The sequence below is a fragment of the Lynx canadensis genome, chromosome X (assembly GCF_007474595.2).
Source record: "Lynx canadensis isolate LIC74 chromosome X, mLynCan4.pri.v2, whole genome shotgun sequence".
NCBI classification, from domain to species: Eukaryota; Metazoa; Chordata; class Mammalia; order Carnivora; family Felidae; genus Lynx; species Lynx canadensis.
The window spans coordinates 79,892,199-79,964,287 of record NC_044321.2 but is presented as its reverse complement, the minus strand read 5'-3'; the positions used below and the strand labels follow the sequence as shown (position 1 = coordinate 79,964,287).

The 72,089-nt window shown below is 39.3% G+C and overlaps 3 protein-coding genes across 3 annotated transcripts; 2 read left to right on the top strand and 1 right to left on the bottom strand.

Moving 5' to 3' along the window:
- Window positions 1-11,480: 11,480 nt before the first annotated feature.
- Window positions 11,481-13,662, top strand: BEX5 (brain expressed X-linked 5). Its single transcript, XM_030305639.1, has 3 exons — window positions 11,481-11,658; window positions 12,734-12,800; window positions 13,076-13,662. Exon 3 carries the CDS (start codon window positions 13,105-13,107, stop codon window positions 13,444-13,446), a length of 342 nt encoding a protein of 113 aa, XP_030161499.1. The 5' UTR covers window positions 11,481-11,658; window positions 12,734-12,800; window positions 13,076-13,104; the 3' UTR covers window positions 13,447-13,662.
- Window positions 13,663-33,183: 19,521 nt separating this feature from the next.
- Window positions 33,184-36,589, top strand: TCEAL2 (transcription elongation factor A like 2). Its single transcript, XM_030305634.1, has 3 exons — window positions 33,184-33,355; window positions 34,225-34,294; window positions 34,641-36,589. The coding sequence occupies exon 3, from the start codon at window positions 34,668-34,670 to the stop codon at window positions 35,433-35,435; it is 768 nt and encodes a 255-aa protein (XP_030161494.1). The 5' UTR covers window positions 33,184-33,355; window positions 34,225-34,294; window positions 34,641-34,667; the 3' UTR covers window positions 35,436-36,589.
- Window positions 36,590-61,651: 25,062 nt separating this feature from the next.
- Window positions 61,652-64,214, bottom strand: TCEAL6 (transcription elongation factor A like 6). The gene is given in 4 exon segments (XM_030305635.2): window positions 61,652-61,978; window positions 61,980-62,528; window positions 62,897-62,966; window positions 63,886-64,214. Coding segments are annotated over 4 exon segments (660 nt in total). The 5' UTR covers window positions 63,897-64,214; the 3' UTR covers window positions 61,652-61,948.
- Window positions 64,215-72,089: the final 7,875 nt, after the last annotated feature.

Below are 72,089 nucleotides of genomic sequence, written 5' to 3'. Positions count from 1 at the left end.
AGAGATAGAGAGAGAGAGAGAGAGAGAGAGGAGAGAGAGAGAGAAAGCAGAGGAGGAACAGAGAGAGAGGGAGACACAGAATCTGAAGCAGGTTCCAGGCTCCGAGCTGTCAGCCCCAAAGTGGGGCTTGAACTCATGAACTGCGAGATCATGACCTGAGTCAAAGTCAGATGCTTAACCAACTGAACCAACCAGATGCCCCGACACTCCATAATTTTTTTAATTTTAATTTCAGTAGAGTTAACATACAGTGTTATATTTTCAGGTGTACACTTATAGTGATACAACAATTCCATACATCACCATTTTTATAGTTCACAGACATTGCTTATTGGCTGGCTCACCTCAATGGCGTGAGACATTGGTCAAGCCTGCAGCTGTTCCAAATTTCCTCTGGATCCTCTTTGCTTTTCTGACTCTTCTGTCTGGTATGTGTACTTGATCTGTGTTGAAGGACCTCAGATTCTGCATAACACCCATGCCGTTAACTACAGAGGCTCTGAGAACATATTCTGTCCTCAAGGGCTCCAGCTTGTGCTTATGCATTATAGCTTGTTATTGTTCTCCCCACGTTTACAGCAACTTCTCTTTCTGACTGCCTGCACTTTGGTGATAAAGCTTCAGCATCAGATGTGAAGAAGATAGCCTTACAGAAACTACTTACTCAGCTCCCACAGTGGTGTGAAGTCAAATATCTCTAATGATGAGCTTATTATGAGGAGCACCAGCCCTGAATAGACACAGAATAACTTCTTCAAGCCAAAACTGACACCCTTCTCTAAGTCTATGCTCAACTTTGCACTTTGAACAGGTGAACAGTAATTTCCTGAATTCCATGGACCCTTTTCAATCACTGACATTTAGATAAACAAGACTTTTTTTCCCCAATACACACTGTGCCTCAGTACTCATTCCGGGGCATATTTCATGACAATTAAAAAAAATAATGTTTATTATTTATCTTTTGAGAGAGAGAGAGGGAGATAGAGCATGAGCAGGGGAGGGGCAGAGAGAGAGGGAGACACAGAATCAGAAGCAGGCTCCAGGCTCCAAGCTGTCAGCACAGAGCCCTATGTGGGGGTCAAACTCACGAACTACGAGATCATGACCTGAGTCAAAGTAGGACACTTAACTTACTGAGCCACCCAGGCGCCCCTATGGCAAATTTAAAGGCATATTTTTGTCACATAAGCTAGGGAATGACACTTAACGGTCAGACTGTTGACACTTAGGTCCTAATAGATGTCTGTCCTTCAACCAACCCTTCCAGATGCCTCACGACTATCACTGGGACTATATTAGAGCTACGTGAGTTCTTTCTATGCTTAAGATTTTATCTGGGAATTTAGGCCAAGAACACAGAGGTTGGTTGGTTTGGGGATGAAACTCAGGGCTCCTGGCACTCAGGATCTCCCAACGCTCTCCCTTCACTTCCTGTAGACTATGATCAAGGTCCCAGAAGAGGCTTTCATGAAGTGATCCATGGTTCTAAAACAAAAACTTTGAAAGGAGCCACTGGATTTGTCATTATCATCCTACTCTTTTTTTTTTCTGGCCTGGACTAAGGTGAGAAGTACAGCTTGTGCAGGAAGCTAAAGCTTATCCTATAGGGCTAATGTTCATCCACCCAAGGAGCCAGTTGTTTTGTGTACTTGTCCTACCAAAAATCCCTATTCCTTTTCAAAGTAGCAAATGATGCTGTTTGTTCTATAAGTGATGTTATATGTTGTATATCCTTGATTACTCTCTCCAGTCATGAACCAGCAGGACCACACCAAAAGGCCCTGCCTCACCACTCAAACCTGAGCAGCCCCTAGCACTCTCATTACTTCATTGTTATCCTAGATAGTTGTAAATAAGACCTGATGAGTGAGGAAATATGTTGTTTCTAGGGAGCATTAGAGACAGTGTGACTAACCCAGATGTCATACCTGGAGTCTGACAGAAACAGGGTTGTTACCTGGCTAACAGGACTTTTGCAAAGAGTGTTCTTTGACTAATGGAGGCAGCGGAAGTGAGGAAGGCCATTCCTATATTGTTACTTCACATACATTTTATTATTTGAATTATTTATCAAAAAGCATATAGTAAATATTTCTAAGAGTTACAAAAGTAGGAATTTCATGGTGACCTTATCACGTCTCACATGACTTTCATCTTTTATCCTGAATACCTACCCACTAGATCACTAAACCTATAAAATACTGTACACCTTATCCTTGTACACTAGAAATCTTGACACAAAGCCATAGGACATCAGTTGAGGTAACTACATAGATAAAAATAAAAGTTAGCATTGTATTCTATTTTTGGTTTGTAACTCCTCCTTCTTTCTCTATGTGGTTTAAAAGACAAAAACATAAAACAATAATTATAAATCTATGTTAATGGAAACAAAATGTAAAAGGTGTATTTGTGGCAATAACTACATAGAGAGGAAGGGATAAAACTGTGTGGAAAGAAAATTTATATAAACTATTGAAACTAAGTTGGTATTGATTCAAGTTAGATTGTTACAAATTGAAGACACTAATTGTAATCCCAATAGTAACCTCTTTAGAAATAAAAAAAAAAGAATAAAACTGGACCACTCTCTTACACTATACACAAAAATAAACTCAAAATGTATTAAAGACCTAAATGTGGGACATGAATCCATAAAAATCCTAGAGGATAACACAAGCAGTAGCCTCTTTGACATTGGCTGTAGTAACTTCTTTCTAGATGTGCCTACTGAAGTAAGGGTTAAGAAAGCAAAAATAAACTATTGGGACTTCATCAAAATAAAAAGCTTCTGAACATAGAAGGAAACAACCAACAAAGTTAAAAGACAACCTGTGGAATATGAGAAGATGTTTGCAATTGACATATCTGTTAAAGGGATAGTTTCCAAAATATATAAGGAACTTATAAAACTCAAGTCCCAAAAAACAAATAATCCAATTAAAAATTGGCAGAAGACATGAATGGACATTTCTCCAAAGGAGATACACAGATAGCCAACAGACACATGAAAAGATGCTCAACATCACTCATCATCAGGGAATACAAATCAAAACCATAATGAGATGTCACCTCACATTTGTCAGAATGGCTAAAATCAACACCACAGGAAACAACAGGTGTTGGAGAGGATGTGGAGAAAGGGGAACCCTCTTGTAGTGTTGGAATGCAAACTGGTGCAGCCACTCTGGAAAACTGTATGAAGTTTCCTCAAAAAGTTAAAAATAGAACTACCCCACAATCCAGGAATTGCAGCACTAGGCATTTACCCAAAGAATACAAAAATACTAATTCAAAAGGATGCATGCACCCCAATGTTTATAGCATCATTATCTACAATAGTCAAATTATCAAAACAACTCAAGTGTCCATAAGCTGACGAATGGATAAAGAAGATGTGGTATGTATGAACAACGGAGTATTACCCATAAAAAAGAACAAAATCTTCCCATTTGCAATGACATGGATGGAGCTAGAGAGTATTATGTTAAGAGAAGTAAGTCATAGAAAGACAAACATCATTTCATTTCTTAAAAGGTATAATCCATCAAGAAGATATAATAATTATAAACATATGCACACCTAGCAACAGAGTCCCAAAATATAAGAAGGGAAAACTGATAATTGAATAAATTGTTCTAAAATAATAAAGAATTCAATACTCCACTTCCATTAATGGATAGCACAATAATGCAAAAGATTAATAATATAGGACTTGAACAACAATATAAGCCAACTAAGCCAAACAGACATACATAGAATGTCTAACTTCATGTCTAATTCTAACCCCAAAGCACAAGAATACACATTCTTCTCAAGTACACATGGAACATTCCCCAGGATAGACCATATATTAGGATACAAACAAATCTCAATACTTTAAAAAAGATTAAAATCATACAAAAATATCTTCTCCAATAACATTGGATGAAATTATAAATCAATAAGAGAAGGAAACCTGAAAAATTTACAAATATGAAGAAATTTAAATGCACTCACAAAACCAATGGGCCAAAGAAGAAATAACAAGGGCAATTAGAAAATACTTTGAAAAAAAAATGAAAACAAGAACACAACATAGCAATCTCATGTAATGCAGCAAAAGCAGTGCTCAAAGGGAAGAGAATAGCTCTAAACATGTACATTCAAAAACAGGAGCACACTAAACCAAAAATGAGCAGAAATAAGGAAATAACAAATATTATATCAGAAGTAAACAAAATAGTAACTAGAAATCAAATATCTTGACAAAAACTTCAATGTGGAATTACCATATGACTCAGCAATACCATTCCTAGATATATACTAGAAAAAAAATTGAAAACAGGTGTTGAACAAGAATTTGTATACAGATTTTCTTAGCAGCACTATTCACAATAGTCAGCAGATAGAAACAATCCAAATGTCCATCAGCTGCTGCATCAATAAAGAAAATGGGGCATATCCAAACAGTATAAGGAAGAATGAAGTACTAATATGTGTTACAACCTGGGTGAAACTTATGTAAACATTATGTAAAGTGAAAGAAACCACACACAAAAGGTCATTAATTACATGATTCTATTTGTATTAAATATCAAGAATATGAAAATCTATAAATACAGAATGCAGATTAGTGGTTGCCAGAAGTTGCGTGGGGGGAGCACAGGGGATTGATTACTTAATAGACGTGGAGTTTTCTTTTGGGGTTGTGAAAATTTTCTGGACCTAGATAGAGGTGATGGTTACAAAACACTGTGAATGTACTAAGTGCCACTGAATCATGCACTTTCAAGTGGCTAAAATGTTGAATTTTACGTAGGTAACTTTTACCTCAATTTAAAAAGAAAAATGATTTAGTGATACAGAGGGAATTCTAAGATGCACCCCCCCCACACACACACACACACGAGATTATAGGACCCTGGTTATTCAATCAAATGCTAATCAAAGTACTTCTGTGATTCAATTTTGCACATGTAATTGAAATCCCTAATGAATTGACCCTATAATGTTGATATTATCTGGGTGGATTTGACTTAATCACATGTGCCATTCAAAAGTAGACAATTTTCTCCAGCTAGTAGCAGAAGTGGAAGTTAGAGAAATTCTAAGTGTTAGAGAGATTTAAAGTAACGGTGGTTCTCTCTTGTTGGGATTAAGGGGACCATATCATAAAATATGAAAACAACCTCTAGTTGCTAAGAGCTGTCCTTGGGTATAGCTAGTAAGAAAATCGGGACCTCAGTCCTACATCGTCAAGGAACTGAATTCTGCCAATAACAAGACAGTGTTTAAAAGCAGATTTTCCCTAGGTTTGCCAGTAGATAAGGACACAGCAAGCCAACACCTTGACTTCAGACTTGTGATTCTCTGAGAAGAGAACCTAGCAATGCTGTGCCTGATATGACCTCTAGTAAATTTTGTTGTATATGCTTCCAAGTTTGTGGTACTTGGTTTCACAATAATAGAAACTAATATAGGTTTTACTGTATTTATTACATGGAACTATGTCCAAATATACTGTTAGGTTAAAAAAAAAAAGCAAGTCTCACTATAGTATATATGATTCAATTGAAATATGTGAATATATATAATGTGTTATTTTTATTAACATATTTTAATAAAGCAAACAGCATTCCTAATGTGTCTAAGATTAGAAAAGCAATTTGAATTATCTTTATTTCTACAGAAGGGATATTTATCTTAAACCATTCTTACTAATATTATCAAGAAAAACTGAGTTTTAGTAACATTTGAGTACAAAGCTTTATTTAACAAAGTCTTACTAAGCTTAAAAAAAGGGATGTTACATCAGCTGATAAAATTTTTGAAACAATAATTTTCCAACTAATCATTACTGTATTATTCATGCTATATTACAATGTTTCAAATGTTTTAAAACATTTAAAATAACAAAAGGACAAATAATCATTTATGCCCATGAAATTTTTGCAACTTTTAGCATTAGAAAGCATTTGTATTCATTTTTTTTAAAAAAAACTTAGTTGAGTGGTGAACAAAAGTTTCTTGTTCAGAGTAAATCGTAAAAATGTAGTGACTCTAAAACTTCATTCTTCTTCAAACTTTCATTTTTCTGTTAAGCATAATTCTGTACCATCCTTAAAGGAGAAACTTACATTTATGATGTAATTCTGCCCAGATTCAATAAAATTTTCCTTTACTTTAGCATATGCATAGAAAATGAATTCCAATAATATACATCAAACTGGATTTTTATTTTTGAAAAATAAGTCAATTATTAAGATTTTAAAAAATATTTTTAAAAGAACAGACAAAAATAGAAGAAGTAGAAATTACAGATCAATGAGGAATGTGTGTGTGTGTGTGTGTGTGTGTGTGTGTGTGTGTACCAATTTCAAGGCTTACCAAAATAGATTGTTTGCTTTTATGGAAAACTTAGAAAAAAAATGTATTCACTTTGAAACTTTTCCCTTCAACCTAAAATTTTGTGCTTAAGTGCTACTCGGTTGAGAAGCCAAGTAACATCCTAACTATTAAAGAACAATTTTAAGTGTATTTCTTCCTTGCTTGAGCTAAGAAAGTATTCCTATGCAGAAATACATACAAAATAAACTTTCTGAAACATATATAGCAAACTCGTTTACTTTCTATATTATATATATCTTTATTACTGTATTTTGTAAAACACAATCATTAAGGGCAATAAAGATATCTAAGAATAGATGCTGAACTATACCAAAAATTAAAGAACATAAATCAGCAAATTTTTTAAAAAATTAATGTTTATTTCTTTATTTTTTATTTTTTTAATGTTTATGTATTTTTGAGAGAGACAGAGCACGAGCGGGGGAGGGGCAGACAGAGAGGGAGACACAAAATCCAAAGCAGGCTCCAGGCTCTGAGCTGTCAGCACAGAGCCTGACGGGGTGTGGGGGGTGGGGGGCTTGAACCCATGAACCATGAGATCCTGACCTGAGCTGAAGTGGGACACTTAAGTGACTGAGCCACTCAAGCGCCCCTAATGTTTTTATTTTTCAGAGAGAGACGGAGCGCCAGAGGGGGAGGGGCACAGATGGAGGGAGACACAGAATCTGAAGCAGGTTCCAGGCTCTGAGCTGTCAGCACAGAACCCGGGGCTTGAACTCACTTACTGTGAGATCATGACCTGAGCCAAAGTTGAACGCATAACTGACCGAGCCACCAAGGCGCCCCTAAAGAAATAATTTTTTAAACCTCATTAAAGGGTTCCAAACTTGCCTGATCTTAAAACTTATCTGGGTCCTTCTTAAATTACAAATTGTCACATTCCATTCCAAACATACTAAATTAAAACCTCCAGAAGACAAACCAATGTACCTACAATATCTAGAATGCCACCCAAAAAAGGGAAGATTTGGAAAATCCTGGGAGATCAGACTTAACAAAAAAAAAAAAAATCTAAAAATAATAAACAAACGGAACAAATATGAAAATTTGCTATTCAAGTGAAGGAAGTACAAAGGAGGCATGCACAAGGATGTTTCCTGAATCTATGCTTGTAACAGAAAAAAAAAGGAAAAATCGAATTGTGCGTCAATAGGAAAACAAAAAACGAGCAATACAATTATACAATGGAACACTGTACTCCTGTAAAAAAGACTTACATCTATCTATAAATCAATATAGATGAATCTCAAAAACATGATTTGTAATAAAAGCAAGTTGTGTTTTTGTTTATGTATGGATATATATTTATTTATATGCTTTGTTTATGTATGGATATATATGTATTTATATGCATATACACACACGTAAAATATTATAAAAATGACTGTGTTTGTATGTATGTGTTTTATATATTTTTTCAAACTGTATATAGTATAAAAGCATGGATGTATGCTTTATTCTCTCAACCTTGTTTTGTATGATTCAGTATTTCATAAATTAATGTGATTGATTACAACATGTGTTGGTAAGGTGTGGACAATCTTTTTGAGGGCAATCTGCATATATACATTTACTGAAACAAGGCCAGTAACTGTAAATGTATGGAGATAATACCAATATTAATTAATTGGGGATTGGTTAAATAATCATTTGAACACTCTTGAAACATCAGAAACAGAGTGCTTAAACTATTACTAACCTGAAAATAATTTATGATATGCTATTACATTAAAATAGATGCATAAATAAATTATATGAATATAATAGAGAGTAAAGAACATTTAGTAAGACCATATACTAAAATATTTATCTTTATATATTACACGTTTATGTATATATTTCAAATTTTATAAAAGAAACCTCCAAAGGCAAAAAAATAAAATAATTTAAGAAAGTTTTATATTAAATTAATTGAACTAAATAATTTTAAATGACCATTTAGTCTTCAACTAACTCAAATGGTTCAGAAAAAAATCATGTGTCCTTCTAGGTGAAGAGAAAATAATAAAGCAAATGTAGCAAAATGTTAACAGTGGGGAATACAGTGAAGGATATGTGGGGGTTCTTTGTGCTACTTTCAACACCATTCTATAACTTTGAAATTATTTTGTAACAATGTTCTTTAAAAAAATACTACTTATATAATAATGGAAGGTGTTTTTCTTTATTTAGTTTGTGTTTTTGCCTGTGACATGATTCCTAAACCTACCTCATATTAAGAATTTTTTAAGGAACTTAAACACAGGTTCCCAGGCCTGGCTTCAATTTATTAAACTAGAATCTTCAGAGAAGAGTCTAAGAATCTTAATCTGAGCTATTTGTTATGATGTGGCAGGTTTAGAAACATTACCTGATGACCTTGCCAACAAATTTAATTTTATATGAGTACAGTTGATACACAATGTTACTTTAGTTTCAGGTGTACAACAGAGTGATTCAACTTCTCTGTATGTTATCCTGAGCTCACCACAAGTCAAATAAAATAAATGAAATAAGAAAAAAATAAAACAAACTTGAATAAAAATTTAAAAATACAATAAACCAGGTAGTACTCAGTGTTGGTATACACATGAGAAAACAGGAATGTTCATACACTGTACATGGCAAATTGAGAAAATATTTTCAAGGCTGATTTCTATGACAATTAAAAGCATCCATAGTCATATGCAATGACAATCCTAGGAATTTAATTTAATACATATTAGTATTAGAAAAACTATGTACAAAGAAGTTCAATCAACATTCTTTCTTATGGTCAAAACTACAAACAGCACAAATATCTATAAATATAGGAATGGATGTGTATTATCTTTATTTTAAAGGAAAATATTTGGACTGATTTAGAATAAAATATGAATAGTATATTTCTTTTTTTTTTATACATATGAAATTTATTGACAAATTGGTTTCCATACAACACCCAGTGCTCATCCCAAAAGGTGCCCTCCTCAATACCCATCACCCACCCTCCCCTCCCTCCCACCCCCCATCAACCCTCAGTTTGTTCTCAGTTTTTAACAGTCTCTTATGCTTTGGCTCTCTCCCACTCTAACCTCTTTTTTTTTTTTCCTTCCCCTCCCCCATGGGTTCCTGTTAAGTTTCTCAGGATCCACATAAGAGTGAAACCATATGGTATCTGTCTTTCTCTGTATGGCTTATTTCACTTAGCATTACACTCTCCAGTTCCATCCACGTTGCTACAAAAAGAATAGTATATTTCTTTTTTTAATGTTTATTTATTTTTGAGAGAGACAGGGACAGAATGTGAGTGGGTTAGGGGGAGAGAGAGAGGGAGACACAGAAGCAGAAGCAGGCTCCGGGCTCTGAGCTGTCAGCACAGAGCCCGACGTGGGGCTCAAACTCACTAGCTGTGAGATCATGACCTGAGCCGAAGTTGGACGCTCAACCAACTGAGCCACCCAGGCACCCCTGAATAGTATATTTGTCTGTATTTAATTTTACTAATTTTACTGAGGACTTTTTCTGGCATCTTGGGAGCTTGCTCAACCCAGGCTTAGGACAATCTTGAAGGGTCAGAGATTTTAACATTCCCAGGGTAACATCTACCAATAAATGACCCACATCTATGGATAAATACCCCAGTTTTCCATCAATAATTGGGATAATTCTGAGGCACATTCTACATGGTACTTTGGACTGAGAGGGTCCCAGCAGGATTGTGCCAATGCCTTTTGGCCATGGCTATCTCTGGTACTATAGTTTTAATGAACTTTTTCATCCTAAGACTATATACAAAATAATATTTAGTATATACTATTTTCAATAGTTTCATGTCCTTTTATCTAAACATTTTATGTCTGTATTTAAGTATATAACAGGAATAAGACACTTCATTTTTTTCCCAAATAGCTAACCAATTATCCCACCACCATTCCTTCAGTAATGTAACCTCTTACTCCTAATTCAAAATATTTCAATCAGATCTCTAAAATTTCTCTATATTTCTTGATAATTGGCTTTCTCTACTGTTTCATTTGTTCTATATGTATTCTGTTATAACATGTTTTAATATTATAGCTTCGCAATACTTTGCAACTGTCAGCATAACTTTCTCAAATTATTGTTCTGGATTGTTGGAAGACCTCAGTGTTGTTCTATTTTGAAGGCCATGCTAGAGTCTTGTAAAGTGAAGTTGCACTGATATAATTAAGAGGAGACCATAAGTTTGTCACAGGTTCTAAGGATATGAAAATCTACCAGCAAGACTCAGTGTCTCACCTCATGGAAAGACCTCAAAGAGACCCTTCACAAGAGGAACCATCAGCTTAGGTTTATAATTCAAAGTCCTTAAATGGGGGGAGGGGATTGCTGTCAGGAGAAGCAGGCCTTGCCAAGTTTTTACAACTGAAACCCTATTTTTCAGCTGAAAATAATTGTATTGTCTGATTATAACAACCAAACACTGAATGCATGCTAATGGGAAACAAGACAAAAACAACCACCCTTCCCCATTAAAAAAAAAAAAAAAAAAAAAAAAAAGAGGGAAATAAAAGTTTTTTTGTTTTTTGTTTTTTTTTTTACATGTCTCTTCCTGGGGTGCCTCAGTAGTTTAGTCAGTTAAGTGACCCACTCTTGATTTAGGCTCAGGTCATGATCTCCTGATTCTTTTTGAGCCCCCCATTGGGCTCTGCATTAGAGTGCTTGAGATTCTCTGTCTCCTTCTCTCTCTCTCTGCCCTTCTCCCCTCAACCTCTCAAAAATATATAAAGTAAAAAAAAAAAGTCACTTCCTATGTATTTTCCATACTTCCTAGCTTCGATGTTAGGGATAATTTTGGAGTATTCTTGCAGGGGAGTGGAGGGAAGTGGGCATTTTTAATGGTATAGAAGAGAAAGAAGTAATTATTTAAAGGCTCCAGCAGAAGTCAGGGCAAAGGCAAATACAAAGTACTAAATATTATGACCTGTTTGGTCCTAAAGACTACTAAACAGGAGGAAAAAGGTGGGGGGGGGGAGCTGTGTTATTGTGGGGAGAAGGCAGGGATGGAGAAAAAGGTGGCCCCGCCCACGCTCCCGCTTCCCACTCTCTGGCCGCAATGCAGTTATGAACCATAATTGGTTATCTGAGTTCACAGTGACGTGGCCCTTAGGAGACCTACAGCTGACGCGTAGATTAGTGTCTCCTCCTAGTTGCAGTCTGGTAGTCGTTTGTGGCTGTGTGCTGGCTCGCTATTGCCTTGAAGGCGGGAGAGCCTGTAGCCCAGGGAAGGAGGAAGTTGTAGAAGCTGAACCTGATCCGTAGCAGGTTGGTGGGCGCTGACTGGGGTGGCAGAAGGCTAAGACCAGAGCGATTCCAGCTGGATTTTCCCTATCCCCGTCCCCAATACCCATTTATATGGTGCAAGAAGTGGAGGACTTGGTGGGAAGAGACAGAGAGGGGCCAACAGTTAGGAATGGGTACCAGTTGGGATGTCCTAGGAGTGGTGATCTCGTAGGCGATCCGGCGTCTGGAAGGGAAGGGCCAAAGAAGGGGAGAGCGAGGAAAAAGCCTGATTATTGCAAGGCGATGGGAAGGGGTCGTAACCGATGACCCTGGGGATGGTCGACCCCGCCACGGTTCTAGGCCTCTGTTCTGGTATCGGTTCTCCACCGTTCGTCCATTTTGGAGCGGGAAATGGTGGGCTGCGGCAAACGGGGGCGAAGGGGCGGGGAAGGGCGTTGCTGCAGAGGATAAGGACAGGAATTAGGTCCGGGGAACACTTCCCTGCTGCGCAGGAGGCAGTCGAGTGGGGGCTTTCCGACTGAGGGATATAGTTGGGGAGCAGGAAACTTGTTTCTGACCCCTGCAAGTCGGTGTAAGCCTGGGCGCTGCTTGTGGTCCCTGGGGTAAGCAAGACAAAGTCCTGAGATCTCAGCGGGTACAGGTTTGCAATTCCCACACTACCTCTTTGCCCTTCGTCCATTTTGATGCATAAAATGGTGGGCAGTGAAAGGAGGGTGAACTCTAGAAAGGCTGCTGCGTCGCAGCCACGTTGAAATTCTTTATAAATAAACGTCACCATCCAGCAAGCGGTTTTGACTCCCCCGCCCAACAAGTTGGCTATTTGCATTCAAGATATGGTAATTAGGTGACGGGAGGGATGAGACGGGGGTAAAGGGGCCTAAAGAAGAGAGGAAACTGGTTTGGAATAATCATCTTTGGTTACAATGCCTATTTATGGAGCACATCACAGGGCAGAAAATGAAGTCGTGATACATTATGGAGGAGAAAGAGGAAGTGGCAACATTTGATTAGCGGAGTCCTAAATCAATAACAAAGCTGGTGCCTCTGATACTGATCAACTAATCAGTCCTGGCCATTGTCGCATTTCTGTCTGCAGGTCTTCAGGTTCCTTGGCGCAGCAGAGTTCAAGGCTAAAAGAGGAAGACTGCTTTTGATCCCTGCAGGTAGGGGGCTGCCTGGGGCCCTTTGGTGTAGGATTACCAGGGATCAGGACAGAACCTGGGGGACTCACTGCCTTTCCTGCCCTAGTTAAGTGCAGGATGTGTGAGCACGGGCCTAAGGAAGAATTTTTGGGGAAAATGGTGGGCTTTGTAGCAGGGCTGGGTCTGGAGCGTCCCCTAGAGGGCGCACGAAATCTCTCAGATGGGAAAACCTTTTCTGACAGCTCTGAATTCTGTTGTTACAACGCATTCCATCCTTCTTGCTTCTTATCCCCTAGGAAAAGTAAGCAAGAAAAAAAATCTCAACATGGAAAGTGTCCCCCAGGAAAGCAAAGGAGAAGATCAGGCTCCAGTGCAGAATGAAGAAGAAGCCCACCCTTTGGGAGGTGGTGATGGCCAGGAGCCTAGAGGAAATATTAGAGAGGGTTGGGCCCCACCTGCCCACGATGGTAGAGAGGACATGCCCAATAGGCTTGTCTATAACCTTCACATGATAGACGGAGATGCAGATGATATGGAACGGTTCATGGAGGAGATGAGAGAATTAAGGAGGAAAATTAGGGAACTTCAGCTGAGGTACAGTTTGCGCATACTTATAGGAGACCCCCCTCACCATGACCATCATGATGAGTTTTGCTTTATGCCTTGAATGCTAAGGTTAATAATAATAACCCCCCTGCTTCCCAAAGTTGTATTTTCTTGATGTACCCTTTACTGTGAACCTGTGGTGTTCTGTCATTTTTCTGATTAGATATTTCATTTTGACTTAGTCTGCAAGTTTTTCTGTCAGCAGGGGAGTTTCATCAACTTGCATGAAAAGATGTTTATTACATACTGTGAAGGTAATAAAGCAGTTAAAAAGCAATCTATAGATATACTATCTCATTTAAAAGTGTGCATATTATATACATATATAGTTTTCTTATTTTTATTTTTTCTTGATTACTTGTTTTTTCTTATTTTTCCAAAATGAATACATATGTATTATATATGTTAGAAAAAAGTAAGAGGCAAAGAACTTGCCAATTGGATTATAAAGGGAATGGAGACAATCAACAAATATTTGAGAAACATTTAAAGACATAAATCTTGTCTTACCTCTTATAAGATCTCTTATTTAGAAGCACAAACCTAGTAATCATTACAGCTACATTTCTTTACAGTCAGCCTATTAATCTATAAAATGAAAATAATATATGCCTTCCAGGACTAGTGTGGGAATCAAATAAGGTAATAAAGAACATGAGGTAATAAAGAACCCCTGTGGCTGGCTCTACCCATACATGCAAGGTTCTGACACTTTAAGTGCCCTTCATATTTAGAGAAGAGCCCGAGAAGTATGCCTACCCTGGAGTATAATTTAATGCCAAGTGGGTAACCTTTCTTTATGCTTCTGTGCCCCTTTTCCCTGGATAATGCCATGACTGTTAAGTATTCCTTCCCTTCTGCTAGGTTTTGCTCCCTCCACTGGTCCCTACCACTGCTGATGTGCTAGAATCCTAAAGATGACAAAGACCCACTGATTTCTCTTGAACCTTCAATGGTCTGAATTTCCATTTTGCCCTTTCAGAAATATGGAGAATGTCACTTTCTGCTTTGTAGTTATACTTAATCCAGGTGGATACTTCCCTAGTTCTGCTTAGGGATCCAAATAGCCCTTTATGGTTTTTCTCAGACTTTCTTCATTATCCCTTTCCCCTAGATAAATCTGAGTGACACTAGATTTATTGTGCCTAATTTAGTGCCTATTTAGTGTGCCTAAAATTGGACTATCAATTCCATCCTCTGATGCATATGGCCCATTTCCTTGACTCTCCATTTTCTGTGCAGACACTGCTATGGGTCTCACTCTGCACATACACAGGTGTGAAGGTGGTTTTATGCCAAGCTAACCCCAGAATACCGAGTAGTCTCTACTCACTAACCAGAGGAATTTCCCTCTTCCCTTGCTTTGATTTTTGCTGTGCCCAATAAACCTATAATCACATAACAATGGGAAACTGGCTGAGACTAAATACCTGGTAAATCAACCATTTGTTTAGAGAATTTTCCATCACTACTGGTCCCCAAGTAGACTGTACCCTTCTCACAGTAAATATATTGTCCTATTGGTACTTGTACCCTCAGTGCCTACCATAGGGAATGGTAAGTTGAAGGGTACAACAGTTAATTATAGCTGAATTGAGAGTCCTGCAATGTGGGCTCAGGTTTGCCTCTGATTATGGGCAAGTAACTTTATTTCTCTACAGGCTGTAGCTTGCAATTGAAAAAGGAACACAACACAGAAAGCATTAAGCAACAATATCAACACATGGACTTACCATAATGTTACATTTGCCAATGTTTATCAACATGTGCTATACAGACCAACTGCATCATAATCACCTGAGGAACTGACAAAAAAAATTCTGGAAACTAGGTTTTACTCCAAGTTCATCAGACATCTCTGGACTTACATAAATTAAAGTGGAGATGCCCCAGCTTTAGTTCAAGTTTGGGCACTCCTTTCCTCATCATGTATATATGAAAGCACTTTTTAAGTGTCTTAAACTATATACATCAGATTTTATTTTCCCATTAGACTGTGCCCTTTTTAAAGAGATAACTGTCTTATTTTTATGTTGTTATCATTAATGCATAGGTTCTCAACCTTTGCAGGTTTGAATTACCTGAGATTTTAAAGTGGAACTCAGGACCCACTCCCAACCAATTGCATCAGACTTATTGGAAATGAGACCAAGGGATCATTACATTGAAACAACTCTCACAGTGAGGGGCACCTGGGTGGCTCAGTGGTTAAGCATCCAAATCTTGATTTTGGCTTAGGTCATAATCTCACGGTTCGTGGGTTTGAGCCCCGCATTGGGCTCTGCACTGACAGATGAGGAGCCTGCTTGGGATTATTTATGGGCAAGTAACTTCTCATTGCCCCTCCCTTGCTTGCACTTGTGCGCTCTCTCTCTCTCTCAAAATAAATAAACTTAAAAAAATTAAAAATCTCTCACAGTGATTCTGATGTACATGTAGAGTTTAGAACAACTGAGTATAATTTGTGACTAAAGTATCTCTGATTAATTTTCTCTGCACTACCCCTGATTGACTGTGTGACCCTAAGCAACTCATTTTATTTATCTAGAATATATATCTTGTGAAATACATATCAAAGAGGAGGAATTGTACCCCCAAATCAACACATGAGATCCTTTTAAATAGTATATATTAGTATTCCCCAAGGTTTTCTAGTCTAGCAAATGCTTCAGTATTACATGGGGGCTTGTTTAAAATACAGTATCCTGACCCTTCACCCAAGACCACTCTTTGGTAATGGTGCTTATGTAACTGCAATGTTAAACTCCCGGGTGACTCTGAAGCACACTAAAATTTTAGAGTTACCTGTGTGCACATTTTTATCACACACACACACACACACACACACACATTTTAAAGTTTATTTATTTTGAGAGAATCCCAAGCGCTATCAGCACAGAGACTGATGCTAGGCTTGACTCAGGGCTTGAACTCACCAACTGTGAAATCATGACCTGAGCCAAAATCAAGAGTCGAATGCTTAACTGACTGAGCCACCCAGGTGCCCCTTTATCTCAAGTATATTAAGGACAAATCAATAAAGTAAAAGAGAATATAAATATATGTTAATCTGAATTCAGGGACAAGAGTATCGAGGAGAAAGCCTGTCTGAGCTTTAGAGAAATAAAAGATGAAACCATAAAGGGAAAGATTCATATTTACTATGTAAAAAATATTAAGTTTTCTGCAAAATAAATCAAGACTGTAAATAAAAGTTCAAAGGGAGGGTTCACATGTCTTAAAAAGCTACATTTCCTCAACTGAAGACTATGTAATGCTTTTCTCTCATTCCAATGCAGGTAACATATAAACAATAAAATGAATAAAAATTTCATTCCTCTTACCAATTTCAAACCTTGCTTGTGAGAGTCCATCCTAGCCACTTTGAATTTATCCCATATCTAGGGGGTGTTCATCTGCTTGTCTCAGGGAAAGGATGGGAAAGTGAAAACAGGCATAAATATTAATTTTCCACAAAGTCTGTCATTCACTATTAGTATTGGTTTCCTATGACTGCTTTAATAAAAACTACCACAATATAAATTTATTCTCTCGCAGGTCTGGAGACTGAAGTCAGAAATTAATGTGTGGGCAGGGTGATGCTCCCACTGGAAGCCCTATAGAAGAATCCATTCACTGCAGTGCAACTCTTATCAAAGCTACAATAATCAAAATAGTGTTGTATGGACATAATGTCAGACATATAGGCCAATGCAATAAAATAGACATCTCAGAAATAAACCCACACATGCATGGTCAAATGATTTCCAACAAGGGTGCCAAGGTCATTCAATGGGAAAAGGACATACTTTTCAAAAAGTAGTGCTAGGAAAACTGCATATGCAAAACATTGAAGTTTGACCCTTAACTTACACCATATACAAAAAAATGTCTCAAAATGGATCAAAAACCTAAACCTAGGAGCTAAAACCATAACTCTTAAAATAAAACATGGGGAAAAGTTTCATGATAATGGAATTCTCCCTTTTGAAAGGAGAATTTCTATTATATGTCTATTCCACCATTGTATTTGGAAGCACATAAATAGTTTCACAGATTCATAGCTAAATAGGAGTTTTGCCTCAGGATGAATCATACACCTGGTCTCACCTAGACTTAATTCAGATATTCAGATGAGACTTTGGACTTGGAGTTGATGCTGGAATAAGTTAAGACTTTGGGGCTTGTTGGGACAGGATAAATTTTACATTTTGCATATGAGAAGGACATGAGTATTGGGGTGCCAGAGGGTGGAATGTTATGTACTGAATTGTGTCTCCCCAAAATTCATAAGTTGAAACTTCAACCCCCAATGTAAGAAGAGATATCATCTTTAAGGAGGTAAATAAGGTTAAATAAAGTCTTAAGGGTGGGACACCAATAAAATAAGTGTCCTCATAAGAAAAGGAAGAGACACCAAGAGTGTTTGCTCACAAGAAAAGGGCCATATGAGGATACAACAAGAAGAAAGCCATCTGCAAACCAAGGGAAGAGGACTCAAGAGAAACCACACCTACTCACAACTTGATTTTGGAATTCTAACCTTGAGAACTGTGAGAAATTAATTTCTGTTAAGTCACCAAATCTGTGGTATTTTGTTATGGCAGTCTCAGAAGACCAACACAGGATATAACACAAATCAGTGATTGCCAGGTACTGGGTAGATAAAGGAAGGCAAGTACTTAGTGAATAAGTAGTTTTTACTTTGGTCTGATAGAAATGTCTTAGAACTAAATAGAGGTGGTTCCATAACATTGTGAAAGTTCTAAATACCACTGAATTGTTCACTTTAAAATGGTCTATGTTTTTTTTATTGTGGAAAAATACACAAAATGCAATATCTAAATTTTAATCATTTTTGAGTGTGCAATTCAGTAGCATTAAGTGCATTCATATTGTTGTGGAATTATCACCACTATTTCCAACAATTTTTCATCATTTCAAACTGAAACTTTGTACTCATTAAATAATAACTTTCCATTCTCCTATCCCCCATTGACCCTGGTAACCACTATTCTACTTTAGGTCTGTATAAATTTGACTCTTCTAGTCCCTTATATAAGTGGAATAATACATACAGTATTTGTCTTTTTGTGTCTGGCTTATTTGACTTAGCATAATATTTTCAAGGTTCACCTATAGTATAATGTGTAGTGGAATTTTATTCTTTGTTAAGGCTACATCATATTTTTAATTAATTAATTAATCTATTTATTTATTTAGAGAGAGTTGGGAAGGGGCACACAGAGAGAGGGAGACAGAGAATCCCAAACAAGGCTCTGTACTGTCAGCACAGAGCCCGATGCGGGGCTCAAACCCACAAAACGTGAGATCTGACCTGAGCTGAAATTGAGCTGGAAGCTTTACTAACTGAGTCATACAAGCACCCCAAAGATGTATCATATTTTATTGAATGTATATACCACATATTCTTTATCGATTTATTTTTCAATGGGCACTTGTGTTGCTTATCCCTTAGGACTATTGTGAATAATGTTGCTATGAGCATGGGAGTACAAGTATCTATTTAAGCTTCTGTTCTCAATTATTTTGGGTATATACCCAGAAGTGGATTGCTAGAACATATTATAATGATATGTTTTGGGCTTTTTTTGAGTAAACACGATAATGTTTTCCTCAGCAACTTCACCACTTTACATCCCCACCAGCAGTGTACAAGTGTTCCAATCTTCCACATCCTCACTAACACATTGTTTTCTGAGTTGTTTTTATAATAGCCATCCTAATGGGTGTGAAGTCATACCTCACAGTGGTTTGGATTAGCTTTTCTCCAATAATAGTGATGTTGAGCATCTTTTTACATGCTTTGGCCATTTACATATCTTCTATGAAGAAATGTCTATTCAAGTTCTTGGCCTACTTTTTAGGTTCTTTTTTATTGTTGTTGAGTTGTAGGAGTGTTTTATATAGTCTCAATATTAATCCTTTAAAAGACATATTATTTATAAATATTTCCCCAATCCTGTAGGTTACTTTTTAACTCTATTGATAGTATTCTTTGATGGATAGAAAGTATTTAATTTTTATAAAATTCAACTGTGTTAGTTCTGACTACTATAACAAAATTCAATAGAATGAGTGGATTAAACAACAAAATTTTTTTTTCTTGTAGTTCTGGAGGCTGAGATGTCCAAGATCAAGGTTCTGGAAAATTCAGTCTCCAGTGAGAGCATTCTTCCTGGTTTGCTGATGGCCACCCTCATGCTCTATCCTTACATGGCGGAAAGACAGAGAGCTCTTCCTCTTTTATAAGGACGGTGATCCCATCATAGAGGCTTCACCCTCATGACCTCATTTAAATCTAATTACATCCCAAAGATCCCATCCCCAACTACCACCACACTGGGGATTAGGGCTCTCAACATATACATTTGGGGAGGACACATTCAATCCATAGTAGTCCACCCTTGGCCCCCCAATATTCATGTCCTATTCACATGAAAAATACATTCATTCCATCCAAACAGCCTTTAAAATTTTAACTCATTCTAGCATAAACTTTTAAAGTCCAAAATCTCTTCTAAATATTATCTAAATGAGAAATGAGTGAGGATCTAGGTGTAATTCATCCTAAAGCAAAATTACTTTCCAACTATGAATCTATGAAACAACGTAAGTTATGTGTTTCCAAAATATAATGGTGGGACAGGCATAAGATAGACATTTCCATTCCAAAGGGAGAAACAGGAAAGAAGAAAGGAGTGATGGGTCCCAAGCAAGTCCAAAACCTAGCACAGCAAATCCCATTAGATCTTAAGGCATGAGAATAATCTTCTTTGGCTCAATGTTCTGCCCTTCAGGCCCTCTGAAGTGGTAACATCACTCATATATCTCCTCTGGTTGCTGCCCATGTTACAGCTCTGTGGTAGCTTTTCCCACAAATCAGCTTTCTTCAGGGGCCCCACCAACACATCAACTCCGATAGGTGGCATACATGTCTGCAGTGGTCTAAAAATCCAATTTTGTTGCTTGCAAGTTCTACTGTTAACAAAATACTCAAATAGGAACACAATTCAACCAAGTTATTGCCACCTTATAACAAGGGTTTCCTTTTTTCCTTTTCTCCATTGTCCAATAGCATGTTCCTCATTCTGAGACCTAACAGAATGGCCTTTACCATCTATATTACTACCAACACTATACATGATTATTTATGTATTACTCCATAAAAAGATGCAAATTTTATTTCCAGCACTCTTCTTTCCTTTGTGAACCCTCACCACAATGGAGTTTAACAATCCTTTCAGAGCAACATTGGCTTTTTCTAGCATGTTTCAATATGTGAATTTTGGTGGGACACAAATAGTCCATAGCATCAATTTATCTTATTTTTCTTTTGTTGCCTATGCTTTGAGTGTTATATTCAAGAAATTATTGCTATATCCAATGACATGAAGTTTTTCTCATCTTTTTCTTCAAAATTTTCAGTTTTAGTTCTTCTGTTGAAATCTTTGATCCATTTGCATTAACTTTTTGTAAGTGGTGTAAGGTAAATGCCCAACTTCGTTCTTTTGCATGTAGATATCCAGTTTTCCCAGCACTATTTATTGGAAAGATACTATTTTCCTCATTGAGTAGAACATAATTGAAATGAGAAATTCACGTGAGTGTCTCAATCATGGACTTGAGCTGGCTGAAGGAATCAGTACACTTGAAAATAGGTAAATAAAGATTTCAAGTCTGAAAAACAAAACAAATAAAAATTAATAAGAGCATAGAGAGAGACAGAACCTTGAGACACTGTCAAATATACCTACATAGACATAATGGAAATCACAGAAAGAGATGAGAAATAAAGCAGCAAGAAAATGCATTTGAAAATGTACTAACCATAACTTTTCAAGTTTAATCTAACTTAAAAACTAGTCTACAGCAGTCTTCTAATCAGAAATTATGGAGATCATAAGGCAGTGGGATATCTTCTTCAGAAAATGCAAGAAGAATAATTAATATTAACCAAGATATCTTAACCAACAAATTCTTCTTTAAAAATTAAGTATTAACTAAGACATTCTAAGGTAACAAATACTGAGAGAATCTTTAAACACTTTCACTGTTTTTTTATAATGTTTATTTATTTTTGAGAGAAAGAGAGAAAGAGAAAGAGATCACACAAGATGGGGAGGGACAGAGAGAGAGGGGGACAGAGAGAGAGGGAGATAGAGAATTCAAAGTGGGCTCTATGCTCAGTCAAGAGCCTGATGGGGGCCTCAAACTCATAAGCATAAGATCATGACGTGAGCTGAAATCAAGAGTCAGATGTTTAACCAACTGAGCCACCCAGGGACGCCTACACTTTCACTGTTCTATAAGAAATATTAAATAGAGTCCTTAAGGCTGAAATCAAAGGACTCTAGATGGTAACTTGAATCTGCATCAAGAAATAAAGAGCACTGGTAAGGTAACTAAATAGGTGAATATAAAAGACAAAGTGGTTGGCTAAATAATGGCCTCCCAAAAGATATTCATATCCAAATGTTATAACCTATAAATGTTTCCTTATATGGCAAAAACAGACTCTACAGGTGTTATTAAGTTAAGGATCTCAAGATGGAGAGATTGTACTGGATTTTCTGGGTGTGGCCCAAATGCAATCACAAGTGTTCTTATGAGAGAAAGACAGAAGAAAATTTGACACTGAAGAGGAATAAAGCAATATGATGATGGAAGCAGAGACATTTGTATGATTTTGGTTTTGGAGATGGAGGAAGTGGACATAATTCAAGGAATGCAGCTCTAAAAACTGGAGACTTCAGGAAATGGATGTTCTCCTAAAGTTTCCAGAGGCAGTATTGCCCTGCTAATACCATGGTTAAACCCCATGAAACCATTTCAAATTGATGACCTCCAGCATTATAAGAGAAAAAACCTGTTGTTTTAAGCCATGAAGTTTGTGGTACTTTGTTACAGCAGCAATAAAAAATTAATATAGACAGTATAAATGTATGTTTGTTTGTGAGTTTTTCCTATTTGACTGAAAAGAAAACTGCATAAACAATAATTATAAAATAGCATTTAGGGGTATACAATGGTTAAACATGTAGTTTCTAGGACAATCATAGCACAAAGGAGGAAGGAGGGAATGAAGATACATTAGAACAACCTTTTTAATAGTATTGAAATAAAGTTAGAATTGACAAAGTTAGATTGTTTTAAGATGTTAATTTTAATCTGTAGGGCAACCACTAAGAATTTTTTTAATCTTCTAAAAAACAACAAGGGAATTAAAATGGCATATTGAAAATGTCTTTTAAAAAGAATGCAATAGTGGAGAAATAAAGAAGCAAAAAAAGTCAACATATAGAAAGCAAATAGTAAAATGGCAGATGTAAAACCTATCTTATCCATGATTACATTAAATACAAATTGATTAGGGGCGCCTGGGTGGCTCAGTCGGTTAAGCGTCCGACTTCGGCTCAGGTCATGATCTCGCGGTCCGTGGGTTCAAGCCCTGCGTTGGGCTCTGTGCTGACAGCTCAGAGCCTGGAGCCTGTTTCAGATCCTGCGTCTCCCTCTTTCTCTGACCCTCCCCTGTTCATGCTCTCTCTCTCTCTGTCTCAAAAATAAATAAATGTTAAAAAAATAAATTAATAAATACAAATTGATTAAATGCTCCATTCAAAGGGCAGAAATTAGTCAAATGGGCATAAAAGCATGATCCAAGTATACACTATCTACAAGAGAAACACTTTAGATTCAAATAAATAAATATAATGAAGGTGAAAAGATGTAAAAATATATGCCATGCAAAGGGTAATGAAAAAAGTAGTGGATATTTTAATATCAGGCAAAATACTTTAAGACAAAATACATTATTGGAGAACAAGAAAGGTATTTTATAACAAGGTCAATCCATAAGGAATCTATTAAAATATATGTAAACATATGTAAATGTCAAAATACATAAAGCAAAAACTGCCAGAAAAGAAAGGGAAAAACAGAGAATTTGAAAATAGAAAATGCAGACTTCAAAATGATACTTTAAAAATTGGATGGAACAAGTAGGAAGAATATCAATAAGAAGATAAGACACTTGCATAAAACTACAAACCAACTAGAATAACAGACATCTATAAAATATTCCAAGCAACATCAAAACACATCTTGTCAAGCACCCATGGAACATTCTTTTGGATAAGCCATAATAAAATACCATATAAATTTAAAAGATTGAAATCACACAAATAATATTCTCTGATAATAATGGACTTAAATTAGTAACCAATAGCATAAGGATATCTGAAAAATCTATCAAAATGTAGAAATTAAGCAATATATTTCCATTTAATCAGAAGAAATCATGAAAGAAATTGGAAACTACTTACAGATGAATAAAAATGAAAACACAACATACCAAAACTTATGGGATGTAGTTAAGCAGTACTTAGAGGGAAATTTATAGTTGTAATTGCTTATATTGAAAACATGAAAATCTCAAATCAGTAATTTAAATTCCCACCTTAAAATACTAGAAAAATCAGCTTAAAACCAAAGAAACCATAAAGAAGGAAATAGTAAATATTTGAGTGGAAATAAATGAAGTAGAGAATAGTAAAGCAATAGAGAACCTAACTAAAACTGAAGATTGCTTCTTTGAAAATAAAAGGAAAAAAAGTGGCAAATTATAGATACACTGATCAAAAAAAAAAAAAAGAAAAGAAAAAGGATGAGGATTCAAATTATCAGAGCCAGGAATGAAAAAAGAGACATGAATCTTAAGTCTACAGGTTTATACAGGATTATACAGTAATATTATGGACACCTGTGTGACAATAAATAAGACAAGATAGATGAAAAGGACAAATTCCAATAAAGACACAAACTATCAACACTGACAAATAGGAATAGAAAGAAAAGTAACCTTATTGAAAATAGCAAGGTATGTGGATCCTGAGAAACTTAACAGGAACCCATGGGGGAGGGGAAGGAAAAAAAAAAAAAAGAGGTTAGAGTGGGAGAGAGCCAAAGCATAAGAGACTGTTAAAAACTGAGAACAAACTGAGGGTTGATGGGGGGTGGGAGGGAGGGGAGGTGGGGGGTGGGAGGGAGGGGAGGGTGGGTGATGGGTATTGAGGAGGGCACCTTTTGGGATGAGCACTGGGTGTTGTATGGAAACCAATTTGTCAATAAATTTCATATATATATTTAAAAAATTAGAATATAAAAAGATATAAATATCAACCAAAAAGCAACAAATGTATTTCTAATAAAGAAAGATGAAAATATTCTCAAAAAAAAAAAAAAAAGAAAATAGCAAGGTATGGAATTCTTGGACTTGACCCCTCCCGTAAAAGCAACTAATAAGCTGGCAAAAAATATCAGAATCAACTTTTGTAGAACTCTGGAATCTAGTAAAATAAAAATTGTAACAACCAGGGGGAAATTTGGTGAAGAAAGAGGCTACTGCTTTGTGGTAAGAAATTTTAAATTGTCTGCCTACCATCCCCCATGCCCCAGGTTGTCAGCAGTCTGTGGATGGCAGCTTGATATCCTGGTTTACATTGCTAGTACCGGAGGGAAGAATTCAGATCCCATTCTCATAGAATTCTGGTTGTGGGTCTTAGTCTGTCTGGCAGCTCCCTGAAAGACCAGCACAAAAAATTCCCTTTGTTACACCAAACAGACCATTCCTGGGACTGGAACTGGGATAGCTTCCTGGGTGGCTTTTGCCAAAAACACTTAAAGTCACAGGTATTGGCCACAGCAGCCTGGGACAAGGAACAACATTTGAGGTAAACAATACATTGAGAAGCCTAAGTATGAGAAGTTGGGGAAAGACATACATGGAGGAACAAGCACTTTAAAAAACTCACATATAGGGGAGAATTCGGAAGATGGCGGCGTAGGAGGACGCTGGGCTCACCGCGCGTCCTGCTGATCACTTAGATTCCACCTATACCTGCCTAAATAACCCAGAAAACCGCCAGAGGATTAGCAGAACGGAGTCACCGGACCCAAGTGCAGACGAGAGGCCCACGGAAGAGGGTAGGAAGGGCGGCGAGGCGGTGCGCACTCCACGGACTGGCGGGAGGGAGCCGGGGCGGAGGGGCGGCTCGCCAGCCAAGCAGAGCCCCCGAGTCCGGCTTGCAAAAGTGGAGGGGCCTGACGGACTGTGTTCCCACAGCAAGCGCCACTTAGCGTCTGGGAGGTCATAAGTTAACAGCTCTGCTCAGAAAGCGGGAAGACTGGAGGACAAAGGGAGGGCGAGCTGCGGAGCTCCCGGACGACAGAGCTCAGTTTGGCGGGGAACAAAGGCGCTTGCCAGCGCCATCTCCCCCACCCATCCCCCAGCCAAAATCCCAAAGGGAACCGGTTCCTGCCAGGGAAATTGCTCGCTCCGCGCAAACACCCAACTCTGTGCTTCTGCGGAGCCAAACCTCCCGCAGCGGATCTCACTCCCTCCCGCTGCCACAGGGCCCCTCCTGAAGTGGATCACCTAAGGAGAAGCGAGCTAAGCCTGCCCCCCCTGCCGCCGTGCACCTTGCCTTCCCACCTCAGCTAATACGCCAGATCCCCAGCACCACAAGCCTGGCAGTGTGCAAGTAGCCCAGACGGGCCACGCCACCCCACAGTGAATCCCGCCCCTAGGAGAGGGGAAGAGAAGGCACACACCAGTCTGACTGTGGCCCCAGCGGTGGGCTGGGGGCAGACATCAGGACTGACTGCGGCCCCGCCCACCAACTCCAGTTATACACCACAGCACAGGGGAAGTGCCCTGCAGGTCCTCACCACACCAGGGACTATCCAAAATGACCAAGCGGAAGAATTCCCCTCAGAAGAATCTCCAGGAAATAACAACAGCTAATGAGCTGATCAAAAAGGATTTAAATAATATAACAGAAAGTGAATTTAGAATAATAGTCATAAAATTGATCGCTGGGCTGGAAAACAGTATACAGGACAGCAGAGAATCTCTTGCTACAGAGATCAAGGGACTAAGGAACAGTCACGAGGAGCTGAAAAACGCTTTAAAGGAAATGCAAAACAAAATGCAAACCACCACAGCTCGGATGGAAGAGGCAGAGGAGAGAATAGGTGAACTAGAAGATAAAGTTATGGAAAAAGAGGAAGCTGAGAAAAAGAGAGATAAAAAAATCCAGGAGTATGAGGGGAAAATTAGAGAACTAAGTGATACACTAAAAAGAAATAATATACGCATAATTGGTATCCCAGAGGAGGAAGAGAGAGGGAAAGGTGCTGAAGGGGTACTTGAAGAAATAATAGCTGAGAACTTCCCTGAACTGGGGAAGGAAAAAGGCATTGAAATCCAAGAGGCACAGAGAACTCCCTTCAGACGTAACTTGAATCGATCTTCTGCACGACATATCATAGTGAAACTGGCAAAATACAAGGATAAAGAGAAAATTCTGAAAGCAGCAAGGGGTAAACGTGCCCTCACATATAAAGGGAGACCTATAAGACTCGTGACCGATCTCTCTTTGGAAACTTGGCAGGCCAGAAAGAATTGGCACGAGATTTTCAGTGTGCTAGACAGCAAAAATATGCAGCCGAGAATCCTTTATCCAGCAAGTCTGTCATTTAGAATAGAAGGAGAGATAAAGGTCTTCCCAAACAAACAAAAACTGAAGGAATTTGTCACCACTAAACCAGCCCTACAAGAGATCCTAAGGGGGACCCTGTGAGACAAAGTACCAGAGACATCACTACAAGCATAAAACATACAGACATCACAATGACTCTAAACCCGTATCTTTCTATAATAACACTGAATGTAAACGGATTAAATGCGCCAACCAAAAGACATAGGGTATCAGAATGGATAAAAAAACAAGACCCATCTATTTGCTGTCTACAAGAGACTCACTTTAGACCTGAGGACACCTTTAGATTCAGAGTGAGGGGATGGAGAACTATTTATCATGCTACTGGAAGCCAAAAGAAAGCTGGAGTAGCCATACTTATATCAGACAAACTAGACTTTAAATTAAAGGCTGTAACAAGAGATGAAGAAGGACATTATATAATAGTTACAGGGTCTATCCATCAGGAAGAGCTAACAATTATAAATGTCTATGCGCCGAATACCGGAGCCCCCAAATATATAAAACAATTACTCATAAACAGAAGCAACCTTATTGATAAGAATGTGGTAATTGCTGGGGACTTTAACACCCCACTTACAGAAATGGATAGATCATCTAGACACACGGTCAATAAAGAAACAAGGGCCCTGAATGAGACATTGGATCAGATGGACTTGACAGATCTATTTAGAACGCTGCATCCAAAGCAACAGAATATACTTTCTTCTCGAGTGCACATGGAACATTCTCCAAGATAGATCATATACTGGGTCACAAAACAGCCCTTCATAAGTTTACAAGAATTGAAATTATACCATGCATACTTTCAGACCACAATGCTATGAAGCTTGAAATCAACCACAGGAAAAAGTCTGGAAAGCCTCCAAAAGCATGGAGGTTAAAGAACACCCTACTAACGAATGAGTGGGTCAACCAGGCAATTAGAGAAGAAATCAAAAAATATATGGAAACAAACGAAAATGAAAATACAACAATCCAAACGCTTTGGGACGCAGCGAAGGCAGTCCTGAGAGGAAAATACATTGCAATCCAGGCCTATCTCAAGAAACAAGAAAAATCCCAAATACAAAATCTAACAGCACACCTAAAGGAACTAGAAGCAGAACAGCAAAGGCAGCCTAAACCCAGCAGAAGAAGAGAAATAATAAAGATCAGAGCAGAAATAAACAATATAGAATCTAAAAAAACTGTAGAGCAGATCAACGAAACCAAGAGTTGGTTTTTTGAAAAAATAAACAAAATTGACAAACCGCTAGCCAGGCTTCTCAAAAAGAAAAGGGAGATGACCCAAATAGATAAAATCATGAATGAAAATGGAATTATTACAACCAATCCCTCAGAGATACAAACAATTATCAGGGAATACTCTGAAAAATTATATGCCAACAAATTGGACAACCTGGAAGAAATGGACACATTCCTGAACACCCACACTCTTCCAAAACTCAATCAGGAGGAAATAGAAAGCTTGAACAGACCCATAACCAGCGAAGAAATTGAATCGGTTATCAAAAATCTCCCAACAAATAAGAGTCCAGGACCAGATGGCTTCCCAGGGGAGTTCTACCAGACGTTTAAAGCAGAGATAATACCTATCCTTCTCAAGCTATTCCAAGAAATAGAAAGGGAAGGAAAACTTCCAGACTCATTCTATGAAGCCAGTATTACTTTGATTCCTAAACCAGAGACCCAGTAAAAAAAGAGAAGTACAGGCCAATATCCCTGATGAATATGGATGCAAAAATTCTCAATAAGATACTAGCAAATCGAATTCAACAGCATATAAAAAGAATGATTCACCATGATCAAGTGGGATTCATTCCTGGGATGCAGGGCTCGTTCAACATTCGCAAATCAATCAACGTGATACATTACATTAACAAAAAAAAAGAGAAGAACCATATGATCCTGTCAATCGATGCAGAAAAGGCCTTTGACAAAATCCAGCACCCTTTCTTAATAAAAACCCTTGAGAAAGTCGGGATAGAAGGAACATACTTAAAGATCATCAAAGCCATTTATGAAAAGCCCACAGCTAACATCATCCTCAACGGGGAAAAACTGAGAGCTTTTTCCCTGAGATCAGGAACACGACAGGGATGCCCACTCTCACCGCTGTTGTTTAACATAGTGCTGGAAGTTCTAGCATCAGCAATCAGACAACAAAAGGAAATCAAAGGCATCAAAATGGGCAAAGAGGACGTCAAGCTTTCGCTTTTTGCAGATGACATGATATTATCCATGGAAAATCCGATAGACTCCACCAAAAGTCTGCTAGAACTGATACATGAATTCAGCAAAGTTGCAGGATACAAAATCAATGTCCAGAAATCAGTTGCATTCTTATACACTAACAATGAAGCAACAGAAAGACAAATAAAGAAAATGATCCCATTCACAATTGCACCAAGAAGCATAAAATACCTAGGAATAAATCTAACCAAAGATGTAAAGGATCTGTATGCTGAAAACTATAGAAAGCTTATGAAGGTAATTGAAGAAGACTTAAAGAAATGGAAAGACATTCCCTGCTCATGGATTGGAAAAATAAATATTGTCAAAATGTCAATACTACCCAAAGCTATCTACACATTCAATGCAATCCCAATCAAAATTGCACCAGCATTCTTCTTGAAACTAGAACAAGCAATCCTAAAATTCATATGGAACCACAAAAGGCCCTGAATAGCCAAAGGAATTTTGAAGAAGACCAAAGCAGGAGGCATCACAATCCCAGACTTTAGCCTCTACTACAAAGCTGTCATCATCAAGACAGCATGGTATTGGCACAAAAACAGACACACAGACCAATGGAATAGAATAGAAACCCCAGAACTAGACCCACAAACGTATGGCCAACTCATCTTTGACAAAGCAGGAAAGAACATCCAATGGAAAAAAAGACAGCCTCTTTAACAAATGGTGCTGGGAGAACTGGACAGCAACATGCAGAAGGTTGAAAGTAGACCACTTTCTCACACCATTTACAAAAATAAACTCAAAATGGATAAAGGACCTAAATGTGAGACAGGAAACCATCAGAACCTTAGAGGAGAAAGCAGGAAAAGACCTCTCTGACCTCAGCCGTAGCAATCTCTTACTCGACACATCCCCAAAGGCAAGGGAATTAAAAGCAAAAGTGAATTACTGGGACCTTATGAAGATAAAAAGCTTCTGCACAGCAAAGGAAACAACCAACAAAACTAAAAGGCAACCAACGGAATGGGAAAAGATATTTGCAAATGACATATCGGACAAAGGGCTAGTATCTAAAATCTATAAAGAGCTCACCAAACTCCACACCCGAAAAACAAATAACCCAGTGAAGAAATGGGCAGAAAACATGAATAGACACTTCTCTAAAGAAGACATCCAGATGGCCAACAGGCACATGAAAAGATGTTCAGCGTCGCTCCTTATCACGGAAATACAAATCAAAACCACACTCAGGTATCACCTCACGCCAGTCAGAGTGGCCAAAATGAACAAATCAGGAGACTATAGATGCTGGAGAGGATGTGGAGAAACGGGAACCCTCTTGCACTGTTGGTGGGAATGCAAATTGGTGCAGCCGCTCTGGAAAGCAGTGTGGACGTTCCTCAGAAAATTAAAAATAGACCTACCCTATGACCCAGCAATAGCACTGCTAGGAATTTATCCAAGGGATACAGGAGTACTGATGCATAGGGGCACTTGTACCCCAATGTTCATAGCAGCACTCTCAACAATAGCCAAATTATGGAAAGAGCCTAAATGTCCATCAACTGATGAATGAATAAAGAAATTGTGGTATATATACACAATGGAATACTACGTGGCAATGAGAAAAAATGAAATATGGCCTTTTGTAGCAACGTGGATGGAACTGGAGAGTGTGATGCTAAGTGAAATAAGCCATACAGAGAAAGACAGATACCATATGGTTTCACTCTTATGTGGATCCTGAGAAACTTAACAGGAACCCATGGGGGAGGGGAAGGAAAAAAAAAAAAAAGAGGTTAGAGTGGGAGAGAGCCAAAGCATAAGAGACTGTTAAAAACTGAGAACAAACTGAGGGTTGATGGGGGGTGGGAGGGAGGGGAGGGTGGGTGATGGGTATTGAGGAGGGCACCTTTTGGGATGAGCACTGGGTGTGGTATGGAAACCAATTTGTCAATAAATTTCATATATATAAAAAAAATAAAATAAAAAATAAAAACTCACATATACTAAGGAATTGAAAAGTATATGTGCATACCCAAGATTGGATACATGTTCAGAAAAAGCCACAGAAAACCCTAAGCATTAACCGTGGGCTGTTCTTCAGGATCTGCCCAAGCAGAAAGTAAAGCACTAAAAATACTTCAATGTCAGAGTTCATCTGCAAAGACTGGGAAAGTATTTTTATTCTCATGGTTCTAGACATTTAAAGTAACCATGACCAAATACCAGTTGATTACTGAGCTAATAAGGCACAGGCTTCAGTGGTCACACATGACAAATAATACAGAATTTACAAAACTATTTTTAAAAGTCACTAAACAAAGAAACAACCCACAACAAAGAGCAACAACAAACCTTGGAAAGTGGGAGGATCTAATTTACAGAGTTGATACTTTCTAATATACAAAGTGTCCAGATTCCAACACAAATTGTGAGGCATATGAAGAAACAAGAAAATAAAGAAAATATGATCTATTTATAAGAAAGAAACATTAGGCTGACTATAAGAAAGGTTATGTATTGGACTAACTAGACAAAAAAATTAGATCAACTGTCTTAAATATGCTCAAACAGCTAAAAGAAAAGATGGACAAAGGACTAAGGAAATGAAGAGGCAACGCTTTAGCAAATATAAACTATCAGTAGGAAGATAGAAATTTATACAAAGGAACCAAACAGAAACTCTGGAGCTGAAAAGCACAATATCTGAAATGAAAAGCTCACTAAAGGGGTTTAACAGTATATTTGAGCAGGCATGAAAAAGAATCAGTTAGCCTGAAGATAGATCAATTGAGATTATCCAGTCTGAGGAGCAAAAAGTTAAAAAAAAAAAAAAACTGAAGAAAACTTTAAAAAGCCTAAGAGAACCAGGAGACACATGAAGCATGTTTAACATGTGCATGACAGGACTCCAAGGAGAAGAGATACAGAAATGAGAAGAAAGAATTTTTGAACAAATAAAAGATAAAAATTTCTCATTAGAGGACACACTATGCATCCAAAAAGTTCAGTTAACTACAACAGGATACACATGATCCAAACCAAGGCACAGTATAGTCACATTGTCAAAACCAAATATGTGGCATTACACTGTAGCAACTTTATATTGGCAATTTTCTAGTTTTTGAGGTGGGTGGTGGTTTCACAGTATGAAAGAAGAAAGGGAAGGGAAGGGAAGAAAAAAGAAAAGAGGGACAAAGGGTTAATGATACAGAGTGTATTGTAGACCAAGGATGATGATAAATCTATTCATCTGTAATCCATTTAAAATATATTTTAATGCTATCTTGTTTAGCTGTCTGACACTCTCTCTAAATAAGAAGAGGTCAAATATTGGAGTGCAAGTTTCAAGTGTGAAGAGAAGTGAAGGGAGAAGGTGAGAAGGAAGTTGGTGAAAGCAGTTTGGGGTATACGGATTTTGAGGTTCCTCAGGGACATTCAAGCAGTGGTAGCCAATAGACAGTTGGCAAAGTGGGTCTAAGACTCAAGGGAGAGGATAGCCTGGTGATGGAGATTTGAGAATCATCTGTGCTTAGAGGGAAATGAACAGAAATAACTCAGGGAGAGAGAACGTGTGGACTGAGGAGAGAGGAGGCCCAGGAACACAGCTACTCAAGGTGGTAGCTCTACTTTGGCGGACACTACCACCAGAGCTCTGGAGTCTGGCAGAGCCTGTCTTGAAAGCAGCCTGTGGGATTCCGTTGCTGAGTGCTCTCGGCAAAGTCGGGTACCCTCCCTGCGATCAGCTGTCACACCTGGCAATGACGTACCTCTCAGAGGGATGCTGTGTGAGGACCTGAGATGCGCGCCAGGTAAAGCACCTGCGGTAAAGAAGCCTCTGGGCTGCCCTCTCGGTGACCCCCTTTTGCCACACTGCTCCCCACCGTCTGTGGCTGGCTGGTCCCTACGGGATGGGGATGAGGGGGCGGAGCGGGGTGGGGAACCGAGCTTGGGTGACGCGGCGCTCACGTGACCGGTCGGGTGCCGACGTGGGCAGCAGCCCCCGCGCCCGCCTGCTCACCCACCCTGCGGTCTGGTGCCTGCGCTGTCCGCTCCCGTCGCCCGCGCAGAACCAGCTCCCTGAGCTGCCCGGGCGGCGGGCGAGGGGCCGGCGGGCTTTGGCGAGCCCGAGGAGGCACAGGGCTGCCCCGGGCCCCGCAGGTCCCTCAGGTCGGTGTGAAGGTGGGTGCTGCCGGTGGCCCCGGGCAGGGGTGGAGGTGGATGGGAGTAGGATCTGGGAGCAGCGCGGGGTGGGGAGGGGTCCGGGAGGTTGGGGAGGAGGGGGACGCGGCGGGGAGGTGGGCAGATGAGGAGGGAGCATCTTGCAGCAGGCTCTGTCGCCTCCTTGACGCCCCTCCTCTGCGCTCTCCAGACATTTTTCGACCTGAAATGGGAGGGGGGCGCCCCCGCAGTGCGACAGTGAAATGTAGACAGACATATTCTAGAAATAACCCCCTCTCACACTCTGCACCTAAGTGGAAATATTGACCTCCGCAAAAAGAGGGTGAGGGCGGGCGGCTTGTCTGCAGGGGAGGGGGTCACAGAGATCCAAACAGTTTGGACAGCATCCTGGTCTGGAGCCTGAGGCCTGGAAAGTAATGGCGGCTGGGATGCGGGGGAGGTAAGTGAGGGAAATGTTGCATGAGGAGGGCCCAGATTCAGGAAAGAAACATCAATTTGCTGAGAGCAAATTGCTGAGACGCCCTGCCCCTGTCTCCTGTCTGTCTGCAGGTCTGTGTGTCTGTCCCCAGCACTCTGCAAGACTAGAAAAATAGGAGGGGCACTGGACAGGGATGGTGGGGGTGTAGAGAGCAGAACTTGGGCAGAATTTGAGTTCCCCACTGCCCATCCCCCCCACCACATATATTGCAGACACCCAGCCACGCTGAAGGATGGTACAGAAGGCGGTAGGTCCTGCCAGTGAAACGGTTGGGAGGAATGGTAGGGTAAATAATGTGCAGAAGACACTTGGAGGGCTAGGATTCAGGAAAGGGACCCAGGTCTTTGTGCATCCACCAAATGCCCAGCCTCTTTCTCCTGTCTGTCTGCAGTTCTGTGTGTTTATTCTCAGCACTCTACAAGGCTAGAAAAGGAAGAGAAACCTGTCCTGAATTCCTGCAGGTCAGTGAAGTAAGGGGGTGTCTGGACAGGGACCTAGAATGGTGGGGATTGTGGAGGGTACAGCATGGGCAGAATTTGGGGTCTAACCACCCACCTCCCAACACACTTACATTTTACCATGCTGAGCTGTCAAAGAGACAATGGCAGGGCCTGAGAAATGGTTGGTTCCTGTATGTGGGAGGAATGGTGGGAGAAGGAGCTTGGCAAAAGGGCACACTTGGAGTGCCAGGCCAGGTTAGGGGAACCCAGATAAGAGTACATAGGTGTGAATATGATCCAGACCTGAATTCCGCATTCTACTCCCAAGCCCTCAGTCTCCCTTGTCTCCTCTTCTTCCCACCCCCAGGACAGGAAAAGGAGGCGAAATCTCAACATGGAAAAATTATGCAATGGAAATGAAGGAATGCCTGAGAAGCAAGGAGAGATGGAATACAAAGAACAGCCACAGGATGTAGGAAAGCCAGAAGAAACTTGTACTCTGGAAGACAAGGAAAAGTTAGAAAATGAGGGGAAAACAAATCACAAGGGAAAGACAGAAAATGAAATTCTAAAGGACAACCAAAAGCCAGGGAGTGTGGCAAAAGCAAAAGAAGGAAAGCCAGTGAGAGAGGGAAAATCAGTCAGTGAGAGAAAGCCAGAGAGCCAGGGAAAGCCAAAAGAAGAAGGAAAACCTGTGAGTGAGGGGAAGCCAGGGAACAAAGGACAGCCAAAAGAAGGAGAAGCAGGGAGCAAGGGAGAGCCAAAAGAGGAAAAATCAGAGAATGAGGGAAGGCCAGAGAGCCAGGAAAAGCCAAAAGAAGAAGAAAAACCAGCCAATGAACCAAAGACTGCAGGAAAGCGCCCAGCTGGGGATGATGTACCCAAGAAGGCCAAAAGAAAAACCAAAAAGGGGTTGGCTCAGTGCCTCAAGGAATATAAAGAGGCCATACATGATATGCATTTGAGCAATGAGGAGATGATAAGAGAATTTGATGAGATGGCCAAGGTGGAGGATGAGGTAAAGAAAACCAAGCAGAAATTGGGGGGGTTTATGTGGATGCAAAAAAGTTTACAGGACCCCTTCCACCCAAGGGGCCCAAGGGAACTCAGGGGTGGTTGCAGGGCCCCACAAAGGGGCTTTGAAGACATTCCTTTTGTGTAGTGCCTCTGGAAAGCATTTGCCAGGCCCTGTGCTTCAACCTTATGCTAATAATTTGCTTTAGCTGTCGCTCTTGTTATCAGCAGCCTTCTGACCCAACTAGAGCACTCTATCAGTAGGGGATTTCCACCCGTGCATTGCAAAGACGTTATAATTCTTGGGGAAATAAAGCAGCTTATAATATCCTCTACAGAATTGGTCCACTTTTGTAAAAAACATAAGTTTATGTAGTACATATGTGCACAGGAAAAATAGAAAATTTGTTCACCAAAAGGTTAACAGTAGTTCTCTGAATTAGTATACTGTGGAGAACTTGATTTCTTTGTTTTCTTTCTACCTGTATGTTTATTTTTTTCCTAAAGAACACAGATTGCTTTTCTCATAAGGAAATGCTAAAATATAAAAAAGGAAAACAATATGGAAAAAGAAATATGAAGATCTGTTCAGTGAATTTATGAAGGCTAGTGGAAACACTTAAAATTTTTGTCAGAACTTAATATGTGAAATTCATATTCCCTCTAGGACTCATATTTAAAAGAATTAACCTGGCAGTTATAACAGACCCATTGTTGTAAAACACAGTCTTGTCTTTCTGAAATGGGGATAATACTAGCCTCACAATATTCCTGAGTAGAACAGATGAAGCAGTGTGTATGTCAGCTGTGTTGGTCTGGTTTCTACATTTTCCCCTATGTTAGCAGGACCAAGACCCTCATCAGACATTTAGAAGGGGGATGAGGTACAGCTCACCAATAACCAGGAATTAGTCCAGGAAGTCAAAAGATGGGTGCCACCCTACCCGGGGTACTGCTATGTCTGCTGCACAGTGTGCCTCTTCTCATGGGTTGGGCACACTCTTAAGGTTCTCACTGTTGCTGACAGGCTGGTGTCCTCAAGGTGACAAAGTCCAGTTGATTTCCCTGGAGTCCCCAGTAAGCCCAAAACCTGCCTCACACCATATCACCTATAGAAGTGAGGATAAAGCTAGAATTATGCTTACACAAGTGGGTAACATCCCAGTGATACTTTGACACTTAATGGATCTCAGATTTTTTTAGCAAACCAATCCTTTCTGTGTTTGTTGTGTTGTAAATATGTTTTTGTGTACAGCTATCTCTCTACCAGATTCAAATATGGGAAGTTGAAATAAAATCTGAGTTCCACACACTGGTTTTCTCATCTGTCAGTGCCTTGTCTGCTTGATTCCTCTTTCCTTAGAGGTAATTGTCTCCTAGGAAACTCCTGCCAGGTCCTGCTTTACAAGGTTAGCACACCTACCCACACTTAAGGTTTTTAGAGCATTGCTACTCTAAAGTGGTCAATGGACCAGCTGCATCAGCATCATCTGAGAGATAGAAGTGCAGAATGTCAAGTCTCCATCTTAGATGTACTGAATCAGAATCCTAATTTAATAAGATCTGCAATTGATTTCTGTATGCATTAAAGTTTGAGAAGCACTGGTCTACAAGGAGACTACTTAGCCTCCCCACTCCCACCTTCACATGAAATATGTGCCTAGAAGAATAAATATATGTGCTACAGAAGATACACATCACAGATGATATGTGTTAAACTGTGTTACTGTGTTAAACTGTGGTGTATTAAGCTTAGTCCCACACTCCCTGAATTAATAGAGCCTGAAACAAATGTAATGAGTCAAGACCTGCAATTTTTTAAGGAAGTAGGGTAGAATATAATTGATTACAGCCAAATAGGAAAGAATCAGAATATATCACAGGTAGGTAGGTTGAAAATTGTTTTGTGAAATTTGTGTTTCCGTTATGTGTGCATGTGTGTATATATACCCATATATATGTTTATGTATATATATGTGTGTATATATATATATATATATATATATATATATATATTTGTGATTGTGGACTGAAGCTTTTAAAAAACTAAGAAACAATGCATTGGACTCTGCTTCTCAAAGCACAATCTTTCCTTTCCATCCTGGTACCTCTCATACCTCGCACAGTGTCTGACAAGTCATAGGTTCCTAATAAAGTTGTAAATAATAATAGGAGTTCTCACCCCAGATCATTTCTTGTCTAGATAAATAACTGTGGACTTCACTAGCAGGGTTTCCTTGCAGTTCCAAATGGAACACCATGTAGAAGGTTATGTACCACAAACTTAACCCTATCTCATTTTATTAATGCTTGCATGTTTTAAAAAAAATGTTTTATTTATTTTTGAGAGAGAGAGAGAGACAGAGCACGAGTGGGGGAGGAGCAGAGAGAGAGGGAGAGACAGAATCCGAAACAGGCTCCAGGTTCTGAGCTGTCAGCACAGAGCCCGACGCGGGGCTCGAACTGACAAACTGTGAGATCATGACCCGAGCCGAAGCTGGACGCTCAACCGACTGAGCCACCCAGGCGCCCCAATGCTTGCATGTTTTTAAAGTGTGCTAGTCTGCTACATGTCAGAATCATCAGGGGACTGTTGAAAATGTGAACTCCTGACCCCGACCTCAGGTCTGATTCCTGTGTAATTCTGATTCATACTAAAGGCTAATGTCCACTGACTTATATATTCATTATTATTCAGTCATATTAAGTGTGAGTCACCAATAGGTAAGTAGAAGAAAAAAAGTTGTAGTCTATTTTTGGAGAGGGATGGGAAATCAAGGTCTTTCTAAGGTATAAAACAAAGTTTGGGAGTAAGAACACATAAAGGCAAGGATTAATACATATCTACTGAACAGAATCTGAAAGTGTCTTTAGAGCAAATCACATATATAAACAAAGGCAGATAGAAGTCATCTCATAGTATGGTGTAATTCCTTCTTCAGATGCTATGATAACTATAGCAGCTAAATAGTTCCATTGCTAAAGAAGACTCATGGGACTCCAAATGTTAATGCTTGCAAATCCATAGTTTAGTGCAGAAAAAAAGATTCAGTATAGCAACAGCATTAAGGATCTGTGTCACAGCTAAAAACTGTCTCATAACAAGGGGTCTGGAGTGGCCAGGTGCAAGCTCCAATTTTCCCCCCTGTCTATAAGATCCCTGGCAATATGCACTTCTTCTTTTGGACCAGGCAACACTGATGTGTACACAGAATACCTCAGAACCGGAGAGCACAAATGCAGTCTCAGCCCAGGATTCTCCTACACTGAGTTATGTAGGCATATTCTTGATATGTAGCTAGCTTCAACAGTAGAGCTCTTGGTGGGAAGATTCACCAAGATCAGGTGCAAATAACCTTGTTACCAATAAACAACAAACTAGTACAAAGCATCCAAAACTCCTCAGACCTATGGTTATAAAACAATATTCTTAGTATATTTAATGCCTTTACTATGGGACAGTACCACACAGGTGCATTTCTTATTTCAGTAGAATAGCTCAGACAAATCCCAGTCAGGGTAACCTCTAATATTGTTATATGCCTTTTACTCTCTTCCTTGCCATGTAAATAAAGCTGATGGGGTACCCCTTCTCACTGCACACACAATTCCCAGTGACTACTACTAACATGCCCTCACCCCAGTTGCTGGATATCTATCCACCTTCTTATCTGGATTCACTCTCCTCCCTGCTTTATGTCCTGGAGGTCTGGCCTGTATGAACTACATCAAAGGACTCCTTTGTCCTTTGGGAACCAGTGGTGGATCATGTGGTCAGGAAATTTTCCTCCTAGTTTGTTTCCTGCACTGTCATCAGATGCTGAGTCTCCTCTCCAAAGGTTCCTGCAAGGTGGCCCTCTCAACATAGGCTCTATGTCTCCAGAGTTTAGCAAATCCTCTCTTCCTTTGTCCCCCAGGCCTAGGGCTGATAATCTTACCTTTACTAGCCATGGAGTATTGTACTGTCCTTGTGGTTCTCAAATAATCTCCTCACACCATTGTATATTGTATTTTTTTTAAATCTCCTTTCACATTTTCTTTCTTTTTTTTTTTTTAAATTTTTTTTTCAACGTTTATTTATTTTTGGGACAGAGAGAGACAGAGCATGAACGGAGGAGGGGCAGAGAGAGAGGGAGACACAGAATCGGAAACAGGGTCCAGGCTCTGAGTCATCAGCCCAGAGCCTGACGCGGGGCTCGAACTCACGGACCGCGAGATCGTGACCTGGCTGAAGTCGGACGCTTAACCGACTGCGCCACCCAGGCGCCCCTCTTTCTTTTTTTAAATGTTTATTTATTTTGAAAGACAGAGTGTGAGCGGGGGAGAGGCAGAGAGGAAGACACAGAATCAGAAGCAGGCTCCAGGCTCTGAGATGTCAGCACAAAGCCTCTCACAGGGCACAAACTCAGGAACAGCAAGATCGGGACCTAAGCTGAAGTCAGTCATTCAACCTACTGAGTCACCCAGGCACTCCACCTTTCACATTTTCTAATGTGAACGTGCCCCCTGTTTCTGTCATGCTCTTCTCAGATACAGTAGATACCAAAAGTTACTCCAGGAATTGGGTGTCTCATTTGAGGAGTGAAAAATAACCTTCTTACAATGGGGGTCAGGAGAGTGGGGAGCAGGTGTTAGGAGAGGTTCACTGGTAATGGCATGTAGTAGTATCACACTTAATCAAATTAACACCACTCATGGCATGGAATAAAGTACAGAAATCCAAAGTTTTGGGAAATCAAGTAGATGTGTCATTTAAACACTGTGTTGAAAATAATTATCCAAAAGGTTGTGAAGTCACCTACATTCACCTGATGGTCCTAAAGAGTATGCATAGGAAAAAGAAGAAATTGAAAGCTATGAAAATACAATAGAAAACACATCTAGATCACTAGAAAGCCTGCATGACATGTTTGGAGGAGTCCCTCATGTTATGATAGATAAAGCTGAGGACCAAGCCCAGGTACTCAGTGTTGCAGAATTCCACTGCCAATTAAATATTCTACTTGCTATGGCTTTTACAATAGGGTAAGGGCACATGTAGAGAAGGAATAGAACCTTGATGTATCAGATAGAGACTTTGTGTAGACATGCTCTGAAACATTAAGAAATGCAGTGGTCAGAGGGCCAGCAAGCATTTTTGAAAATTTCTGTGTGTCTGTGCTCTGTAGGCTGGAGACAATGGTGGAGAATGCTGCAGTGGAATTGGCTACTTGATCTTAATGTGAATTGAAGGGATCCTAGAGTGGTGGAGGTCAGGTGACAGTGCTTAATTGTATAAGACAAGGTAAGTACAATAACCACAGTAAGCCACAAGAATGAAATGCTAATTAGAGGATGTTTGACCCACAGGGATCTGTGGTGATGGCTAACCAGAGCATTCCAAAAAGTGAAATAATTGGGCAGTCTATAGGATGTTGCTCAACATATTCAGGCAGAAAAAAATTCTAGGTCTGCTTGAAAGTCTAATTTGAGTTGCTGTAGTGAGGTTTCTCAACTTCTTACCCAACTAAATGGAAGAGAGGGTACATTTAAGTTAGGACCTTGAAGCCACTGGTGTATACTATAAATCTTCCATCAAACCTTTCCCAATGGGACCTGCAGATATTTTTTTTAGGGTAACTGTGTACTAGGGAAAAGGAAATATCAAGACCTTCTGGGAGTTATTGGCTAAAGACTCTGAACTGGTGCTAACCTCTGTCACACTAAGGAACAGATAGGCAACAAGATAAATAATGTAGAAAAGGCTATAAGAGACTAATGGGACATAGTGGGGAAAAAAAATCTATCCTATATGTAATCAAAGTCCCAGAAGAAGAGGCGAAAGAGAATGGGGGAGAAACACTATGAAGAAATAATGGAAGATTCACTTCTATCATGACAGCCTGAGGAGCCCCACTGACTGATACCCAGTGAAAGTGATGAAAATTATATTTAAAAAACCAACACCCATTAAAGTATTTTGAAAATGGTCTTAAATATGATAGGGATATATATGATAAAATAGGCAAAGAAGGAAAGGATAAGACCTGAGGTCCCTGAGTGGGGAAAAACACATATTTTGGAAAAATACTGGGAGCTTCTGACCACAGCAAACTCCCTCAAGTGTAAGGATCCACTTAAGAATGTAACAGATACCACTTACCCCCCTCAAGAATTTGACAGTCAAAATACCTAACTAAAATAAGCAAACCATAAAACTTATGTTATTCGAGGGACATTATGACTGTAGTCTGACTCCTCACACAATAGAATTGAGCCAATCAAGAATGGACAGCCCTGCACCTACAGTTATCAAGCCAATAAGGGTAGAACCTGAGAAGGAACAAAGGGGACAGGTAGGGTGGGACATGACCAAAACCTTATACAACAAAGACCCTTACCTATAGTTGCAGGGTGTTCACTTTTGAATGCCCCCACTCTGTAAAGAGAGCTTTCATACTTTCTAATCTTATACTCTAATAAACTTTTGCCTGCTGCTCATTTTATTTTATGTCTGCCTCTTCATTCTTCAAAACAGTGAGATGACAGACCCCAGGTATTGAGGTAAAAAAATCCTGCAATGCTAAGGACAAACAGCACACAAAGAAACATCTATTCAAGAAAATCTACAAAAATTTAATATGGTGAGATCCTGTAATATTTGAACCAAGACAGTTCCTTCATTCCCCACTTTCCAAGCTCAATGAGGTGGATACATCCTTCCACACTGCTAGAGCCAAAAACACAGGGTTCCCTCTCCCCCAGATCCCATCAGAGGGCCTTCTTCACAAGTAGAGCAGGACTTTAGCATTTCTTACCCTTATCCCAATTGTCTGTTGCTGAGACTAAGTCCTGTATGAATTCAGCTGAGAAGTGGGGCTTCCTTCTTCTACCCAACTCCCACTTGTGGAACAGAGAATGTACCTTGGGCATAGCATGCCTAGAATATTTGTGGCCCCAATGTCCCTTGCCTCAGTTTATGAGGCAGTGGTACTATTGCAGGAAAGGTAAGCTGAGAGGACCTCAGGCTGCTGTCCCCTTTCACTGAGGGCTCAGATCATACAACATGAGTTATATTCAGAAAGAAGCTATCCATTGCCCCATCCCCAGTTCCAGAGCCCTTTCTCAGAGATTTTATCAGTGTAATAAGCAAGCCATAAAATAGCTCCTTATCTCTTCCCAAAGGAACTGACTTCATCTACAATGAAGGATGAAGAATTTTAAGCCTAAGGGCACTCTTAAGAAGGGTGATTGTTGTGGTGAAAATAAATTGGAAGAATATTCATGGATCTAATGAACATAGAGCCTAGACTGTGGCCTGGCTGGTTTGCAGTATAGAGCTGAAAAATAAGACAGCTCGAGGAGCCTCTGGAGTCAGAACAAGTATCAAATACTGACCTCAGAAATTATCCATGGAAGGAGCCACAGTTTGATTGGATTAGTTTGTAGAGAAATTTATGCCCCAGGGCACTGTTGAAACAATAGAGCAATCAGCTCTAGTAATTAGTAGAAATTGACAGCTATATGTGTCAGGTAAACAGTGAAGGAAAGCTCTACCAGTACTACTGTGATTCCAGTAAGTCTGTGTTCATACCCAAACTTGAACCATCAGATGCTTAACACTGTGTGGGGGGATAGACTTTACTAAAATAGTCCAGCCATTCACTAAACAAATAAACAAGTAGATAACAATAACAAATCATGGTGTGTGTGTGTGTGTGTGTGTGTGTGTGTGTGGGGAGTATCCAGAGTTGCTATATTATTTAAAATGTTCAGTTTGCAGCAAAAATTATGTGACATGCAAAGAAACAAAAAAGTAAATTCAAGTACTGGGAAAAAAGCAAGCAACAGAAACTGGGAGAGTGACCAGGTATCAGATCTAATAGAAAAGTATTTCAAAGATGAATAGGTACAGATATGTATATTTGTAAATATATATATATATATGTATATATATAATATACACATTTTATGCATATATATAATATACATATATATTTTCCACAGAACTAAAGGAAATCATGATTAAAGATGTATAGGAAGGTATAATGACAATGTCATATCCAAAAAAGAATATGAATAAAAATATAGAAATTATAAAAAGAACCAAATGGAATTCTGGAGATGAAAAGTACAATAACTGAAGTAAAAATTTCACTACAGGGGTTCAACAATAAATTTGAACTGGCAGAAAAAGAGTTGGAAAACTTGAAGATAGATCAATAGAGATTATGTAGTAGAGAAACAAGCATGAAGAAAATGAACAGAGCCTCAGAGAAATGTGGCACACCATTGGGCATATGAGCATTATATGTAAGAGTAGTACCAGAGAGAAGAGAGAGAGATTATTGGGACTAACATATAGAAATTTACTATATGTGTGATATATTTGCTAATAACAGCACAGAGGAGGTGAATGGGAGTAAAGCTCTAAATGACTGAGGAAATAACTACAGATTATAAACTAATAATTATAATGATATATTATTGGCTTTACAACATTAATAAATGTAAAATATAATGAAAATAGCACAAAGGGGTTATAAGGGAATAGAGCTATATAGTAATAACATTTTTATGTATCACTGGAATTAAACTGGTATGAATCAGAAACTGATTATGATATATTAGGATGTATATGGTAAACTTTACAGCAACCACTAAAAAATAAGTGAAAAATGTTGTAAAAGATATTAAAGTATAATACATTTAAAAATAACCAGGTAATGCAATATAAAGCACTGAACGAGGAATAAAGGAAAGGATACGATAATAGAAAATAAAAAGTAAAATGGCAGAAGTAAATCTAGCTATATCAACAATGAAATTAATTATGAATGCATTAAACACTCCAGTCAAAAGGCACACATTATCAAACTGGATTAAAAAAAAAACACACTCAGCTATATGTTGTTTATAGGAGACACGCTTTAGATTGAAAGATACAAATAGATTGAAAATAAAAAGATAGAGAAAAGTATATTCTCCAAACAGCAACTACAAGAAAGCTGGAGTGCCTATACTAACATTGGACAAAAGTGATGCTAATATAAAAATTGCAACTGGAGGTGGGGCACCTGGGTGGTTCAGTTGATTAAGCACCCGACTTTGGCTCAGTCCATGATCTCACAGTTCATGGTTTCAAGCCCTGCATTGGACTCTGTGCTGATGGCTCAAAGCCTGGAGCCTGCTTTAGATTCTGTATTTCCCTCTCTCTCTGCCCCTCTCCGCTCATGCTCTGTCTCTGTCTCTCTCTCTCTCTCTCGAAAATAAACATTAAAACATTTTTTTAAACATTGCAACTGGAGGTAAAGAGAGACATTTTATAATGATAAAAGGTTTAACCTATCAGGAAGAGATAACAATTTATTAACATCTATACATTTAATAATCACCAAAATACATGAAATGAAACTGACAGAAATAAATGGAAGATAGACAATTTAAAAGCAATACTTTGAGACTGCAATGCTGCGTTTTAAATAATGGATAGAAAAACTGGACAGAAAATCAGCAAAGAAATAGAAAACTTTAACCACACTGTGAAACAACCATGCCTAACAGATATCTATAGAACACTCCACCCAACAACAGAGTATACATTTTTTTCAAGTGCCCATGAAACATTCTCCAGGATAGGTGATATTCTACACCATAAAAAAATCTCAGTAAATGTAAAGGATAAAAATAATGCAGTGTATGTTCTCCAACCACAATGGAGTGAAATTAGAAATCTATGGCAGGAAAAACATTGGGAAACTCACAAATATGTGAAAATTAAACACCACACTCCTAAATAACCAATGGCTCAAAGAAGAAATCAAAAGGGAAATCACAACATGCCAAAATTTGTGGGATCCAACTGAAGAAGAAAGATCTCAAATCAATAACCTATCCTTACACCTTAGGTCAGAGCAAAAAGAAGAGCAAATTATACATGAAGCAAGCAAAAGGAAGGAAATAATAAAGATTATAATGTAAATTAATGAAATGGAAAAGAGAAAAAAACAATAAAGAAAATCAGTGAAACCTAAAGATGGTTCTTTGAAAAGGTCAACAAAATTGACAAACCTTTAAATTGACCAAGGTAAAAAGAGAGACTTGAATAACTAGAATCAGAAGTGAAAGAGGGAATGTTACTATCAACCTTAAAGAAATAAAAAATATATATATATAAAGCAATACTAGACCAATTGTATGCCAATAAATTAGATAATTTAAATGAAATGGAAAAAATCCTAGAAGGACATAAACTACTAAAATTGAATCAAGAAGAAAGAGAAGGGCTCCTGGGCAGCTCAGTTGGTTAAGTGGCTGACTCTTGATTTTGGCTCAAGTCATGACCTCACAGTTCGTGGGGTTGAGCCCCTTGTCAGGCTCTGCACTGACAGTATGGAGCCTGCTTGGGATTCTCTCTCTCCCTCTGTCTCTGCCTCTCACCAGCTCACTTGTGTGTTCGTTTGCTCTCTCTCAAAATAAATAATAATAATAATAATAATAATAATAAACATAAAAAAATTCCACAGATTTAAGAAGAAAGAGAGATTTCTACAAGGTGGCAGGATAGGAACATTCTGAACTTACATCTTCCCATAGATACCTCAAATCTACAGCTACATATAGATAGATCTTTTTCCTCTGAAAAAGATCTGAAAACTAGAAGAATTGCTTCTCCACAACAAGGGATAAAAAGATCACATTGAGATGGGTAGGAGAGACAGACAGACATAGTTTCCAAAAACCCCACGCCCAGTACAGTGGCACACAATAGTGAGGGATATCACCAGTCCTGCATATTTCTTGGAGAAGTGATGGGTTGGTGCCCCACATCAGGCACCCCAAATCCTGGGATCTGCAACAGAGACAAGCTCCTAAAATGTTTGGTTTAGCAAACCAATGGGGCTGATGTCTAAGGGGCACAATGTATAGGAAACTGAGATTCCCCCTTTAAAGAACTCATGTGTTGTCTCACTCATCCTGAGACCCATTGAAAATCACCTCGACTAAAGGTGAAGGAGATTCATTTGCTAATCCAAAAGCATCTGCTGGAGGGGCAGGGGACAGTTGGAACACTTCCCAGAGATGGAGGCACTAGCAGATGCCATGTTTTGCACTGTCTACCTACCCGACCAGTACAGGTGGTTGAGTTCAAATGCAGCACCCTTCTGCCACCCTGCTAAGACATGTTGGGGGTGAGCAGTTGTGGCACTATCCTGCTGCTTTGCTGAATCCAGAGAGCATGGGGGATTGCAACACTCCCCCTACTCTGTGGCCAGTGCTGGGGAGTGAAGGCAATCATGGCATTTCCCCACTCCTAGCTTAAAGCTGGCACATGGGGACAGAAAAAGCACTGCCTTGATACATTTCTGAAGGCCATAGGCATGCAAAGTCAAGACATTTTCCCACTGCCTTTCAGAAGCTGGCAAGCATATCCTACCTCCTACACTCCTCAGCTGCCTAGCTAAAGCCAGAGGGAGCATGAAATTCACACAATGGATCCTTCTTGATAACCTGGCCCTAGTGGCCAATTGACTGGTGTTCCTAAACCTCATGGGAATGTAACAATCAGAAAGACAGTTTTTGGTTGGCTACCACCCCCAGGGTGCTGAACAGACAACAGACTGAAACACAACCCCAGTCTTCCTATGAAAAAAGCCTATTTACTTAGCTTTGAGCTTTAGCCTGAAGGACAGACTTCAGATTTTCCACACATCTAGGGGTAAGGAAGTGCTCCCAGGAACTGTAAGCAGAAAGATACCCCATCTTCGCATACCCCATAGGCCTTGCTACACTTTGACGAGACCTCCCAGAAAGGAGCTTATATACATATCTGAAACCCTGATTTTTGCAACTGTTGTCCAAAGGAAATTTCCAGATTTTCTGGTCTGGAGGCTAGTGGTGATAATAATTGCAGCCTGACAAGACTGTAAAAATTTACATAATTTAAAAGCTGCTGTCTGCCTGTGGTTTCCAATCAGCTTGAACTAGGTGCTAAATGAGATTCCTGCTTTTGGAGCACTGACATGTCTTGGCACACTTCCAAAAGTGGGAACACTTCAAGAATAAATCAGGCAGTTTATTTTTTTATTATTTTTTTATTAATATTTATTAATATATTTATTAATATTAATTTATATTCTTATTACTACTGAAGATTAGCATATTATTATTTTTTTTATGAAATTTATTGACAAATTGGTTTCCATACAACACCCAGTGCTCATCCCAAAAGGTGCCCTCCTCAATACGCATCACCCACCCTCCCCTCCCTCCCACCCCCCATCAACCCTCAGTTTGTTCTCAGTTTTTAACAGTCTCTTATGCTTTGGCTCTCTCCCACTCTAACCTCTTTTTTTTTTTTTTTTCCTTCCCCTCCCCCATGGGTTCCTGTTAAGTTTCTCAGGATCCACATAAGAGTGAAACCATATGGTATCTGTCTTTCTCTGTATGGCTTATTTCACTTAGCATCACACTCTCCAGTTCCATCCACGTTGCTACAAAGGGCCATATTTCATTTTTTCTCATTGCCACATAGTACTCCATTGTGTATATATACCACAATTTCTTTATCCATTCATCAGTTGATGGACATTTAGGCTCTTTCCATAATTTGGCTATTGTTGAGAGTGCTGCTATGAACATTGGGGTACAAGTGCCCCTATGCATCAGTACTCCTGTATCCCTTGGATAAATTCCTAGCAGTGCTATTGCTGGGTCATAGGGTAGGTCTATTTTTAATTTTCTGAGGAACCTCCACACTGCTTTCCAGAGCGGCTGCACCAATTTGCATTCCCACCAACAGTGCAAGAGGGTTCCCGTTTCTCCACATCCTCTCCAGCATCTATAGTCTCCTGATTTGTTCATTTTGGCCACTCTGACTGGCGTGAGGTGATACCTGAGTGTGGTTTTGATTTGTATTTCCCTGATAAGGAGCGACGCTGAACATCTTTTCATGTGCCTGTTGGCCATCTGGATGTCTTCTTTAGAGAAGTGTCTATTCATGTTTTCTGCCCATTTCTTCACTGGGTTATTTGTTTTTCGGGTGTGGAGTTTGGTGAGCTCTTTATAGATTTTAGATACTAGCCCTTTGTCCGATATGTCATTTGCAAATATCTTTTCCCATTCCGTTGGTTGCCTTTTAGTTTTGTTGGTTGTTTCCTTTGCTGTGCAGAAGCTTTTGATCTTCATAAGGTCCCAGTAATTCACTTTTGCTTTTAATTCCCTTGCCTTTGGGGATGTGTCGAGTAAGAGATGGCTACGGCTGAGGTCAGAGAGGTCTTTTCCTGCTTTCTCCTCTAAGGTTTTGATGGTTTCCTGTCTCACATTTAGGTCCTTTATCCATTTTGAGTTTATTTTTGTAAATGGTGTGAGAAAGTGGTCTAGTTTCAACCTTCTGCATGTTGCTGTCCAGTTCTCCCAGCACCATTTGTTAAAGAGGCTGTCTTTTTTCCATTGGATGTTCTTTCCTGCTTTGTCAAAGATGAGTTGGCCATACGTTTGTGGGTCTAGTTCTGGGGTTTCTATTCTATTCCATTGGTCTGTGTGTCTGTTTTTGTGCCAATACCATGCTGTCTTGATGATGACAGCTTTGTAGTAGAGGCTAAAGTCTGGGATTGTGATGCCTCCTGCTTTGGTCTTCTTCTTCAAAATTCCTTTGGCTATTTGGGGCCTTTTGTGGTTCCATATGAATTTGAGGATTGCTTGTTCTAATTTCGAGAAGAATGCTGGTGCAATTTTGATTGGGATTGCATTGAATGTGTAGATAGCTTTGGGTAGTATTGACATTTTGACAATATTTATTTTTCCAATCCATGAGCAGGGAATGTCTTTCCATTTCTTTAAGTCTTCTTCAATTACCTTCATAAGCTTTCTATAGTTTTCAGCATACAGATCCTTTACATCTTTGGTTAGATTTATTCCTAGGTATTTTATGCTTCTTGGTGCAATTGTGAATGGGATCAGTTTCTTTATTTGTCTTTCTGTTGCTTTATTGTTAGTGTATAAGAATGCAACTGATTTCTGGACATTGATTTTGTATCCTGCAACTTTGCTGAATTCATGTATCAGTTCTAGCAGACTTTTGGTGGAGTCTATCGGATTTTCCATGGATAATATCATGTCATCTGCAAAAAGCGAAAGCTTGACGTCCTCTTTGCCAATTTTGATGCCTTTGATTTCCTTTTGTTGTCTGATTGCTGATGCTAGAACTTCCAGCACTATGTTAAACAACAGCGGTGAGAGTGGGCATCCCTGTCGTGTTCCTGATCTCAGGGAAAAAGCTCTCAGTTTTTCCCCGTTGAGGATGATGTTAGCTGTGGGCTTTTCATAAATGGCTTTTATGATCTTTAAGTATGTTCCTTCTATCCCGACTTTCTCAAGGGTTTTTATTAAGAAAGGGTGCTGGATTTTGTCAAAGGCCTTTTCTGCATCGATTGACAGGATCATATGGTTCTTCTCTTTTTTTTTTGTTAATGTGATGTATCACGTTGATTGATTTGCGAATGTTGAACCAGCCCTGCATCCCAGGGATGAATCCCACTTGATCATGGTGAATAATTCTTTTTATATGCTGTTGAATTCGATTTGCTAGTATCTTATTGAGAATTTTGGCATCCATATTCATCAGGGATATTGGCCTGTACTTCTCTTTTTTTACTGGGTTTCTGTCTGGTTTAGGAATCAAAGTAATACTGGCTTCATAGAATGAGTCTGGAAGTTTTCCTTCCCTTTCTATTTCTTGGAATAGCTTGAGAAGGATAGGTATTATCTCTGCTTTAAATGTCTGGTAGAACTCCCCTGGGAAGCCATCTGGTCCTGGACTCTTATTTGTTGGGAGACTTTTGATAACCGATTCAATTTCTTCGCTGGTTATGGGTCTGTTCAAGCTTTCTATTTCCTCCTGATTGAGTTTTGGAAGAGTGTGGGTGTTCAGGAATGTGTCCATTTCTTCCAGGTTGTCCAATTTGTTGGCATATAATTTTTCATAGTATTCCCTGATAATTGTTTGTATCTCTGAGGGATTGGTTGTAATAATTCCATTTTCATTTATGATTTTATCTATTTGGGTCATCTCCCTTTTCTTTTTGAGAAGCCTGGCTAGAGGTTTGTCAATTTTGTTTATTTTTTCAAAAAACCAACTCTTGGTTTCGTTGATCTGCTCTACAGTTTTTTTAGATTCTATATTGTTTATTTCTGCTCTGATCTTTATTATTTCTCTTCTTCTGCTGGGTTTAGGCTGCCTTTGCTGTTCTGCTTCTATTTCCTTTAGGTGTGCTGTTAGATTTTGTATTTGGGATTTTTCTTGTTTCTTGAGATAGGCCTGGATTGCAATGTATTTTCCTCTCAGGACTGCCTTCGCTGCGTCCCAAAGCGTTTGGATTGTTGTATTTTCATTTTCGTTTGTTTCCATATATTTTTTGATTTCTTCTCTAATTGCCTGGTTGACCCACTCATTCGTTAGTAGGGTGTTCTTTAACCTCCACGCTTTTGGAGGTTTTCCAGACTTTTTCCTGTGGTTGATTTCAAGCTTCATAGCATTGTGGTCTGAAAGTATGCATGGTATAATTTCAATTCTTGTAAACTTATGAAGGGCTGTTTTGTGACCCAGTATATGATCTATCTTGGAGAATGTCCCATGTGCACTCGAGAAGAAAGTATATTCTGTTGCTTTGGGATGCAGAGTTCTAAATATATCTGTCAAGTCCATCTGATCCAATGTCTCATTCAAGGCCCTTGTTTCTCTATTGACTGTGTGTCTAGATGATCTATCCATTTCTGTAAGTGGGGTGTTAAAGTCCCCTGCAATTACCACATTCTTATCAATAAGGTTGCTTCTGTTTATGAGTAATTGTTTTATATACTTGGGGGCTCCGGTATTCGGCGCATAGACATTTATAATTGTTAGCTCTTCCTGATGGATAGACCCTGTAACTATTATATAATGTCCTTCTTCATCTCTTGTTACAGCCTTTAATTTAAAGTCTAGTTTGTCTGATATAAGTATGGCTACTCCAGCTTTCTTTTGGCTTCCAGTAGCATGATAAATAGTTCTCCATCCCCTCACTCTGAATCTAAAGGTGTCCTCAGGTCTAAAGTGAGTCTCTTGTAGACAGCAAATAGATGGGTCTTGTTTTTTTATCCATTCTGATACCCTATGTCTTTTGGTTGGCGCATTTAATCCGTTTACATTCAGTGTTATTATAGAAAGATACGGGTTTAGAGTCATTGTGATGTCTGTATGTTTTATGCTTGTAGTGATGTCTCTGGTACTTTGTCTCACAGGGTCCCCCTTAGGATCTCTTGTAGGGCTGGTTTAGTGGTGACAAATTCCTTCAGTTTTTGTTTGTTTGGGAAGACCTTTATCTCTCCTTCTATTCTAAATGACAGACTTGCTGGATAAAGGATTCTCGGCTGCATATTTTTGCTGTCTAGCACCCTGAAAATCTCGTGCCAATTCTTTCTGGCCTGCCAAGTTTCAAAAGAGAGATCAGTCACGAGTCTTATAGGTCTCCCTTTATATGTGAGGGCACGTTTACCCCTTGCTGCTTTCAGAATTTTCTCTTTATCCTTGTATTTTGCCAGTTTCACTATGATATGTCGTGCAGAAGATCGATTCAAGTTACGTCTGAAGGGAGTTCTCTGTGCCTCTTGGATTTCAATGCCTTCTTCCTTCCCCAGTTCAGGGAAGTTCTCAGCTATTATTTCTTCAAGTACCCCTTCAGCACCTTTCCCTCTCTCTTCCTCCTCTGGAATACCAATTATGCGTATATTATTTCTTTTTAGTGTATCACTTAGTTCTCTAATTTTCCCCTCATACTCCTGGATTTTTTTATCTCTCTTTTTCTCAGCTTCCTCTTTTTCCATAACTTTATCTTCTAGTTCACCTATTCTCTCCTCTGCCTCTTCCATCCGAGCTGTGGTGGTTTGCATTTTGTTTTACATTTCCTTTAAAGCGTTTTTCAGCTCCTCGTGACTGTTCCTTAGTCCCTTGATCTCTGTAGCAAGAGATTCTCTGCTGTCCTGTATGCTGTTTTCCAGCCCAGCGATTAATTTTATGACTATTATTCTAAATTCACTTTCTGTTATATTATTTAAATCCTTTTTGATCAGCTCATTAGCTGTTGTTATTTCCTGGAGATTCTTCTGAGGGGAATTCTTCCGCTTGGTCATTTTGGATAGTCCCTGGTGTGGTGAGGACCTGCAGGGCACTTCCCCTGTGCTGTGGTGTATAACTGGAGTTGGTGGGCGGGGCCGCAGTCAGTCCTGATGTCTGCCCCCAGCCCACCGCTGGGGCCACAGTCAGACTGGTGTGTGCCTTCTCTTCCCCTCTCCTAGGGGCGGGATTCACTGTGGGGTGGCGTGGCCCGTCTGGGCTACTTGCACACTGCCAGGCTTGTGATGCTGGGGATCTGGCGTATTAGCTGGGGTGGGAAGGCAAGGTGCACGGCGGGAGGGGGGGCAGGCTTAGCTCGCTTCTCCTTAGGTGATCCACTTCAGGAGGGGCCCTGTGGCAGCCGGAGGGAGTCAGATCCGCTGCCGGAGGTTTGGCTCCGCAGAAGCACAGAGTTGGGTGTTTGCGCGGAGCGAGCAATTTCCCTGGCAGGAACCGGTTCCCTTTGGGATTTTGGCTGGGGGATGTGCGGGGGAGATGGCGCTGGTGAGCGCCTTTGTTCCCCGCCAAACTGAGCTCTGTCGTCCGGGGGCTCCGCAGCTCACCCTCCCTTTGTCCTCCAGCCTTCCCGCTTTCCGAGCAGAGCTGTTAACTTATGACCTCCCAGACGCTAAGTCGCGCTTGCTGTCGGAACACAGTCCGTCAGGCCCCTCCGCTTTTGCAAGCCGGACTCGAGGGCTCTGCTTGGCTGGCGAGCCGCCCCTCCGCCCCGGCTCCCTCCCGCCAGTCCGTGGAGCGCGCACCGCCTCGCCGCCCTTCCTACCCTCTTCCGTGGGCCTCTCGTCTGCACTTGGGTCCGGTGACTCCGTTCTGCTAATCCTCTGGCGGTTTTCTGGGTTATTTAGGCAGGTGTAGGTGGAATCTAAGTGATCAGCAGGACGCGCAGTGAGCCCAGCGTCCTCCTACGCCGCCATCTTCCTGCGCCTCCCTCTAAATCAGGCAGTTTAGATAATCACAAAGATTTAAGAGAAAAACAAGAACTAGAGCAAGGTTGAATAAGATGTTTCATTATCTACCTAAAGCTAAGAGACTCCTTCAAGACTAAGAGAGGTAGCTATTTTGCCTAATACTTAGAAAAAAAAACACAGACTCAGGAAAAATGAAGAAACAGAGAAATATGTTTCAAATGAAAGAACAAGACAAAACCTCAAAAGACCTTAATGAGAATGATCATAAGGAAACTATCACACTCAGGAGAATAGTGGATAAACACAGTGAGAACCTCAACAAAGAGACAGAAAATATAAAGAAAGAAGCAAACAGGAGTCATAGAGCTAAAGAATACAATAATTGAACCGCCAAAAATACACTGGAGGTGTACAATAGACTAGATGAAACAGAAGAACTAATCAGCAAGCTGGAAGACAAAGCAATAGAACTCATCTAGACAGGGCATCAAAAAGAAAAAAATAATTTAGAAAATGAAGATAAGTTAAGGGACCAATAGGACAACATCAGTCAGAATAACATTCACATAATAGGGGTCCCAGAAAGAGAAGAGAGAGAAGAAAAAAACAGAAAACTTATTTGAAGAAATGATGGCTAAAAACATCCCTCACCTAGGAAAGGAAACCATCATTCAGATTCAGACATCCCAGAGAGTTCCAAATAAGATGAACTCAAAAAGATCCCCACTAAGACACATTATAATTAAAATGTCAATAGTTAAAGAGAGAATCTTAAAAGCAACAAGAGAAATAAAAAGTTGTTATATACAAGGGAAACCCCATAAGGCTATCAGAAGATTTCTTAGCAGAAACTTTGAATGCCAGAAAGTAATGGCATGACATATTCAAAGTGCTGAAAGGAAAACTGCCAGTCAAGAACTCTCTACCTGGCAAGATTATCATTCATAATTGAAATGATTATGTCATCTATAATCATAATTCATAATTGAAAGAGAGATAGAGGGTTTTTCTTACACAAGCAAAATCTAAAGGAGTTCATCACTACCAAACCAACCTTATAAGAAATATTAAAAAACTTCCTTAAGCTGAAAAAAAATGGAACTAATTAATAAAAAGGAAACATATGAAAGTAAAAATCTTACTGGAAAAGGTAACTATATAATAAACGTGGATCAGTCACTTAGAAAGCTACTAGAAAAGTTGAAAGACAAAAATAGTAAAATTAAATAAAGTTACAATAATTAATTTAAGGATATATAAAATAAAAATTTGTAAAATATGACATTGAAAACATAAAACGTAAAGAGGGGGCAAAAGTATAGCATTTTGAAATGTGTTAAAATTTAAGTTGCTATCAACTTAAAATAGATAGTTATTTACATAGGATGATGTAGGTGAACCTCACAGTAAACACAAAGCAAAAGCTTAGCGTAAATACTCAGAAGAAAATGTGAAAATAATCTAAATGTAACACTAATGAAAGTCATCAAACAACAGGGTGAGAGTAAGATAAGAATAAAGGAGCAAGGATGAACTACATAAGCAGCCAGAAAATAATAAAATGGCAGTAAGTAATACCTATGAATAACTACTTTGAATGTAAATGGACGGAATTTTCTAAGTAAAAAACATAGAGTAGCTGAATGGATTAAAAAAAATCAAGACATATGCTGCCTAAAGAGACTCGCTTTAGAAGTAAGCACACACAGAGATTGAAAGTTAAGGGATGACGGACACCTGGGTGGCTCAGTAGATTAAGTATCTGACTCTTGGTTTCGGCTCAGGTCATGATATCACAGTTTCATGGGTTCAAGCCCCACATTGGGCTTGGTGCCGACAGTGTGGAACCTGCTTGGAATTCTCTGTCTCCCTCTCTCTCTGCCCCTCCCCTACTCATGCTGTTTCTGTCCCTCTCAAAATAAATAAATAAACAGGGACTCCTGGGTGGCTCAGTCAGTTAAGCATCTGACTTCAGCTCAGGTCATGATCTTACAGTTTGTGAGTTCAAGCCCCGTGTTGGTCTCTGTGATGACAGCTCAGAGGCTGAAGCCTGCTTAGGATTCTGTGCCTCTCTCTCTGTGTTCCTCCCCAACTTTCACTCTGTCTCTGTCTCTCTCTCTCAAATAAAATAAAAAGATTAAAAAATAATAAATAATAAACTTAAAAGAAAGTTAAGGTATAAAAAAAAGATATTCCATGCAAATGGAAACAAAAAAAGTGTATATACTCAGACAAAGTAGACTTTAAAACAGAAACTTTAACAAACGACTTATTATCTTGTTGTACTCTTGGATCAATCTAACAAGAAAACATAACCATTGGAAATATCTATGCACCCAACACTGGGGCAACTAAATACATGAAGCAAACATTAATGCAACTAAAAGGAGAAATTGGTGGTAATACTGTAATAATAAGGAAAATTAACACCCCACTTACATCAATGTATAGATCATCCAGACAAAGTCAATAAAGAAACATTAGCCATGAATGATACATTAGACCAGATGGACCTAATAGACATACACAGAACTTTCCACCTAAAAGTGACGGAATACACATTCTCTCAAGGGCACATCGAACATTCTCAAGGATAGATTACATGTTAGGCCACAAAACAACTCTCAATAAATTTAAGACAATTGAAATTATGTCATTCATATTTTATGACCACAGTGGTATGAAACTAGAAATAAATTATAAGCAGAAAACTGGAAAAAAACACAAAAACTTGGAAATAAAACAACATGCTACTGAAGAAAGAATGGTTCATCAAAGAAAACAAAGGAGAAATCAAAAATACCTACACACAAATGAAAACAGAAATATGACATATCAAAATCTGTGGGATGCAGTGATTCTGAGAGGGATGTTCATAGAAATAGAGGCCAACCTCAAGAAACAAGAGAAATCTCAAATAAACAATTAAACTTTACAAATAAAGGAAATTGTAAACAAATGAAGCTTAAAGTTAATAGAAGGAAGAAAATAATACAGATAAGAGTAGAAATAAATGAAATAGAGACTAAAAAGACAGTGGAAAAGATCAGTAAAACTAAGCTGGTTCATTGAAAAGGGAAACAAAATGACAAATCTATACTCACCAAGAAAAAAAGGAATGAACAGATTTGTGGTCGATAGAAGGGAGGAGAATGGGTAGGGGAAAGAATGAAAGGGATCAATAAGTAAAAACTTACAGTTATAAAATAATTTTCAGTTATTTTATAAAATATTTATAAATATTTTGCCATCTGTGGTAACAGATGGTAAATAGATTTAATGTGGTGATCATTTTGTAATATATGAAAACGTCAAGTCAGGATGTTGTACACTTGAAACTAATATAATACTGTATGTATTTTATACCTCCATGAAAAAGCAGAAATAGATTATATGAATAGACTTGTAACAGGTGAAGAGATTGAAGTAGTAATAAAAAATACCCACAAATAAATGCTCAGGGCCAGATGGCTTCACTGCTGAATTCTACCAAACATTAAAAAAGAATTATCACCAAATCTTCACAATGAGAGAAGTCAGAGGTTAGTAAATTCTATGAGATTGAGCTAAATTCTTTTTATCTTTTGTGGCAAAATCAATTCCTTGGTTGAAAAATATTTTGGTGATTTTGTGTATGGCACTATTCAGGCAACTAAGACATGATTATGCTGGCAGAAGTGTCATGGACAGTAAAGGCAACTCTTCCACTGATATGAATATCTATTACTTTTAGGAATAAAATTATGACTCCTCTATTCTATGAAAGAAGGGCTCCAATATAATCAATTTACCAGTAGGCAGCTAGTTGGTTGCACCAGGAAATTGTGCCAAATATACGGGTCAGCATTGTCTTCTTCTGTGGGAGTTTTGAACACGTAGCAGTGGCAGTAGCCAGGTCAGCCTTGGTAATAGGAAGGCAATGTTGTGGAGCCCAGTCATAGTATCCAACTCTGTCACCATGACCACTTAGTGTATGGACCCATGGAGTTTCAGATGGAGAGAAATATCTTCAGGAACTGTACTTAACAGATTATACCTAGGATCCTCACCCATATCTGGTTTAGGTGATTTAGATGATGAGATTTTGACTTTTGAGCTAATGCTGTAAGGGAGTGAGATTCTTGTTAACCTTGGGAGAAGGTGAATATGTTTTGCATTTGGAAAGGACATGAATCCTCAGGAATCAGAAGGTGGACTGTGGTATGCAGAATTTTAAGATTGCCTACCAAATTGCCAGCTGGCATTGCATATATACTTTTCTTCTAGTTATTTAATCACACACTAATTCATGTGTTTCTGTGAAGCCATCCTGCAGATGTAATTAGGGTCTCAGACCAGTGGACTTTGGGAAAATTATCTGGGTAGACCTGTTGTAATCACATAATCCCTTTAAATAGGGGTCTAGAGTCAGATACAGAGAAGTCAGAGATTAGAAGCATGAGAAAGAGTCAATATGCTATTGCTGGCTTGAAGATGGAGTGAGACTTGTGGTAAAGAATGCAAGCTTTTATACGCTGAAAACAGTTCAGCAGATAGCCAGCAAAAAAAAAAAATGTGGTACCACAGTGCTACAGCTGCAAGGAACTGAATTCTGAAAACAACATAAATGAATGTGGAAGCAGATTTTTCCCCAGAACTTCCAGATGAGAACTCATTGTGGCTGACACTTTAATGTCTGCCTTGTGAGACCCTGAGCAGAGAGTGCAATCATGCTGTTGTGTGGTAGTTTGTTGTGCAATAGTAAATAATTATATCATGGGATACAAATACCTGCACTGTTATTAATTTTCCAATTTAATTCTTTCCAAAGTCCCTGACCAATCTTTTCATCATTGCATATGTGTCAGAGTAGATCCATACCTACAGACATGAGTTTTATACAAAGAGAACAGCTACATGAACCACATAGCTTTCTACCCACTGGTAACATGTTTCCTTCCCAATGTTTTTCTGAGTCATTCCTGAGTGGGGTTATAATGCAGCAGACATCTACTTGCATCTATTGTCAACATATCAAGAAGATACATCCATAAACTGGATCATCTTCTAACTGGTAATGAAGAACTCTCATGAGGCCATACATGATGGTTGAGAGAGAGAGACAATGAAGTAGCAGTAATAGGTATCATGTAATTTACTTGTGCCTTCCTGATGTACCCAAGCCCAGCCCTTTAGATCAAGTTGCAGTTGCTCACACAAAACTCTACTATTGAACAGAGTAAATAGAAAGAAGTTCATAATGGGTGTCTCATTCATACAGAAAATTAATACCTCATTGTTAGGTGCTCAATCTCTACCAGGGTCTGGTAGGAAGCCCAACTGAGCAGCTTCCCAAATACAGACTAATTGCTAAAAGAAGAGGGCATGGTTTGCTCGAAAACACTGGGAGTGTGGTTTTTAATTCTATTATTGGGAATTTTCAAGGCTTCATAGACTCTACATAGCAGGAATGTAATACACTTGAGTCTGCAGGTCATGAGGCTGAAGTGTCAGAGAAGCTTGCACTATAGCCCGTAGACCTTTTTCTTGCTCTGGGTACCACTCAAAATTGTAAAACATGTGGAGTCGAAGCAAAAAACCAATGTGACAGATGTTGTCTCTAAAATCTAAGGCCCTGATTCCCACAGGCTAACTGGGGAAAGATCATCTACAAGTAGCTCAACTGTTATCCCTCCAGGGCAGCTCCTTACCCTGGCCTCTCACTCTGGCAGGCATACCGTTCTTTTGTGAGGCTGTGCTCTTGTGGCATATACAGAGTCCTCCACTGGATCCTTTTACAGCACAGATTACACAGTTGTTTAATTTCACTTTACAGAGTCTATCTTCCTGGGATTGAGAAACCCCACTGTCTCCAGCTGGTGGCTCTCCTTGGTGCTGCTGAGTGTGTGTGTGTGTGTGTGTGTGTGTGTGTGTGTGTATTCTTACTAATGGCAAATCTGGCTGTGAATTGCAGTAGGCTCTATCCATTCTGTGAAGCTCATGGTTCCCTGATACTTTTGGAAATGTAAGTAAACCCTGTTAGACAATTAAAATTATTTGTCCAAAGTTATTTATGTAGACAGGGATTAGGCTTGGGGAAAAATTGGGGTTCCTGAATTAGTCATTATTATTTATGCTTTTTATTAAATACCTACAATTTGTCAGCTACTGTGCTGGGCACTAGGGATACAAGTATGAAATGGACTAGATAGGATTTGAGATGCAAAGAGTCCAGTGCAGTGTATCTCAATTTTTTACAACCACAGCCCACAGTAAGAAATATATTTTCTCATCACAATTCATGTTACACCCACATCCACCCACCCCCCCCACACGCATACTGAAACACAAATTTTACATGATATTCACCATAGGTGCAATGCAATTTTATATTTTCTATTTGATTTTATTCTATCTTATTTCATTAAAAATTTCAAAGTCTTGACCCACTGAGTTGGTTTCAAGACCTACCAATGCATGGAAAGGTAACTGCAGTTTGGAAAATGTAGGTCTATTTAATAATCTGTGATGTGTATCTTATATGGTGCATATATTTATCTTTTCAGGCACATATTTTATGGGAACATGGGAGTGGAGAGCCTGAAAGAGTCTCCATCTAAGCCAGTGGTTCTCAAACTTCAGCGTGCAAAGGAATCACCAGGGGATCTTGCTAAAATGAAGATTCTAACTCAGTAGGTCTGAGGGAGGTCCTGAGATTCTGCATTTCTTTTTTTAAGCTTATTTATTTATTTTGAGAGAGAGAGAAAAAAAAAACATGCACAATCAAGGGAAGGGCAGAGAGAGAGGGAGAGAGAGAGAATCCCAAGCAGCCTCCGTACTGTTGGTGTGGAGCCCAATGTGGGGCTTGAAATCATGAACCATGAGGTCATGACCTGAACCCAAATCAAGAGTCAGACACTTAACTGACTGAGTCACCCAGGCACCCCGTGATATTTTGCATTTCTAACTAACTCTCAGGTGATACTGATGCAGCTGGTCTATACACAACATGTTCATGAATAAGGACCTAAAAATTAAATATGTTTAAGGGTCTGCTGAATTGCCCATGTGGGGCCTGACAAGTTTCCTGGAAGAGAATTCAACCTAGGAAAGAGAGTTTGCAGATATTAACCTGTAAGAATAGCACAGCTTTTATCATACAGATATATTTTTTTTTCCTGGTCTAGCTTGCAATATCTGAATTTGACGAGGATATTCATGTATGCAAAAACACACAAACTAAAAAATACACATAAATGGTCATTTTGCTAAAAAATAACAGATATTAGAGTCCCAAGTAGCACTAGCATTCAGCTGCTAACAGGTAACTGAATAATTGCAATTCAAGTGGGAAAAATCCCATCCACACTTCTATAAGGGTCAAGGGTGGGTGGGCATTTGTTCTAGAGAAATTGATAGGGCTTTGGCACCTTAAGGCCTCCTCCTCATTAGACAGTATCAGTAATGAGTACAGTACCCAGGAGAAAGGGCACAGAGCTCAGTGGACATGGAAGTATCCAGGAGACAATTGCATTCATGTTCTAGCTGCCTAGACTTGTTACCAGGCACAAGTGAGACCTCCCTCAGTCCTGCTCCAAGTGTCTGATTCCATTTACATACCTGTTCTTGCATGGGAATGGTGTGGGAGCCATTTGTCCCTTAAGTATCTGGTAGAGGCTGGGTGACAACACAGCTCACATCCTCAGTACCTCATCTGATCCACTTGGCAAGCCCATGAAGCAAGTAATATCCCCATTTCACAAATGACAACACTGACCCTTACAGAAATGGGTCTAACTGCCAGGTGGATTCCTCTAGCTATTAGTCCCAGAAAATGGGAGTTTTACCTATTATCGTATGTTCTAACAACAGGAATTTTAAGTATCTTCACTGCCCTCTTAAACTCATTAAACAGTTCAATCATGTATTATTTTCTGGTTTTAGTTATTTTTTAATTATGAAAAACATAATTCATATATCCTTTAGGAAAAAGAGACGAGTGAACAAATAAAAAGAATCACACATGGTGGGAGCCATAGGATGGTACAGGACTCAGGAGGAGCAGCGGTGATCACTGACATGGTTACAACTAGGGAAAGACATGGGGATGGACATGCACACAGGGGAATGGCACAGAGGTACCTAACCAAACCATGATGTGGTTGAACTCATTTTTGAGTAAAGGTGAGGCCTACTTTGACTACCATACAGGAAAAAATATTGTCTACTTTTTAGTGTAACACACTTTCAGAGTCTTCTCTGTAAACAAATGCATTATGCCAATATATTTTTACAAAAATGGGCTGATACTGTATATATGGTTCTGCAAATAGTTTTATCTTTATTGTTATTTTACAATGTACCATGAACATCTTTTCCATGCACATGGGTGAAAATCCCCTACTAAAAGACAGAGGACACTGTAGTTGGATCAAAAGGCTGCTGGTAACCAAGAGTGACACCTAAAGCAAAATATCAGCCTAAGTTTAAAGCACATAGCCTGGCAAATGCCTGCCAGGAAAAGCAGGATCAGCAATATTCTCATTAGAGAAATCAGAAATGAACGCCAAAGACATTAAAGATACGGGATATCATGTAAGCCCCTTTGGCCCCTACCTCCGCCCCTCATTCCCCTGACACCCCGTTGCCCCCTTGGGGCAAGGGGATCCTGTACATCTCTTTGCATCCAATGAAAACCACCCATTTTCTGTTTTTTCCTTAGCTCTTCCTGAGCCCTTGACACATCTCCACATTCTCTCATCATTTCCTCACTGCCCAAGTGCCTTTCCTGTAAGTCCTCCTGATAGTCCTTGGGGGAATCGTCTGTCCCCCTGTCCGTTTTTCTTTTTGCTTTCCTAGGCACATAATCTTCAGCTGGGCGCTTTTCGGCAGCCCGAGACTCACTCTCAGCCTTTGCCAGGGATTCTGGCTTGCCCTCACTGTGTGGTTTTCCCTCATTTTCAGACTTGCCCTGCTTTTCTTGCTTTCCCTCATCTTCTGGTTGTCCCTCATCATCTGGCTGTCCCTCATTCTGGAGCTTTCCCTCATGCCCTGGCTTCCCCTCCACTTCCAGCTTTTCTTCCTCATCTGATTTTCCTTCATCTTCTGTATCTACTTCATCTTCTGGCTTTCCCTCGATTTCCAGCTTTCCTTCATTTTCATTGTAGAGTTTTTCCATGTTGAGATTTCCCCTTCTTTTCCTGTACTGGGGGGTGTGGTGAGGTGGTAAGGGGAAGAGAAGATAAAGAAGACAAGGGAGACTGAGGGCTTGGAGGTGGAATGCAGGTCCTGATAGTACTGGCATCTTTCCCCTTGGCTGGGTTCCTTTGACCTGGCCCAGCCCTCCAAGTGTGTCTTCTGCCCACCCTCTACCCCACAATTCATCCCACACTTGAGAGCCAACCATTTCCTTGTCAGGCCCTACCATCTTCTCTACCATCCTAAAGCGTGGTGGGTGTGTGCAATATATGTGGTGGGGGATGGGCAGTGGGGCTCTCAAATTCTGCCCAAGCTGTGCTTTCTACACCCTCCCCTCACTGTTTCTGTCCAGTGTCCCTCCCTCCTTTCACTCACCCGCAGGGATTCTGAACAGGTTCTTCCTATTTTTCTAGTCTTGCAGAGTGCTGGGGACAGACACACAGACCTGCAGACAGACAGGAGACAGGGGCAGGGCGTCTCAGCAATTTGCTCTCAGCAAATTGATGTTTCTTTCCTGAATCTGGGCCCTCCTCATGCAACATTTCCCTCACTTACCTCCCCCGCATCCCAGCCGCCATTACTTTCCAGGCCTCAGGCTCCAGACCAGGATGCTGTCCAAACTGTTTGGATCTCTGTGACCCCCTCCCCTGCAGACAAGCCGCCCGCCCTCACCCTCTTTTTGCGGAGGTCAATATTTCCACTTAGGTGCAGAGTGTGAGAGGGGGTTATTTCTAGAATATGTCTGTCTACATTTCACTGTCGCACTGCGGGGGCGCCCCCCTCCCATTTCAGGTCGAAAAATGTCTGGAGAGCGCAGAGGAGGGGCGTCAAGGAGGCGACAGAGCCTGCTGCAAGATGCTCCCTCCTCATCTGCCCACCTCCCCGCCGCGTCCCCCTCCTCCCCAACCTCCCGGACCCCTCCCCACCCCGCGCTGCTCCCAGATCCTACTCCCATCCACCTCCACCCCTGCCCGGGGCCACCGGCAGCACCCACCTTCACACCGACCTGAGGGACCTGCGGGGCCCGGGGCAGCCCTGTGCCTCCTCGGGCTCGCCAAAGCCCGCCGGCCCCTCGCCCGCCGCCCGGGCAGCTCAGGGAGCTGGTTCTGCGCGGGCGACGGGAGCGGACAGCGCAGGCACCAGACCGCAGGGTGGGTGAGCAGGCGGGCGCGGGGGCTGCTGCCCACGTCGGCACCCGACCGGTCACGTGAGCGCCGCGTCACCCAAGCTCGGTTCCCCACCCCGCTCCGCCCCCTCATCCCCATCCCGTAGGGACCAGCCAGCCACAGACGGTGGGGAGCAGTGTGGCAAAAGGGGGTCACCGAGAGGGCAGCCCAGAGGCTTCTTTACCGCAGGTGCTTTACCTGGCGCGCATCTCAGGTCCTCACACAGCATCCCTCTGAGAGGTACGTCATTGCCAGGTGTGACAGCTGATCGCAGGGAGGGTACCCGACTTTGCCGAGAGCACTCAGCAACGGAATCCCACAGGCTGCTTTCAAGACAGGCTCTGCCAGACTCCAGAGCTCTGGTGGTAGTGTCCGCCAAAGTAGAGCTACCACCTTGAGTAGCTGTGTTCCTGGGCCTCCTCTCTCCTCAGTCCACACGTTCTCTCTCCCTGAGTTATTTCTGTTCATTTCCCTCTAAGCACAGATGATTCTCAAATCTCCATCACCAGGCTATCCTCTCCCTTGAGTCTTAGACCCACTTTGCCAACTGTCTATTGGCTACCACTGCTTGAATGTCCCTGAGGAACCTCAAAATCCGTATACCCCAAACTGCTTTCACCAACTTCCTTCTCACCTTCTCCCTTCACTTCTCTTCACACTTGAAACTTGCACTCCATTATTTGACCTCTTCTTATTTAGAGAGAGTGTCAGACAGCTACAAAGCAAAAAAGGAAGCATTCATCATTTTTTAAATGTACCACAGATGCATGGACTCATCATAACCCTTGGTTCACAACACTCTTTTTAGTAACCTATGTTTGTCCCTTTCTGTCTTTCACATTGTGAAACCACTACCCAACCAGAGAAGTAGAAAATTGCCAAGTTGTAGCTTCTACTGTGTAGTCTCTCTCTCTCTCTCTCTCTCTCTCTCTCTCTCTCCCCCCTCCCCCTCTCTGTCTTTCTCTCTCTCTCTCTCTCTCTCTCTCTCTCTCTCACACACACACACACACACACACAGTATATGTGTGCATGAGTGTTTTTATGTGTAAATATGGGAAACCACCATTTCTATTTTCATTTGCAAAATACAACATCTTGTTTACACAGTTAATGAATTATGTATGTGACACAACTAATTCTAATTATTTTCTCTTCATGTTTCTTAATTTAGTAAAATATTGATGTTTCTACAGTGTTTTGCTCAACCAAAATGTGTGTTCATGTTATCACCATATAACAAAAAAATTTATTCTCAATGTTGAATTTTTTAACTAAATTCACAGTGCCATTCATAAAAAGTCTGGATGTTTCCCTTTCATGAATATGAACTTCAAAAAATATTTTATTATTATTATTCCATAAATTTGATTAAAGTAATATCAAATCACTATAGTTACTAACTGATTTTCTGTTTTAATCATAGGATGATGCTGATTTTAAACTATTAATAATTGTTTGCTGAATGCTTTTGTTAATAGAGCCAACATATTACCAGCTATCATTCTGGTTTTTAAACATGCACACAAAAACTTGGAATTCAAGGTTTCTTTACATTAGAAGAAAAATAATTTGATCTAAATTAGAAGTTGTGTTCATAGAATGAGAAGTCAACACAACCTCATCTGCATTTTACCTTTACTACAGAAGGTGGCAATGTGACAACTGAAGTATGATACTAAGCTGTTGGCTTTGAAGATGGAAGAAGGAGCTATGATCCAAGGAAAGCAATTATAAACACTGGAAAAGGCAAGAAAAAATGGAGTCTTCCCTAGAGACTCCAAAAGTGAGCCTCTCCTAGAAACTTCCAACAGCTTTGATTTCAGCCTGGTAAAACAGATTTTGGACTTAGGGCTTCCATGGCTGGAAAAGAATAAATGTGTATTGTTTTAGGCCTTCAAGTTTATGTTTATTACAATAGCACCGGGAAGCTAATTCAAGTAAACATGGTCTACTAAACCCATTCTGGCTTATTTTAATGTGAATGTCTGTAATAATAATACATTGTTTCAAAATGAAGATATTGGAAAATTCTTAAACTACATGGGATACATACATAATATAATATACATAATATACACATATATACATATAATACAGACATATATACATATAATACATACATATATACCTATAATATATATAATATATACACATATGTATGTATATATGTATGTGTGTATGTATATATGTATGTATGTATATACACATATGTATGTATACATACATATGTATGTATATACATATGTGTATTATATATATTATATGTATATATGTATATGTATATATGTATATGTATATTATATATATTATAATATATATTATATATATGTACATATATATATTATGTATAATATATATTATATATATGTATATATGATATATATCTGTGTCTTATATAAGTACTAATTTCCCTCCATATTATGTATAGTTATATATATTATAAGTATTTAATATATGTTATATAATAATATAATCATGCTATTTGGATTATCTCAAAGGGATCTCCTTTAAAGGAAAGATGGATGTGAGAAAGGAGGGAAACTAACATCTGTGAAGTACCAAATGTACCATATGCTGTGTATGACCCTTGAAATATTTTGCTTTAATGACATATCGGACAAAAAGCTAGTATCCAAAATCTATAAAGAGCTCACCAAACTCCACCCGCGAAAAACAAATAATCCAGTGAAGAAATGGGCAGAAAACATGAATAGACACTTCTCTAAAGAAGACATCCAGATGGCCAACAGGCACATGAAAAGATGCTCAATGTCGCTCCTCATCAGGGAAATACAAATCAAAACCACACTCAGAAAGCACCTCACACCAGTCAGAGTGGCTAAAATGAACAAATCAGGAGACTATAGATGCTGGAGAGGATGTGTAGAAATAGGAACTCTCTTGCACTGTTCATGGGAAAGCAAACTGGTGCAGCCACTCTGGAAAACAGTGTGTAGGTTCCTCAAACAATTAAAAATAGATCTTCCCAATTACCCAGCAATAGCACTGCTAGGAATTTACCCAAGGGATACAGGAGTGCTGATGCATAGGGGCACTTGTACCCCAATGTTTACAGCAGCACTTTCTACAATAGCCCAATTATGGAAAGAGCCTAAATGTCCATTAACTGATGAATGGATAAAGAAATTTTGGTTTATATACACAATGGAATACTACATGGCAATGAGAAAGAATGAAATATGGCATTTTGTAGCCATATGGATGGAAGTGGAGAGTGTTATGCTAAGTGAAATAAGTCATACAGAGAAAGACAGATACCATGTATTTTCACTCTTATGTGGATCCTGAGAAACTTACCAGAAGACCATGGGGGAGGGGAAGAAAAAAAAGGTTGGAGAGAGAGGGAGCCAAACCATAAGAGACTCTTAAAAACTGAGAACAATCTGAGGGTTGATGGGGGTGGGAGGGAGGGGAGGGTGGGTGATGGGTATTGAGGAGGGCACCTGTTGGGATGAGCACTGGGTGTTGTATGGAAACCAATTAGCCAATAAATTTCATATTTAAAAAATAAAAAAAAATTTTGCTTTTTTGCTCTTTACAATATAGATATAATTATTCCCATTATGAAAATGAATAAATGAAAGCTCAGAAACATGTAATTTTTTAAAAATCTTGCCATTAGTACAGAGATGACAAAAAGACTATTCCTGAGCGAGTGGTCTCTTCAAATTACACATTGCATCCTTTTTACTCTGTAGTCATGCAGCACTTAGGGATAAATGTTTTTTGAGCAGTGTATGTTTCCCTTGACAGTTCATGCATGTCTGGATGGGTACTAATACCTTTATTTCTCTAAATGGGCATTTCTAGTAAATATAAGCATCTACATCTTAGAAGAAAGATCTGGCATACGGTGTTTGGCTGGAGTGTCTGGCAAATAATAAATACCTAATAAATATCTGTTGAAATAATAAATCTGTCTGTGAGTGAAGGGTATTAGTGCCTCAAGAGACCCTACAGAAAAATAGCAAAATAAACAAAATTTGTAAACAGTGCACAAAGAAACGTGGATGGTCAATAATTACAAGAAAAGTTCTCACTAATAATTTAAGGAATTCAAGTAAAAAAAGTATTGAAATAATTTTTTATTACCTATTACCTGACAAAAATTAAGTATAGAAAGAACTCAATAAAATGAACAAAAAATTCATGGAAGAAAAAATTTTAAAATGGCTCTGTGTATATGTGTGTAGAGAGAGAGAGAGAGAGAGAGAGAGAGACTCAATTTCTTTTTTTTTTAATATTTGAAATTTATTGTCAAATTGGTTTCCATACAACACCCAGGGCTCATCCCAACAGGTGCCCTCCTCAATACCCATCACCCACCCTCCCTCCTTCCCACCCCCTATCAGCCCTCAGTTTGTTCTCAGTTTTTAAGAGGAGAGACTCAATTTCAATACAAGTCACAGACATGGAAACACACTTATCAGTTAGAAATGAATATTTAAATTTATTAACTATTCTGATTCATTAAATATTCTGATGACAGGTATAGAGGTGGGGTGAAGAAATGGGAATTCTCATACACTTTTTGAAATAGTTTAAATTACTGAAATCAAGTTTCAGGGAATATATATGTAAGCATGTAATGTAGGGATATTTTCTCATATGTACAAAAGTAAAGGTAGGTGAGTGATGGATATTGAGGAGGGCACCTGTTGGGATGAGCACCGGGTTTTGTATGGAAACCAATTTGACAATAAATTTCATATTTTTTTTTAAAAAAAGCAGTCCAAAAGTCCTTCCTATCTATCATCTATCAAGAGAATATATATATATATATATATATATATATATATATATATATATATATCCCTTGCCCTCCTAATACTGGATGGCCCAGGGTTTAATTTAATTCTTGGACCTCATCACTTTTCTATTTTCTATTACTTGATAATTTCAACTAGGTCATGAAATATATACAATTATGGTTCCCCAAATGCAGATCTCACTCATGAAATCCAGGATTACATTATTTGACTTGCTCTGCAATTGATTCTTTTCCCTTTAAAACGTGTTATAGAGAAATTTCCGTTAGCTAACATGCTTCATAATTTATATAAATTGTATTTATCTTATTGTATTAAATTTATTTAAATATTCTACTTTATAAAAATTTAGATTGTTTCCAATTTTCTTTTCCTCTGCAGCACACAGTTGCACTACATTGCTTACCCTCCTTTTGTAATTAGGTAAAGTCCATGTGTAGCAAGCAATATTGGTGCCTCCTATTGCATCTTCTTGGCACACATCCACAGCTGTCATGTACAGTTCCCTCTGAGCTCGCATTGATAGCAGCAGTGTCCTACCTCAAAAAGGTCACCTTCATTCACTTTCCTGCTTCAAATTCTTCTCATTAGCTTCAAGCAGTCCTCGGAACTCCCACACAAACCTGTCCCTGAATTGCATGGGAATTAATGCAACCAGGAACAACTCTTAACCAACAGAACACGGAGTGATGAATAAATCTACCAGCCTCCTAACCTTTGGACAGATAATTCTGGGAGTCATTCTGTATGCTTCTCGAAGGTCCCAGCCAGCCCTAGTCCCCATTACCTACCTTCAGCTATAATGTCAAAAATGCAAATATATTGGCTTTACATCTTTCTTGACTCCATTCTGCCTCCTACCTCACTGTTGCTTTCTAGGATTACCTCCCAAATAAACAATCAGCACCTAAGTTCGGCTTTTGTTTTTGTTTTTTTTTGTTTGTTTCTTTTATTATTATTATTTTTTTAATATGAAATTTATTGTCAAATTGGCTTCTATACAATACCCAGTGTTCATACTTTAGGTATTTTTTAATATGAAATTTATTGTCAAATTGTTTTCCATACAACACCCAGTGCTCATCCCAAAAGGTGCCCTCCTCAATATCCATCACCCACCCTCCCCTCCCTCTCTGCTTTTGGAATTCTAACTAAAACCCTGAGTAATGGTGTTATATCCAACGGAATGTGGAAAAAAGTGATGTTTGCCACTTTTACACATGACCAGTAAAAGCCTGCCCAGAAACATTCCATTCCCTCACTCTCTGCCAACAGAAAAATTGATCATAGGGCTCTGAGGCTCAAGGGAATATCAGGGCCACAAGGTGGAAGGCCTTGGATCCCTATATCCCCACTTACAGGAAAGGTATCCATGACAAGCACCTGACAAGTAATACCGGTGTTGGACTGTTTTATGAAAGAAGATAAACTGCTAATAGAAACTGCTAATACATTAATCCAAAGAAAAATTAGAATTGTATGCTATGTTACTAACCTATCCTGACAAACACAATTGGGTACCATCTCTTTCTCTTGGTGGCAGATTCAGAAGTTAAAAGTCATTTCTCATTGTTTTCTTGTAATGAGAAGACAACCATCCAGACAAAGGGAGCAAATGTCTCTGATTTGTCTTGAGTTAAATGTTGTGGGGACAGAAATTCTCTACTTTCTTGGGTGATTCAGAACCTCAGAAGACTGATCAACACCATGGCCATGAACAGACAGACCCTAATCCAGTTCCCCATGTTGGGAAGACAGGCTGATCTTTGATTCATCTGGTGAGCTCAGTGAGAGATGGCACCAGGACAGCAAGTTGTGGTGTTTACTCAATTGTTGCTTCTGAACTGCTCAGTATGTTCACATATTTATAGGAGAACACTGGACCTGTCTCGCAGTCACCAGTGGATTCCTCAGATCATGCATTATCCAGCTGTGTCACACCAGGATTCTAGCTGTCTGCTGCCATCCTGAGAGGCAAAAAACTAAGAATTACTATAATTTCTTTGACACACAAGTACCCATTCTATTTACTAACTAAATATATATTGAGTTTAAAACCCATACTATTCCAATAGAGGTGTCTCATTAATTCTATACTGGAAGTAAGAGAGACATGAATATATGGGAAAATTCAAGGATTAAATCTGAGAATAGAGAACTCTTTCACATTAACTTTTAAACTTGTTCAACTTTAAAGACATTGAAAAAAAATTTTTTAAACTCTCTTTGGACCCCTCACCCCCATTCAGCCACAGAATCTCTCTCTTTCTTTCAATAAGTATCTCTTATTATCTCTGTATTTCTCTATTTCTCTATTCAAAGTTCCTTAGAATATTTTCTGTATTACCTGTTAACATTCTTTATTTCCCACTCACTCATTATCCCACTGCATATGGCTTCTGTCTCCATGATTGTAACGAAAGTGGACTCACCATGGTCACAAGCCACTTTTTTGCCACTAGGTCCACCAATTTTGTGTAAATATATTAACACACTGAGTGCTACTTTCAATGAGCTCCTAAAATATGCATGTTTGTGCAGACAGATTCTGTCACCTAACAACAAATCTTTAACGTTTCTCCAGAGCATGAGGTGCTAGATACAAACATAGCCTGCACTGCTCCCTAACTGTGCAATCCTGGGCTAAGTTCTTATTCTCCCTCTCCCTCAGTTTTTCATTATAAAATGCAGATTAACACCATATCTACCTTATAATAGAACTGTGAGTATAAAATGACTCAATACATAAAAGGTACATGGCCCATAATATGCTTTAGTCATTTTAATTTATTTTTCTATATCTTCTAGACATTTTAATTTATTTTTTTTTACATCTTCATCAGGCATTAGTATACCTACTATTCCTGTGGTATAGACTGATGTTTCTTCACAGTCATTGACTTGAGGTATGTTATTATTGAGACAAGCAGCTTATAAAACTAAATGTAATATGTGATCTTATATTTGTACATAAATCTATAAACACAAGCATACATGCATAAATATATAAATACCTGCATGAACAAACTACTGGAAGAATATAATGAAGATAAAAACATTAGTTGAATTGTGTCCTCCCCAAAAATGGATATCCTGGTTACATGTGTTACTGGTAAAATTTAAAATAAATGAATTTAGGGGCGCCTGGGTGGCTCGGTCAGTTAAGCGTCTGACTTCAGCTCAGGTCATGATCTCGCGGTCCGTGAGTTCGAGCCCCGCGTTGGGCTCTGTGCTGACAGCTCAGAGCCTGGAGCCTGTTTCAGATTCTGTGTCTCCCTCTCTCTGACCCTCCCCCATTCATGCTCTGTCTCTTTCTGTCTCAAAAATAAATAAACGTTAAAAAAAACTTAAAAAAAATAAAATAAATGAATTTAATATTTAATTCAAAAGCCCAGTAAATAACCATGATATAACTAAAAGAATGCAGAGGAAAAGAATCAGTAAAGGTTAAAGTAGAAATGAATGAGTTAGAAAAAAACTACAGTAGAATTTTTATAGATTATAGCAAAAAATCTACACAGAGAGATACACTCAAAAAGACAATAAATAAATAAGTTTGTAGTTTTAAAATTTGTTCAAGCAACCTATAGGTAAACAGAGGAAAGAAAAATA

What these genes read in the sequence shown, in the direction of transcription:
- BEX5 (XM_030305639.1), top strand. Translation starts at nt 13,105, where the DNA reads ATGGAAAGTGTCCCCCAGGAAAGCAAAGGAGAAGATCAGGCTCCAGTG.
- TCEAL2 (XM_030305634.1), top strand. Translation starts at nt 34,668, where the DNA reads ATGGAAAAATTATGCAATGGAAATGAAGGAATGCCTGAGAAGCAAGGA.